The sequence below is a fragment of the Notolepis coatsorum genome (assembly GCF_963971535.1).
Source record: "Notolepis coatsorum genome assembly, chromosome: 3".
Classification (NCBI taxonomy): Eukaryota; Metazoa; Chordata; class Actinopteri; order Aulopiformes; family Paralepididae; genus Notolepis; species Notolepis coatsorum.
In genome coordinates this window covers 54,282,291-54,354,379 of record NC_140167.1, presented here as the reverse complement: position 1 = coordinate 54,354,379, position 72,089 = coordinate 54,282,291, and positions in this window count along the sequence as shown.

Sequence of the window (72,089 nt, the reverse complement as noted above, 5' to 3'; positions counted from 1 at the left end):
CTGCTCAGCCCCTGCCTCCTCCTCACCCCCACCCTCCTTCTCCTCTGCCACCCCAGGAATCTTCAACTCCTCAGCCCCTGTGTAGGTCCGCCCCACAGCCATGGTGTACCGGAGGAGGTTGTGATAATACCCTTGGGGGTGCCTGGTTCTGTACAAGACAAAAGAGTTGAACATACATATTTGGATCAGATACAGCACAACATTTTTGGTCCACTTTCCAGTCTTACGTGTACACGGATAGTACGCCAGGTTTTGATCCAGCTGGTCGACTCCTTTCATATGTTGGTTATAACACATGATGGTTGACGGCTTGAGCATCTCCACCCTCAGTGCTTTGCCCTTCTTCTGCTTCTGCCACACTTTTGCCATTTCCATGGTGTCCTCATGGAAGCTGGTGATCGTCTTCACGATCCTCTTTTTTTTTTTTGATCCACTTTTTCTCCCATTTTTCTATATTTTCTCCCATCCCAATTTCGTATCATCCAATTCAACCCTCCCCTGTCACGAACGCCGTTTCTTGCCTCCCACAAGCCGGCTGCAGTGAGGACTAAGTCATACATAGCACAAGTCCCCTCCGGTACTTGAGGTAACAGCAGTCGCATCTTTTCACCTGCGCAGCTCGATCTATCAGTGTCGAGGAGTAACGCGTGGGAGGCTCACGCTGCCCCCGACACTTCCTGATTCTACTGCGCAGGCGCACCAACCGACTTGTAGGAGTCGCTTGTTCACAACGTTCGATCCCCACCCTTCAGTTTTTCCCTCCCCGTAATACGGCCAATGTGTATTACTGCGGACGACCAGCCAAACTGAAAAACAATGTGGAGAGCTGGATTCGAACACGCGAATCCTAGCGTCTCCACACTGGTGGCGAGTGCCTTAGACCACTACACCACCTAGCCGCCCTGTCTTCACGATCCTCTTATCCCACCATGCCACGATCATGACCTGCTTGTTGTTGACAGCAATGCGCTCCCCCACACCGATGTCAGCATTGGTCAGGTTCTTGATGATGGCTGGCTCCCCCCGGTGCTTCCTGAGGGTATCACAGACGTCGGTCCTCAACTGTCGGAGCCTGGCGCACATACTAATGCTATTATAGAAATTGTCCATGTATAGTGAATGACCGGCCCCGGCCAAACGTCCAAGCAGACCGACGACCGTGTCCCCCAGGTTCGCGCCATCCCGGCAATATGGCTTGAAGGCGAAGCAATATCCTGTGCGTGATTCGCACAGGAAGTATGACTTGATGCCATACCGGGTTGGCTTGTTGGGGATGTAGACGCGGAAAGCCAGGCGGCCTCGCCATGCCATCATCCCCTCGTCAATGGCGATCTCACGGCCAGGCTGGTACAGTTCCTTGCACCGCACATTCACGTGATCGACCACAGGGCGCACCTTACAGAGTTTGTCTCTCACATCTAGGGATGTGTTGTCTGCAAAGTGGAGGAAGCGCCAGATCAACTCATAACGGTTGCGTGGCATGGTGGCTGAGTGTGAAGATCGTCTCATCCGTGGTCCAAAACATGTCCAAGCGAGGCTTCCAAAGGACACTGCTTAGGAAGATCAGGCCAAGGAACTGCTTGAGCTCCTTCAATGTGAGGACCTTCCAAACCAGTGCCCTGCTACTGGTTAGCGTGGGATCCAGCCGGGCAATGGACTGATCCGCGTACAGGTTGGTCTGGGCAACAATGGCGTTGAGAAAGTCGTCTGTCAGGAACAGATCTAGCCATTTTGCAGGCCGGTGAGAATTCAGTGCCGCGGCGTCCTGGAGCAGCCCCGGTTGGGATGTGAAGGGGAGCCTACGAGGCACCCAGCCCTCACGAGACCAGGCATTCTCCTGGTCCTGACGGCTCGCCGCCGACCTGCTCTTCGCTCCTCGTGCGCTTCCGCCCTGCAACGGGTTCCGGAATGTCCTGACTATCATCCAGTTCTAGAATCACATGATGTAATACATTACAATATTGCAATGTATTGTCCTTTTATTTACATGACATATATATATAGCATTATGTGTTATATTTTATGTACAATCACCTGCAGGAGTAGGTGACGCTCTGTCGTGTGGGCCATCGTCACTCTCTGCTCCAGAATCTGAATTGAATTCATTCAGTCAGTCTCATAAAACACAATAGTAATACATTTACATACATGAATGCAGTTAGTACATACCCAAGTAGGGGGGTGTACCGGCACCACCTGACGCTGAATCAGTATCGGAGCCTGTAATGCAGACAATAAATCAGCTGTCTTCGAAATACAGGTAATTGTGAGTATGCCTCTCCCTTTTTTTTTTTTTTTTTTTGCAAGGGCTTGTGCTTGTGTGTGTGTGTGTGTGATGGACTGTGTGGTTTTGATAATGACCACACATACACACACACACACAAGCCCTTGTAAAAAAAAAATAAAAAAGGAGGGCATGCCCTCCATCTCACACGTCAAACAGGCCTACAAACAACATCTGATGCTAGAAAACCTCTGCACTCACTGTGTATAGCATTTAGCACAGACCCAATAGCATTGATTACTACAGCACACACACACAAGCATACAAGCACAAGCCCTTGTAAAAATATCTTTGATGTACTTCAAAGTGATGCATTCTATTGATGCACAGCAAGGCCTAGGTATCAAAGTGCATTTGTGTCATGACCTCCCCCCATAGACAGATGGCTGAGGAGCACATGTAGTGAGGCCTTGTAGTGAGGCCTTGATTTAGAACTAATTCCATTAGAATAAAAAATACAAAAGAACTTGGAATTAGACTGAATCTAATCTCCAAGAATTTAGCTGTTTGAGTTGAATAACTAATTTCCACGATAGTCTAATTCATCGATTTGAACCTGTATGTATATTTATTATACTTTATACACACTATGCACATTACATTAGTCAAAATGAGCTCTGCACTTACCATGCTCTCGTTGACCAAGGCCTAACTCGTCGTCAGATGAATCCGAGTCTATAATAAATAAATTATAACGTTGGTCGGCGAATTATATACACTATGAAATAAATATGAACATGCGTCAAAATGAGCTGTGCTCTTACCATGGTGATATCTTCTACCAAGGTCTGGGTCGTCGGAGGAAGGACTCCTGATCTATAATCAATACATACTGACGTTGGTTGGCGAACTAGCGTTACATATTCACATGGACAGTACAGTATACAATGAATCCATTAGCGTTAGGTAAAGCATTATATCAATATACACGTTTCACACACACAATTACATCAACACGACCTTACCTGGTGGTTTCCAATCGGCGCTGCAGTCCGATTCATGAACAGTGGAATCACTGTCCGATGATTCTGAAGACACTGTCTGCACAGCCACCTTCCTCTTCCTCGAACTACGACGGGGAGATCCGCTCCCGGGGCGAGACACACCGCTGGGCCCAGCGACGGTCTCACGGCGCTGCCCGGTCGGAGCTACCAACGGCCCGGTCGTTGTCGCTGCAACGGGTCCAAACGCCAACTTGGTTTGAACAAACCGATCCTCCGTCGGCCTATCCCCACGTTTCTTCCCTACACTACGTTTCCTCATCCTGAAATAATAATCGAAATGTAACAACTAACTGACCAAACTACTATTACTACTACTACAATATACTACCTAGACTACGCACTAATCCCTCACAATAGTACTACTATTTAGCACGACTAGGTACTTCTAAAGCACAGCTGATACCTTACAATTATTCTGATACTACTACTAATACTGTATGTTACCTCCCACCTCTTGCAGAGACAAGTCGCATTTCTTTCCTCTCTCCCAAGGCCTTCAAGGCCGTTCCTACCGCCGCCTCTACTGCTCCATGGAGCCCGACGCTGCTATGCCCTGCTTCGTGCCGGTGGCCGGACTATACTCAAATCAACTCTAAATGGATCTAATCAGTGGATTGCATTTTTCTTCAAGAAGCAGAATAAGGCTAACCCTCTCTGCCTATTGGGACATCATAATCGGGTTACCAACTTGAAGACGTGGTCATTTTTGGATTATCGAAGCTTTTGGACTACAATAAGAAGATTTTGGATCTGTTTACCGCGCACAGGATCTACCAAAATGAACTGATAAGACACTTGGACACTTGGACTAATAATGCATTCAGTCATTTGGACGGAGTTGTTAAAACTCACTCCACTCAAATCAATAGAGTTATATTCCACTCAATTCAAATAAAAATTAAAGGGACGTGGCTGGGATAAATTGTGCCAGTCAGTCAGCCAAAACAAATTCCTGGACCAAGGTCGAACCGAGAGCTCTGGAGTCGAAGGCCCTCTGGGAGATAAGAGTGGCGAGCGGCTTCCCACACCCCCAATCCCTAGTCGTCGTGTCCCCCCCCCCCTTCCTCTGCATTGGCGCTGCACTGTCGGCTGCCTCGTGTGAGGGAGACCTCCCCCACCCAGGACTTGGCTCCTGCACTCCCCCCCACCTTCCCCCCCCCTCCCCCCTACAGCCCTGTAACAACCCCAACCCACTCCCCCCTCCTTCCGTAAATGGTGCTGCCTATGACGGCTGCCAGTCTGTTTGCGGTGGTGAATATGCATATGTTTGTCTCAAGGCTCTGTACCATTATTACTATCTAAAATGTAATAATTGTGGAATATTACTGTAATGAGCTGTATGTGTATGATCCAAGCGTCCTATGATCCTCATAGGAGCATAACAGAAAAAAGCATTCCATGTGAAGGTATTCTGTATCTTTGCATGTCAACTAATAAAGAAACTTGAACTATCACTATAAGACTATATGCTGATCTCATGAATGTAAATATCTCTCTCAATCTCTCTCTCTATCTCTCTATCTATCTCTCACTCCAACAAAACCGCATCGATTCTGGGAAGGCATAAGCTCTTATACCTGCGGTCAGGTACACTGACCAATCACAGATCAGCTTCATTGTAGGGCTACAATATCCATTATCTTGTGATACAGTGTTAGAAAATAGGGGGACACTGCCACCTAGTGTAATTTGAGAGGAAATGCAGTTTCCGGTTCAAACACAAGTCCAAAAGCTCTGCGGTGAAGTTCAGACTGGGAAAATGGAAAAAAGATGTAAACAGATCAAAGACGCCGTACGGCGTCATTGGCAGAATGAGCATGGCGAGCAATGACGAGTTTAGGCGTCTCTGGCGGAGAAAGTGTTAATGACCTGTAGATACCTTTAACAATAAACTATAGGCAGGGGTGGAGAAAGGGTTAAATAATAATGAGCATTACCCGGGCAGAAAAGGGTTAAGACACAGACTCAGTAACAGACACACACAGTGCTCCTATTCAGTATTTGTTTAGTGAGAAGTCTGATTCAAGTTACAATTAAATACAGTCTGATTCAAGTTAATTACGCCCTGGGCACCAAGTGCTCTCGCTCTGTAACACAGACTAAAGTGCTTCCCACACTGGGCTAGACACAGTAACAAGACCTTCCCTTTAAGGGTTTATATATACTGTTCCACTACTCCATAGGTGGGGAGAGAGGGGAGGAAAAGGGAAGGGATAAAAGGGGTTACTGAATGGGAATTTTATAAAGGAACACACATATTATTACACTCAAAAGAAATTAACAGTGGGCCCACATTTAGCGAATAAACTCCTATCTAACGCCGGCTTGAAATGGTTGGGGCGCCCCTTTACACTGCTCTCCAGTGTGCATTCAAAGCACCGTTTATCTTCAAACTTATAGAGCTTGCTCCCCACAGTGGACTGTCTACCAAATACGTTTCCACACTCAGAGCACCGCTACTTATCCAAGATGGTGGGCCCAAACTCAGCACTGCTAGTCCGGATGCTAAGATGGCCGACAGAGATCCCGCGATAACAGCCAGCGGTGCGGAGTGGACGCTGGGGCAGGTGCTGCTGGCAACGGCTTGAAGAGGCTGGAGAAGCGTGCAGTGTAGTGGCGTCCTCTGCTGGGCTGAAGAGGGGAGCCGGCGCGCGTGTTAAACTGTGGTGCTCGCCTAAACACAGCTAAACTGTGGGTCGTATTGAACCCTCCTGCTATGCCGCCTATATACAACGCTAACGCAAGGTGGCCAATGCCTACCACCTGGTCTTCGGCTCTGCTCGCCTGTTGATTCCTCCACAATGTCTCTGGCACATGAACCAAATGCTAAGCTACCGCAGATATTTCTGGAATAACCCGTTTTGTAGCTGAGTCTATTCCTTTATCCGGCGCATTAATCAAACGCTCAACTACCGCATGTATTTCTGGAATAACCCGTTTTGTAGCTGAGTCTATACCTCAGCTATAGGTATGGTGCTCCTGGGATAGACGTCCTCTCTCCTCTGAGTAGAACGTCCAAGAGGAAGTCCTTCTCTGGTGCACTTGCCGTTGAACTCCTTCTTCCTTGTCTGATGTCCTTCCTGCCCAGCGACCACCACCGCCGCCTGCCGGCACCTGTAGTACTGTCTCGCTATGAAACGCCAATGTTTTGAAGGAGGAGAATCAAAGAGCAGCCAGTTAATAGTCAATGTCAGGGAGGGGTGATCAAAGAGAACCGCACGTTAATTGTCCATGTCCAGGAGGGATGATCAAGAGCGGTCAACTGGTTACAACGTCCTTGTGAACACAGGGAATGCAAAAGATTACGTTAGCCACCCTGAATAATAGCCAGACATCAGGTTGCTACAGCAGCGACAACCAGAACCTGCAGATTCCTCCTGAGCAACGTCAGAAGGATCCGCCCCTTCCTGACAAAAGAAGCCACCCAACTCCTCATCCAATCAACAGTCATCTCCCGCCTCGACTACTGCAACGCACTGCTTGCTGGCCTCCCGGCCACTGCCACCAAGCCTCTTCAACTCATTCAGAACGCAGCGGCCCGCCTGATCTCAAACCTACCGAAGTCGACCCATGTCACCGCACTTCTTAGGGACCTGCACTGGCTCCCCATTGCTGCACGAATCCGCTTCAAGGCCCTCTACCTGGCAAGGGAACCGCTCCCGCCTTCCTCCGGTCAATGGTCTCTAACTACACACCCTCAAGACCCCTACGCTCTGCATCTTCTGGCCGTCTCAGACCCACTCCTCTCCGAGCTCCGGGAGGGTCATCAAGGAGAACCTGCCTTTTCTCAGTCCTTGCCCCACAATGGTGGAATGAACTACCCATCCCAGTTAGGACAGCCAAATTCCGTCCAATCTTTCGCCGTCGACTAAAGACGCACTTCTTCAACAATTATCTAAACATTAAAAAAAAAAAAGAAAAAAAAAATCTAACCCTAACTAACCTTACTGTCATGCACTTGTCCTAATAAACTAACCTACACTGTAGCACTCAACACTTTGATGAACATTGTTACTCAGCTGATAGAGTTTTGCCCTTCCTGATGACTTTGGATAAAAGCGTCAGCTAAATGACTAAATGTAAATGTTAAAGCTGCAACAAACATAGTAACAGACTCTCCTTCCTCCTGGCTGCGTCTGTGGAACCTAAACCTAAATCCTTTCTTTTGAGTGTCAACTGGATTTCCTCCCCTTGTAGCGAGCGAAATACATGGTAACTTGGCTAAGCTAATACTGATAGCTAACTAAGCCGCCAACGGAGGTAAACAAGTGCGCCAACGAACTTCTTCTTCCCGACGAATTGCACAGACACAGACGTCCTCGTCGCCAATTTATGTTATATCATGAGGACTTCTTTACCTCACCTGTACAACAATGATTACCGGACCACTACTTTAGTTTACCATTTATTCTCAGATGACAGCTCATAGTAAGGGCATTTTATCAAATATTTGACTGATCTGCAAACTAAATCCTTACCAATCAATGTCTTCACTAATGTGTTTGTAAAGGTGTGTAGTAAGATGTATTAAAAAGTTGAAGTTCAAATCCTGTATGTTTTTTCATAACAACTGCTCAAAGTTGAGGTACCGAATACCGATTTTCGAAAAATCTAAAATGTTCTGTTTGGCCTTGGGTAACTTGTGAGGGGTCAAACTAGGGTTTTTTCATGATTCTGAGTTGATTGCAATAATTTATTTTTCACTAAAATCATTCCTTTGTGGAAAAACGGCCACGCCCACCTTTCCTGCTCTGCGGTTGACTCTGCACTTGAGGATCTATCATTTACAACAGCCAGTGGAAGTGAAACTAGCCATGACAATCAGGTGGTCATGGAGGCCATGGAGGTTGGGGAAACAACCAATGTATTCACTCAGTTTGTTGGAGACAATATAGATTTAAACATTGTCTCTATTCAGGGAAACACTCCTTTCCATTCAATGGGTTGGATCAAAGTCACCTCTCCGGCACCATCTTTGCCAGATCCCCAGATGACAACAGCTGTCCACAGAGTGAGGTTGAAGGCACTTGACAAAGCTAAGATCCTGAGAGGAGCTGAAGTGAAGATTCTTCCATTCACCAACAGAACAAGGACAGGGATAAACACCATCACATTCTTCCCATTACTGAGCTCGCCTCTTCTGTGACAGCTATTGACCAGCTATTCCTCACTCCGGGCGATACACTCTGGGCAGCAGGGTGGGTGATCAAAGCCCAGGATCCTGAGTTCCCACACTCCAACTGGAATGACTGGATGAAGAGTATCCATGCAGATGATGTCAAGCAGCGCACACAGACCGACTTCCTCCCAATCATTGATGGTGACCCTAATGACCTCAACACCATCTTCACCACTCTCAAAGATTGCACGTGGCTCTCTGCAGACAGAGTCACTACAGTGACATTCGATCTTCCGATCTGGCTGAAGGCTGTGGACATCATAAAACAGACAAATCTACCTATCATTCCGAGGTTGGGTGGATTTCACCTGCTGAAGTCCTACCTTGGATCCATTGGAAACATCATGGAGGATTCTGGACTACTGGAGCTGATCCAGCTGATCTATCCAGGGAGTACGACAGCCAACCACATCCTGGATGGAGGATGTTTTGACAAGGCAATCCATGCTCACCTCCCCATCGATGCAGCCATCTATCAGCACATCATGAAACATGCCTTCACAGAGGAGGAACTCTGTGAAATGATGAGGACTTTCATGGAGAAGGTAGCTGATGGGAAGATGGGAGCCAGACACAGATCCAGTAGTGGCACTGTTTGAACAGCGGTTTGAAGAAACCTTCAAAAGACTTGCTGAAGGAGGAAGAACACCTGCTCTCTGGGTGCAGTACCACTACATGGTAGATGTGATCAAGGTCTTCATCAGAACTGAGCGGCTTGCAGATCACAACGGCCACCTGTGCTGCATTGTTAGCAGGATGCTGGACATCTTTGTGGCTGCAGGGCATCATCAATATACCAAGGGTGCACGGCTGTACTGTCAACTCATGAAGCAACTCGAAACTTTGCCTGCTTACAAGGAGACATTCGAAAGTTTCACTGCCCATGGAAACCACGTGGTCTGTTACTCCAGCCATGATTGGAGTATGAGCTGACTCCCTTCCCATTGTCCCTCTTCAGCAATAAAGATCAGAAAATGAACAAGGCAGGCTTTTCCAAGACTAGCCTGAAGGAGTTAACTGATCCGCTTGACCTCTCTAACCAATCCTGCTCCACTCTTGTAGTTGATGGCGGATGGCTTCTCTACATGGTAAAGTGGGAACAAGGTCAGACTTGGCAGGAGATTGCAAACAGTTACTTGAGCTACGTACAGCAGGCCGCCGCTCTCAGAAGATCATTGTTGTCTTTGATGGCTACAGCTGATCACCAAAAGATCATGACCACATCCGGCGCGCTAAGAAGCCATGCTGTGATCTCCAGATTCGACCAGATATGATACACTGGACACCAAGAGCAAAGTTCCTGGACAACACCAATAACAAGAGTGAGCTAATCCACCTCCTCTCTTCAACATTCAGAAAACATAACATCACAGTGGAGCAGTGTGACAATGATGTGGACACTTCGATTGTGAGAGAGGCATTGGCCACTACTACAGATGACTCTGTTGAGGTTAGTAGCATTTGTGTAGGTAGCCTATTTTATTTTTATAAACTGCAATTACTTTGGAAACAAAAGTATTCACTCTCGAGTATTCAAACTTGAATAGTTTTATCTGGTATTGTATAGTGCAATGCGCTTTGCATATCTTGTTCTATTTTCAGGTGCGGGCAGAAGATGCAGATGTGCTGGTGATGCTAGTACACCAATTCCAAGCACCAACCATCCACTCTTCTTCACAACATCAAAGGGCTCCTATGTCAGAAGGATCCGTGAAGCTCTCTCTGAAAATAAAAGATGCTACCTGCTCTTTTGTCACACCTTCACTGGTTGTGATACAGTTTCTGAAATAGCTGGCCATGGGAAAACAACCTTATTTGACAGGTAATAATAATAATAAAAAATAAATTCTATTTCACTTTATATTTTAAACAAATCTCAAAGTGAATTTTTTTTGCTGGTTCTGTGCAGGGGACATTGATGAACACATGGACATCTTCCTTGACACACAAGCTACTAAGGATGCAGTGATACAGGCTGGTACTACCATCTTCCAGTACATTTACCATCATGCACCAGGTACTGCTTTGGGTGAAATTCGACACAACATGTTCTCACGGTAGGCAGCGGCAGGGCTGATCAAACCAGAAACTCTACCTCCAACGGAGGGTGCAGCTGAACAGCATTATCTCCGTGCCTACCTACAAACCCAGGACTGGATCCTTCTGCAGAGTATGTCTCTGAACCCCAGTGACTATGGATGGACATTAGGTGTACATGGCTATGAGCCAGTCCCAACACTAGACCCCATGGCTCATGAGGAGCTACTGCAGTTCACAAGCTGCAACTGTAACGGAGATTGCAGCTGCAAGAGGAATGGCCTTAAGTGCATCTCAGCATGTGGAGTCTGTAAAGGAATTTCATGCAAGAATTGTAGTCATGATGTTGGTGAGTCTGGAGAAGACTCAGAGATTGACTCCTGAAGTGATTGTAACTACTTATAACTACAAATAAAGCTACTTTCGAATTTAAATATAAGAGTGGGCGTGGCCTTTTTTCAACGAGGAATGATTTGAGTGAAAAATACATCATTTCAATCAACTCAGAATCATGAAAAAAAACCTAGTTTGACCCCTCATAAGTTACCCAATGCCAAACAGAACATTTGAGATTTTTCGGAAATCGGTATTCGGTACCTCAACTTTGAGCAGTTGTTATGAAAAAACATACAGGATTTGAACTTCAACTTTTTAATACATCTTACTACACACCTTTACAAACACATTAGTGAAGAAATTGATTAGTAAGGATTTAGTTTGCAGATTTTCATATATTTCCCTTACTATCAGGTACATAATTTATGTGCATTTACTTCCGGTTACCCACAACACCTGTGGCTGGGAACTACGGCAAGTACATAAGGACAATACACCACAGTGCTGAAAATATACATTTTGACTGCTGTTTTGACAGGGTTAGGGTCTTTACTCTTGGCTACATTTGAAAAAGAAATATAACATTAACATACGCTCTCTGTATTGATCGATTTATGGCATGATATGAATCTCTGCCCTGTACCGGGCCCGTCGGAATTAAACACACAGTACCATAACAACACATTATCCAAATTCACAAATGAAAGACAATTCAATCAGTAACAAATCAAGGAAAAGTGTTCTACATTTGCAAGTTAGGTCTCTACTGTATTACTGTGTTGCAAAACGGTATGCAATCAATTCCAGAAATTATGCTGTGTGGCATTAGCGAGTATAATTGTGTGATATTCTATGATTTACTAGGGAATGTGTAACTATTTAGCTGTTATGTAGAGTTACGTTGTAACTTATCTCCATGGTACAGCCGCTTTTATTTTAGTAATGCATAAATCACAATTTAGAAATAATTTACGTTATGACTGGTCTTCACGGAGGTGTCTGTATCCAATGTGTTGTCTTGATGGCTGTGTCACATGTCTGGTAGCCGGCTATCTTGTTTCACTCTTCTTTGAAACCAGAGGGAATACAACATGCAATACATGTTCATACCAAATTAACTCTTTCAGATAACAATGGCCTTCAAATATGCAAGAAAGAAAAATAAGCCACTATTGCTCAAAAGCGTTTTAATGTGGATTTAATTTACACACACAGCCTAACGTGGCCACTTGTTTTCTCAAAATGGCTACTTGCTTTGCTTATGTGTGGCAATGGCTGCTAGCTAGAGGTACTTAGCTATACACAAAATAAAATAACCAAAAATAAATCTAGTAATGAAATAAAATCTTTCTTCTACTTAGAACATTTTAAGAATAGACTCAACACTTTAAAACACTTCAATTACTGAAAGTCTTTTAGAGCTAGAAGTTAAAGTTAGAGTTAGAAAGTGTAACTCTGATGGTTGAAAAGTTCCCAAATGGATCTTGTGCAACCTTGTCAACAAACATAATGTAGGTTTTGATATCATTCACATATGACTTTGACTGTTCTTCTGTTTAACCTTTTCTTTGGTTACCTTTGCAGGCTTCTGCATCTGTCCAGTTTCTCTTCTATGAACAGCAAAAAAAACAAGAGGTGGGCGGAGTTTTCTTTAAGTGGTATGGGCACCCAGTTTAGATTATAGAGACTATTGTAAAATGTTGTTTTTATCTTAACACTTTGAGCGCCACTCACGGCTAATCTCGGGTTTACGATTGTGACGTTGAAAGCCACGTCGCGGCTTTTATCAGGATTTTTTTATTAGCGATCTGAAATCATATTGCATCACGCAAGCCTACCGTTGGAGATCCAGGGGCCGCCGGCGATCAGATGTGAAAAAAGTGCCCCCTATCGTCTCCCAGATGGTAAATCACCCTTTTGGAATGGACTCAATGAAAATGGATGGGGAAAAAAAATATTCCAGTCAACATTTTCCAGTCCACTGATGCAGCCGGAGTTACCAGAGTTCATTCTGGAGCCTCTGAGCCGCGGCGAGTATGGGTTATACTGTACACACGTTGGATCAATATACTTATCGATTTTTTCGAATGGTGATCAGTAATTGGAATATACCATTTGGATACCATCTGATGTCAGGTAAGGAATCTATGTTATCAGTGTTAGGATAATCAGACTCGTTTTCATGGAAATATAAGCGTTTCCACTATATGTGATATGGCTGTTTCACTGTAAAAGCCATGAGGAAATAATAGCAGCGATTATCAGCGCACGGCACGAGCGTGCGTGCGCACACATATACTATCGACCATCTAGCGTTTATTTGAAAACGATTCATAAATAGACCGACAAATGATAACGTTCTGGAATATTCCAGTAAAAGGCGATTATCAGGGAATGTGTTGTTTTTTCTTCGAAACCGAGTGGTTTTCAAAATGCTATAAAAAGGAAATGAAGCGATAACAACACAATCTGCTTTGCCAATGTTGACTGGAAAATGATTCTTTGATAAGCGATGGGCAGATTAGACACATAGCATAATTTAAAACATAGATTAGGCGATATTAACGTGCCGTGGACCGTGGCATCAACGGGGTAAAAAGGAAAACACGGCCTGGCACTGAAAGTGTTAATGCAAGTTATATGAACTTAATGTTTTAGTTAATTTAAATTGTTTTCAAAATCAAAATGACAATAATGGCTATGTCAGTGAAAAGGAGGGTTGAAACAGGTTTTACTGTCCTTGCCAGTAGTGATGTGTTGTTTGCAAAAGATCTGGTTCTTTTGAATGGCAGAGGGAACCGAGAGAAGAGCCATTATTTTCTTTCCTTTTTATTTATTTAGCCTTTATTTAACCAGGTTTGTCTCTTTGAGATCCAGGATCTATTTTACAAGGGAGACTTTGCCAAGAATAGCAGCAACACAGTTTCAAAATAAACACATATACATTACAGATACAAGTAACATTACAAAATGATCAGATAAAACATTTGCACACAGAAAACCTGGTTACAATAGGTTTCATCGTAGCCTTAAATAAATTCAGGGTTACCAAGCTTTGAATTTTTAAATCAGACTGAAGATTGTTCCAAGCAGTAGGCCTACAGTAGGTGCAGAGAACCTAAAAGCTTTCTTTCCCATTTCCGTTCAGACTTTGGGAACAACAAAGTGCAGAAAGTCCTTCGAATGGAGATTGTAATTTAATTTCAATCGTTCAAATTCAAAAGAGACGATAAGTAAATCTGAACCATACCAAGAATGGCCCAGATCAGAACATACCAATGACTGAGCCGTCGTGCACATAAGGAAATCCAGTTCACTTTTAAATATAACACACAATGGTGAGTAAGAGGTCCACGGGTCTGTGTGGTGAGACAGGACAACAAGACAGAACGGCAGACTTCATTCCACTGAACACCAGTGTAACTGCAGCTATGGTTAACAGTTGGTTAATATAGTTATTTATGTTTACGATTTATATGCTTATTTTGTATAATAGTAATAATACACTCAATTGCTTTTCAATGTATTTCTTATTTGTTTTATATAAGATATATATTAGTGGCGCACTGTTTTTCTATTTTATTTGTGCAATTACCACATCTCAAAAGAGTTGACACACCTGGTATCCGGTGACGTGTTTCCGCCTTCTCTCTCTTGCGTTGGACCATGAACTTGAATAGTAATGGAATTACCTGGCGTTCTAATAAGTAAAGAACAATCCATCACGCCAACGAAACAAGACAATCTTCCAAGAAACTGACAGAAGACATACTACAGTAACGCATCGATGTTCTCATGTACTGGCACGCAGCCAATAAGGTATTGATTGATGGAGATAATAATTGTGGTATATGTTTAGTGACGTTCCGACCATTGGTAATGGACTTGTGATAGTAATAGTATATTTTGTATGCATTTGTACTTCATACAGATTTTACGGTTTGGATGAGGTTGGATCAAGCTTCTTCATTAAAATCAGTCCAAGAAATCAACTTGTGTTTTGCGTCGTGCCGAGGATGTCACAACCAGTGTGACAGAAAGTTTGGCGTTGGGAAGTGCTATCTAGTCATTTCATCACAGTTTCAATCAGGATGTTTGGCACAATAAATAAAGAACAACTTTGTTTAGTCCAAAATGATGTATTATTGATAACGAGTATATGATGTGGCATTGTGCCATATTGTAATGCAAAACATTATCTTCCTCATCATGAGAATGCTATGGGCCAGGAATCAAATAAAAATATTGTAGCCTATTGATATGAAACACCATTTTCTTTCCTTGCCTGCAATTTAAATCAGTGGCCTTTCTCCGTCCCGGGCACATGCATGCTAGCCTCTTGGGGATGAGCGGGCCATAGCCTACAAAGCTTGGAAAATTATTGACAGAACGTTGGAATGTCACTTGTAGTCTGGAGGCTTTTTTCAACATAGCACAATGACAACTGCATGCAGAGCAGCGATATGGAGAGGATATTGGACAACTTTCAGGAGAGTTAAAACAGGGCAGTAGAAGAACCATGGCCAGAGTGTAATTGACAGGAGAGAAACACTCGCATTTTTCTATTTTTCTCCCATCCCAATTCCACTGTGCCAATTCTCCCCTCCCCTGTCTTGAACGTTGCTCGCATATGCCCCCCACTGGCCGGTTGTAGGGAGGATAGAAGCCTTGCATCACGTGTCCCCTCCGATACACGAGGAGGCAGCCTGTCACATCTTTTCACCTGCCAGCGCGGACTCTCATTGGCAAGGTGTAACGTGTGGGAGGCTCACACTACCCCCGCTACTTCCTGTCTCTGCTGTGCAGGCGTCCCCAACCGACCTGTAGGAGTCGCTGTCCACAACGTCCAGATTACCACCCATCGACTTCCACCCGCTAACTCTGCCAATTGAGTTAGTATGACGGCTGGCCCAAGCCGGAGGCAACGCCGACAGCCGGAGTCGAACCCGGTGTCTCTTGCATTGGTGACGAGCGCAATGTCCGCTGCGCCACCCAGCCGCCAGAGAATTATTTTCTATGTATAACCTAAAGCAGCGTAATCCGATCATTGTTATAACGAAGAATACAAGTTGCATTATTTCTTTGCATGTGAATAGCTAGTGTACTGTAACATTGTCTGAATAATTATCTTACATTTGCTAAACAGGAATTTGGCCTTTGCAGTCACTTATGGATAGAATGGCATGGTTACTCGTCAGCTGGTAGTTTAAAAAGGCAAGTCAAATAAAGTTGGGCTCTCAACTAAAATGACATGGAGCAGAAAAATGTACAACTTGAACAAATAGTCTAAAAGAATTTTGATGTAGGCCTAAAATATACCTGTTTATTTAGCCCATTCATTTCTGCTTTATTCAAGCACAGATATTACACCAAATTACATTTGGGGGCGGGGGGGGGGGGGGGTAAGGAAAATACTGGCCCTACCACCCATTCTGTGGTGCCTCAAAGTGCTATATAAATCCCTACACATCATGTAACAATGTATTTATATAGTCTGTAGTGCTATGTGACAATGAATTAATGAGACCTGTAGCCTATGAGGCAATATACATATGTGTTGCTGTTTCAAATTAATCTTATAGTCTATCAATAGGCCACCTTCAATCGGGAAAGTGAAATCTTGAAAAATTAAGAGATCACATAGTTGAACATAATTATACATAGAACATGTATTTACATAGCAGTCAATGTATTCACACTTCACAGACTTGAAGCATATAAACAGAGCAGCAGAAAAGGTCACCACACAAAGAGGCTGGATACTGGAAGAGGGAAGACTGGCCGGAAAATGAATGGGAGTCATTCACGTCATTAGAGAAACTGACTTGTGCTGAATAGCAATCAACTGCTTAGGAATATCAATTTCAATATTGTAAATAATTTTTTTTCTCAATTTGCCAAATCATTAGCCTAGCTTACCCTGGTTTTTTGGTAAATCATCAAAAAAGGTGAAATATGTCATCAGTATGCACCCAAAATATAACACAAATCTGGACCTTTCTCCCCTGCCTGTACTCTTCAACAACCCCGACATTTACCCCCATCTTTGCACAGACATTTCCCATCTGTACCTCCCCCTGCTGGACATTCATCTGAACTTCCCCTTGTCTCCCTCATGCATACCCTCCTGGTGCACTGGTGTATATTCAATGTCTACATGTCTCTCTGTGCCCTTCCCCTGCTACATTGTCTCTTGTTCCCTTGTTAATTGTTATTTATTATTTCCTTGTATGTTGTTTTGTTTACTCTGTCTAGTGTTCAGTCTTCTTGTGTAGTTAGTTATGTGTGCTTCCCTGTTTATATTCCCCATTGTGTTTGGTCTGGTGTTTTCCTGTAGCCCTGTTAGTTCTGCCTTTCCCTCATGTGTGTCTCGTTTTGCTAATTGCCCTGCTGTCTCTTTAGTGTTGATTGTTCCCCCTATATCTGGTGTGTGTTTCCCTACTCTTGTTGTCGGTTCATTATTGGAGTTCCTTGTTTTGAGATCCCTGTCTTGATGTTCCTGAGTATCCTGTCCTTGCTGTTACCCTCGTCCTTGCGCTGTCATTCGTTCCTTGTCTCCCTATTTTTCAGTAAGTCTAGTTTTTCAGTTTGTATTGTCATCTTTGTTTTCGTTTTTACAGTCTCGTTTTCTTAGTGTTTATTTTGTAGATTAGTTGTGCCTTCCCCTACCAGCTCTGCTGTGGTTCCTCTGTTGTTTTTGTACCTGCTCTCATTTATGAGATTCCTTGTTTTGGTTGCTACCCTTTTTGAAGTAAGGACAATTTTTGTAATATCTTTGTTGCTGCCCTTGTTTGCAATTTGATTATTTTTGGTTACACTTCACCCCTGGCTCGAAGTGTTCAAATTAAAGGAGCAGTGCTCACTTTTGACAATCCATATCTACCTCTCCCTCGTATCTGTTTGCGCCTGGGCCCTCTGCTAACACATCCATAACAGAAGTGGATTATAGGGAATATTGCACTCCGGTTACATACAGGGTGTCCGCGGGACCTTAAGGCCTTAATTGGTCTTAAATCCGACTTTCGGAGGTCTTAAAAACATGCCATGTCATCTTGTGTTTCATTGTGAAATCTGGGGGGAAACTATTAACGGGAGAAAGTCTGGCTTTTTTTTCCTTTCACGCAAACGGTACGCAGTGGGGCGGAACCAATTAACATGGTCCTTAATGTGTGTCGCCGTCGGGAGCTATTTCAGAACACCGGAGCATAGGTAACACGTTATTCAAGCCGTAGCGATAACGCTGATGTTTAGATTAGTTTAATTGATTTGTATTTATTTGCACTCGTTAATTTAACATGGGAAAGTGCAAATTTAATGAGAACTGGCTCGAAAACCCTCTGTTTGCACCGTGGTTGGTCCCAGTGAAAGACATGTACGAGGCCCGCTGCAAACTCTGCAAAAAGGATTTTAAACTGGGAACGATGGGAATAAAAGCAGTCGAGTCACACATGCACAGCGCTAAGCATGTTACCTCTGCAAAAACCCGCCTGCAGACAACTTCAATATCATTTCTTTTCGACGCCGTCCACATCAACTGCTCAGGGACAGGTAGGTCTACCACCAATTACATCTGCACCTGTCCGGGTAACGTTCGGCTCCACGCCAACCCTTGAAGCTGAGGTACTGTGGGTTCTAAATACGGTCGCAAAGCATCTGGTAGGTCTACCACCAGCGACACCAATTGTTGTAACATCTGCACCTGTCCGGGTAACGTTCGGCTCCATGCCAACGTTTGAAGCTGAGGTACTGTGGGTTCTAAATACGGTCGCAAAGCATCAGTCCTACAATGGAAATGAGGGACTAGGAGAGGTATTCCATGCGATGTTCCCTGACTCGGAAATCGCTAAAACATTCACATGTGGCAAAGACAAAACGTCCTACAGGTTTGGATTGGCCCCTTACATCCAAAATAATCTATTCACGGATGTAAACAAGGACACTTTGTGTTGATGTTCGATGAGAGCTTCACCCCACCGTATGTATTTTTTTGTCTCCCACCCACCCACCCCCTCCTAATGTACAGTCTCCTCCCCATCATATGTATATATATTAGAGGTGGGCATAGATAAAAAAAAATGTAATCTAGATTAATCTATCTGCAATCCTGGATTTAATCTAGATTAAAATGGCTCGAAAAAAAACCTGCCGAAGGCATTCAAAATATGTGTGTTCTACCCAAATAATGACCAGAAGTAAGTCCTTACTTTTTCTTTCCTCCTTATGTTTCTCAGGCCAGGTGGCCCATTACACCATGAGCCCATCTCCCGTTTCCAAAATGCATTACAGACTGTTTGAAAAAGCTGTTTTGCTATAATTGGTAATGAAATATCAAAATAATGTTCAATAAGATGTACTTGTGTTTAATAAGTTGTTTTATTCAGAAGTTAACACAAATAAATAATATTACCAGTACAGTACAATATCTAGCACTCTCAGGAGCAAAACAGAAAGAATCATTTCAAACTTGAACTATGTGACATGGCTTGAATCAACTGCTCCAGTGGAGTTGCTCAGTGACCAATGGTGTCAACTGTGGTTGTACTGGGCAGCTCCCAGGTGTGAATGGAACTGTGTGAATGTGAAGCAGGGCGTTCCTGAAAAAGAGCATCTGTGCTCAGCGAACCTACCCTGGGTAAATAAAGATAAAAAAAAAAAAAAAAAAAAAAAGATTAATGCGTTAATTATATTATCGCGCGATACTAGTATAGCGTTAACGCTGTTAACGGCCCAGCTCTAATATATATATATGTTAGCATCTCTGGGTAACAGTACTGTATATTTGCATATCGTATATGTCACAAATGTAACAGTACTATACCTGTATGTCCCTATGCCATAAATGTCATGATGTCATGTATGTTGTGTATGTCATAAATGTCACTATGAATTGAAAATGGGGGACCCTGATGTAAACAAGACAAACGTCTTTCTCTGGTCTGCATCCCCTTACACTTTGATTGCCGGAAAACGCTTTTTCACGTCATTCAGAGCCATGCTAAAGGTGCCGAGGACGCCGTAACTCGTCTTTGATATCAATATTTCAAAAATCTGTGATCGAAATCATATTTTCTTTCCGGAGCCCTGAGATGTGCTGGTGGGCTCCCACCAACTGTCTAACGGTTCGAGAGCGCCATCTGGTGGCCGATCGGCCAAGAGGGAGGGGCGCCCCAAACAGGAAGTGCTCATCCATATGAGCTCCGGGCACTCGCGTCCGGTAGCCGGACTCCATCTCAACACACTGGATGATCAATCGCTCGCCCTAACTCAATAAACAACGTTATTTGGACGTATATAGTATTATACAAGCTGGAAATGGTTCATCAGGATAAACATCCCATAATCGAAAACGGTCTACACCACGCTGATCGTCCAACGGCGCGAGGAAGATCCGGTAAGATTCAGCGTTATTTTTGAACGTGTTCCATATAAACTGTTATGATGAACATATGACCCACACTAGATGAATGATATAACGCTGCCCACGGAATTATAAACGATCCCCCGCCCATCCGGTCATCATCAGATCATACGTAGATCATTCTAGAAGTACGTCCAATTGAAATTTTTTATATCGCCCCGATTGCCATCAAACTGTATTTCATCATCAATATAATGCATTTGGGGCTATAGATCACGTTCTGGAGAAAGCTGCAGAAAGAGATGAAAACATACTTATACATTAGACCATACTTTACTATTAATATGTGAATGAAAAAGTTTAACGTTGCTACACAATGAACAATACATATAGGACTTTGAATGGGCCCTAATAATGGCAATGTAGCAATAGAATTTAAAAAGTTATAGCCATGCAAAGAAGGGGTACTTCTCCATAGACAAATAGAGCTGGCAATCTATGGTATATCATGAATTTAACCCATGGCAATCAAAGTGTTAATTAACAATTGTGTGTATTGAGCCGTACTATATTGTACCCATTCTGCAATTTGTTAAATAAAGTATTCATTCATTCATTCAACCAAACTACAAAAACAAAACAACTGAATGAATGAATTAAAACTTTATTTAACAGATTGCAGAATGGGTACAATACAGTACGGCTCAATACACACAATTGTTAAGGGGATGCAGACCAGAAAAAGACGTTTGTCTTGTTTACATCAGGGTCCCCCATTTTCAATTCAGTGACATTTATGACATACACAACATACATGACATTTATGGCATAGGGACATACATGACATACAGGTATATAGTACTGTTACATTTGTGACATATACGATATGCAAATAATATACAGTACTGTTACCCAGAGATCCTAACAGAAAATATTATATACATATGATGGGGATGAGACTGTACATTAGGAGGAGGAGGGGGGGGGGGGGGGTTGGACATTTACAGTGGCCAGTTTCGAATTGCAGCCTCCCGTAGGTGCTCTTTAATAAGAGCGGTTTTGAATGTGGGCAGGGGTAAAGTGGGTTTTAGGAGTGAGGTTAAGCAGTAGTCTGACCAGTTTGTTTTGTGATGTTTGTAATCTTGTTTTTAGTGCCTTTGAGGTGCTTTGGTACCATGAGGTGCAAGCATAGTCGTAGTACCCTTGAATGAGTGTACTGAGAGTACCCATGATTTTTGCCATTTTGTTATTGTGAAATTGGTATTAAATTGTATTCTGAGTGGCATTAAAAAGCCTTAAAGCCTTAAATCTGACTGGGCTAAACCTGCAGATACCCTGTACATATGACTTGTTTGATTATTGTCATTTCGCCTATTAACACTATGATCGCCGATGACGAGTTAAGACGTCATTCCTAGCCATGCTCATTCTGCCGAAGACGCCGTAACTCGTCTTTGATGTCAATATTTCAAAAATCTGTGACCGAAATCATATTTCCCCTCCGGAGCCCTGAGACACACTGCAAAGCTCCACTCAACTCTCTAGCGGTTCAAGAGCGCCATCTGGTGGCCGATCGGCAGATCGCCAACCGGAAATGATCTGGGCACTCGCTATTGTTAGAGAGACTCCGTCTTGACACAGTGAACATCGATCGGTGCAAATAACTCGAAAAAACAACATGATTTGGACGTATATACTATTATACAACCTGGAAATGGATCGGGCATTTCTCCATCCCATAATAGAAAAAATTCTGTTCCACGCTCATCTGCCAGCGGCGCGAGGAAGCCACGGTAAGATTCAGCGTTATATTCTAACATGTTCCATATAAACTGCTATGATGAACATATGACCCACTCTGGATGAATCATCTAACGCTGCCCACGGAATTAAAAACGATCCCCCGCCCATCCGGTCATCATCAGATGACACGTAGTAACTTCTAGAACCACGTCCAGTTGAAATTTTTTATCTCGCGCCGATTGCTATCAAACTGTATTTCATCATCAATATAATGCATTTGGAGCTATAAATCAAGTTCTGGAGAAAGCTGCAGAAAACGATAAAAACATACTTATACTTTAGACCATATTTTAGTATGAATATGTGAATGAAAACGTTTAACGTTGCTACACCCTGAACAATACATATAGGACATTGAATGGGCCATAATAATGGCAATTTAGCAATAGAATTAAAAAAGTTATAGCCCTGCAAAGAAGGGGAACTTCTCCATAGACAAATAGAGCTGGCGAGGGATGGTAAATTATGAATTTAACCCATGGCGATCAAAGTGTTAAAGCAAGTGAACAAATAGAATGTTGTTCTTATTTAGATTATACTGAATTATATCAACCAAGTTACCCTTTCTACAAGGACAATAAAGAGAACTTTCTGCTGTTGAAGCATCAGGTGAGTGACACTTTCCCCCCAAACATTTTTATAAATAAATGTATTGTAGTGGGCACTTACATGGGCACTTACCTGGACGGGACATAATCCACCTACACTGTCACTTTAAGGACACGGGGCATCCGGGGTAGCTAGAGCGGCCATATTAACGCTTTGCTTGGTTTGTTGTGGTATCCATGGCTATGCTAATAAATGATGCACACGGATGTGTGGTCAAAGAAACTTCACTCTCTTTGGTCGTGATTTTCCGTCTCCTACAGTATAAAACATTTATGAAATGTTTGAAATAATGAAAAAAACTAAACCATTAAATACATTTACAAGTTCATACAGTATAAGTGTATCTGGGTAACGGCAATGCATGAACTGGAAAATAAACCTATTAAAGGGGAATTCTGGTGTTTTCTAAACCTGGACCCTATTTCTCCATTATGTGGGGTCTAAATGATGAATAGGGACAAACATTTCTGTAATTGGTCCAGTATTGAGGGAGATCACTTCAGCCGGCAACCGCAAAATGGGCTGTAATGTAATCACATGGGGCAAACATGCACATCAAAGTACTTCCACCAAAAGAGCTTTTCTTTGCCACTGACAGGCTCAGATTGTCATTATATGACTAATCCTTTGTGAATCTTTGGTTTCGAAAGCATGTGATATTCTAACTAACTGACTGCCTGTCTAACTAATTGCCTGTCTATCTGTCTACCTAACTGCCTGTCTACCTAAATGACTATAAATCTGTCCAACTAACTAACTGCCTGTCTGTCTGCCTGCCTGTCCGTCTGTCTGTCTACCTAACTGCCTGCCTGTCTAACTCACTGTCTGTCTCTCTCCTCTCCCTGTTCATCCTTATATTTTTCCTTCACTTTGTCCACCTGTCTCTCTGGTGAATATCATACTGTAGCTATCTATCAGCCTGTCTGTCTGATTCACATTTATTTCTCTCTGGGTTGCCAGGTTCCACAAAACATTTTCAGCTTGTGTCAACTCAATTATCACACAGAAAGCCAGATTCAACCCATGTGTTGCACCAAACTTCTAGGACATGTGCTGTTAACAAACAACTCTGTTGCGGAACTCATTACATATTGCGTAATGAGTAACATGCACAGATATCAAACACGCTCATTCACCTAGGTCACTTTTGCCCCCTGCTATCCATCTGAGGTTTTAAAGTTTTTTCCACCCAATAGTGTAATAGTGTGTACTACTGTAAAATAGTGTAATGTTATAGTGTGTATTACGGCAATAGTAAACTACTGTGTTTACTACTAATACTACTGTGTATTAGTGTAATAAACGATTTTGCATATCCAACTGGTTTAGGTAAGCGGCATTGAAATCTGATCTTTTGCACATTGTAGAGAAAGGTTACTCATGATAATGGCCGTTGCTATTCTGGTTATCCAATCTTGACACAGCTTGAACTACCTTGGTTTAATTGTTTTTGTAGAGCAATAAAGCAGCTACTGTATGGTGAAGGAGCATCAATATCAATGAATCAAAGCAGTGGTGACTGACACACATCCTGGAGTCACATTAGTGGATGATGAAAAAGTACATGCATCCTCTGTACACCACCTACACCAACATGCATGCCCACATGAGCCTCTCTTGGAAAGGAACAGAGCCTATGATCTGACTCCCTTAGAAGAGCCTTTAATTCCCATCATTACTAGCCAGTGAGTCCAACAACTCTGAAGCATTACATAAGACTACCTTTGTCTAAGGTCTTTACTAGCTTTTTACATTTTTTTTATGTTTAGATTTGTTTAATGTAAAAGGCCTCATGGCATTGTTTGCTCTAACCTTTCTCTTGATTCATAATACACCTCAGGTAATAGCTGTCCTTCTCTCTTTCACCGATTTAGACCCTATGCCATGACTTTGCGTGATTCTTCACTTGAAACTAACCCCTATCCCTCAACCTTGTGGTAAGAATGTCCCATGTAACCAACTCGGAAAAACACATCTCTCTCACTCTTTCTGTGTATCTGTTCCCTCTCTCTCTCTCTCTCTCTCCCTCACACCCACCTCCTCTGGTCTGACTTCTCCCACAGTGCCTCAGAGAGTTGACTCCTGGCTCACCCCCGGGGCTGGCGGTGAGCTGGGTGTCCCAGTCAGACCTGTCCTGCTGAATGCCTTATGACAGGTTGTTTGTGGAGCCCTTGTGTTCTGTTTGTTCCCCCTCCCCTCCTCTGTCCTTGCTGACAGTGTCTCCTTTGTGAATCTGAAGGGCCCGGCTTTGTTTCGCCCGCCTCATTGGAGCCAGTGTTGGCCCAAAAGAGAGCTCATACACACCTCTGCCCTCCCTGTGTAAGCATCTGCTGACCTACCTGCCGGTTATTTAACTCTCTCTCCCTGGGATTCACCTGCAGGACAAGTAATTATAATTATAAATAATTTAATTTGTATAGTTGATATTAATACAATTGTATAATAATACTCCTGCACAAAACCCTCTGAACCTATCATCCAAATGTAGTACCCACTGTGACCTGTGGGGGGCACATGAGTGCACAGACTATTGCACCTCACTGTTTTTTTTTTTTTACCAGTTTTAAGTGCAGCATGTTCCATATGGTTTACATCATAGTCGAAATCAATAATTCTGAAAAAATAAATCCACTCCAGTCAAATCCCACCCTCGTCTTTACATCCCCCCCATCCTCCCCCTTAATTCTCTCCATCTCCTTCATTCCCCCCTCCCCCCCCCCCCCCCCCGCTCCTAGCATCAGTGGGGAGCGTGGCTAATTTACGAGCACGGGCAATGCCAACACACTCTCTGAGGAGGGCCCATTTTAACACCTCCAAATGCTGTAATGCATCCCAGCTGACCTTAATTATAAAAGCATGCTGCCTGCGCCTCCCCCGTGTCGCCCCCCACCCCCCGATACAATCCACAAGGCCGGGGGTGTGAGCCAGTGTCTTTACCTGCAGAGAAGCTCCACAGCAGCAGCCACCACCACAGCAGCTCAATGTTAATAGTTGCATCCTGAGAGGAAATCAATAAAGCTATAAAGGGTGATATCACAGTGTGTCCGGGCCTCCGTCCCCCCCACCCCTCTCTCTCTCTCTCTCCATCCCCCTCTCCACTCCTCCCTCAGAGGGACCTGTTTATGAGGCAGTCTGGTGCTCGGTGGAGGGTAGGAGTGGTCGGAAAGGTCAGTAGTATGAGGTTTGATCCAGGGATGAGATCCCTTTCCCTGGGAGAGTGAGGGGGGTGAGCAGGGGTGTCACCCCCCCACCAGGAACAGTGGATCTTTTAGAGGGCTTATGGCCGCTGTGCGTCGTCAAGGCAGCGAGGCATTACAGTCTGTAAAAGGCCTGTCGAAGCGGCCCAGTTACGATCCGAGAGGGAATCCCAGGAGGTAAAAAAGGGGTCTTGCTAAACTGCTGATGGACCTGGAGAGATATTAAAAGACTGACTCTCCTTCTCCTTCTTCTGTCTGTATTGCAGATTTTCGCCCATAATATTGATATATGCACAGCACGGGGCTCCAGCATCATTGGGCTGATAAACGGCTGGTACAATAGATAATCTTTTATGTACCTCCCCGTGCACAGCACAAATATTATGACTATTAGTACATTAATTAACTTCCTGGCCCGAGGGCTCTTCGCCCAGCCAAGGTTAAGAGCTTCTTTAATTAAAGATCGATACGGTTTTGCAGTATATTTCCACGGCACAGACGGAGACATGAGGCTCTTTACTATCTACGGCACGTCAGAGTGATATAGAAGTTCACAAGATATGTATAGACATAGATCCAGAGTGCAAAATGGGACCGTTCGGTAGTACAGGACTGTGTGGTCATACAATAAGTCAAAACTGTTAATACAGTGTGAAAATGTATATGGAATGACTTTTTCCTAGTGTTTATCTGTCGCAATGGATTCAATTCAGCTTGTTTGTGGCTGTGCTTTGCACCCACAATATGTCGATGTGCATACAGTATGTTGCCTGGTGTTATGTATTATAGTTCAGTAATGGTCATTACTGTGAACCAGAATTCATGGTAAATGGTGCATTTATGTAGCGCTTTTATCCAACGCTCTTTACAATTTTGTTCCTCACATTCACCCATTCACTCACACATTCACACACCGACGGCAGAGGCGACCATGCAAGGTGCCAACCTGCTCATTGGGAGCAATTGGGGGTTAAGTGTCTTGCTCAAGGACACTTCGACACGCTGCCAGAGTGGAGTGGGAATCGAACCGGGAACCTTACCAGACGACCGCTCTACCTCCTGAGCCACTGTCGCCCATCTGCAGATCCGAGCTTGACCACCAAACACACAAAACCCATTAAGATCAGAGCTGAAGGTAAGTCGGAGTAGCAGATCAGAGCAACAATGTCCATCCAGTCCTCCTGGCTTTTGTGTACCTGACTTTTGCCTGTCTAACACCACTTAGTGATGCACTTGAGCAGGGAGGAAAGGAGGCGAGGAGGGGCGGCATGGGTTGAGATCAAAGCCCGGGCCACTCTCTCTCTCTCCCCCGCCAGCCAGCCGAGCACACCTCAGGATGTAGAGGTTGTCTGTAGCTGGAGGAGCAGGGCCCAAAGAAACACACCTTCCGACTCCGGGCTCCTAAATTCCCCTCAGATCTCTTTAATCCGCCTGGATTGTGTTTGACAGGACAAGGATCCTCCCGCTGCTCCGCGCCCCCTTCTTGTTCCACAACGCAGCCAACAAAGGGTGGCTGTAGCCTCAGCCCCGAACCCCAGGCCCAACCGGGGAGGTTCAGAACCCCAGGCCCAACCGGAGAGGTTCAGAACCCCAGGCCCAACCGGAGCAGGTTCAGAACCCCAGGCCCAACCGGAGAGGTTCAGAACCCCAGGCCCAACCGGAGCAGGTTCAGAACCCCAGGCCCAACCAGAACAGGTTCAGAACCCCAGGCCCAACCGGAGAGGTTCAGAACCCCAGGCCCAACCGGGGCGGTTCAGAACCCCAGGCCCAACCGGAGCAGGTTCAGAACCCCAGGCCCAACCGGAGCAGGTTCAGAACCCCAGGCCCAACCGGGGCGGTTCAAAACCCCAGGCCCAACCAGAACAGGTTCAGAACCTGCTTTTTTCTTTTTTAAATCCCCCTTTAAATAAACTTAAGATAAATAAAACATGCTTGATTTCACCATGTTCACCCTGGTCTTTAGAGACACTTTCCTCCGTCACCTGGATTTAGAGTACCTGTTTTAAATTGTATGTTTATGGTAAGTGCAGAAATAAGACGGCGTAAACCTATATTTTACCATACAGCACGCCCACTCCAATTCATTCACGTTAAACAAAGAACGTTGGATGTTTATATTTAGTCAGACCTTAACTCATTGGTGGCCAATAACAAGTAAACTCGTGTTTCGCCGCCAACGCTTGAGCGCCAATAACGAGTAAACTCGTTTTTGGATCCTTTCATCTATTTCCTTTGATCCCCGTTCTAATTCCCCGTGGCTCATTTGCCTATGTTGGAATTGCAATGCCGATCTAATCTCACCAGGTGGCAGTATCGCCTACCTTTTGAACTCTGATAGAAAGGGATCAGTAGAGACAATGTCTAAACTGGACTGTCAAGACTCGCTCTGAGGGGGAGGAGCTCTTGCAGAGCAATCGCTAGGAGATCTGCTCGCCTCAAAACCTAGTTTCCCGTAAACACAAGTAATTACATATAAACGAGTAATCGTGATCGCCGATGGGATCATTGGAATTATTCTTTTTGGAGTACCTTCTGGCTAAGGTAAGGTATATTCTATGTCTATTTTACCAAACCTGAAACATGTTTCTGTAATGATCAGTGTCTTATTTTACCGGACCTAAACCAAGCTTTTTCTAACAATCGCATTTTCGGGGTAAGACTACAGCCCCCCTAAATGGTTTCAGGGGATGAACCAGAACGATTTGGGCTTATTGCATATACCGCGTCTTATCTCGCGATCTATGGAAAAAGACTGGATTATTTTGGAAATGGGCGATGTTTCAAACTACAGTGTGTAGAAACAAACTCTTTTTTACATGTTGGACTAGAAAGAGTGTCTGTCAAATGAGCCATACTATTGTCTCCATAGCTATAATATAGAATATACAATAGCTCCGCAAAGATCGTGAAATATCGTGAAAATGGTCAAGAAAAGCTGGCGCTAGCCAGTGCAGATGGGGAAAACTTGTGGCCGTCAAAGAGTTAAGAGTGCCAAGGAGAGAGGCCTCCTTACGAGAATCTCTGTTAAATACATCTGGGGCCCTCTAAATTGATAACCTAAATGCTAAATAATACTGTAGCTACATATTTTCACATATTCCATATTGTAAGCAAAAGGGAGTGCGGTTTGAGAAGGAAAACCAATATGATTCAGATTTATTACATTGGTTATCAGGAAAGGATACAAGCACAGGCTCACACAAATGCATCCTCCCTCTCACACACACACACAGCCTAGTACTCTAACAACTGTTCTGGAGATGTGATGGATAAGGCAGCCTCTCTTATCGACGCTCACCCGGCTTTGGCTTAGCCCTCCTAGGGTCTCTGTGGGCCTGTTGACCGGTTTCTCTCCCCGCCACGCCTCCATCGCCCCCCCCCTCCTCCACCGCCACCCACACGCCCATTCGCCACACACGACTAAGACAGGTTAAACAGTTAAACGCCAGCAAATCCTGCACTGCCCTGTGGGAAATTTGCTTCTAATCCTTAACTTATAGGCACACAATCAAAGCCAAAAAGCCCGAGCAACAAACCTGATCCTCCCCCCCCTAACAATCTTAAGGCCTCTTGGGATGGCAGCGAGAAGCTCCGGCGACAAGCCTGAGACGGATAAATACCTAAATGATGAGACAGTCAGGGGACATGGGAGCAGTGTCTGGCTATGGCCGCTCACCTCCAATTTGGCATCCGCGCAATGAAAGGCAATTGGGCGGCGGCCCCCACACAGCAGCCAGTCCTTATTATTATATGTTGAAGTGTGGCTCGGGCAATGATTAATGACAGTGTCACGGCGCAAAACAAAGCACAGCGCAAGTTATCTCCCATCCACCTGCTCCTGTGGCCCAATTGGAAGGGAATGTAAAAGGGTGCAAGCGAGCAGCCCGTGGCTTGATAATGGGAGGGAGAGAAAGAGAATGGAGAGGGAAGGAGAAAGGATAGAGTGAGAGAGAGAGAGAGAGAGAAAGAAAGAGAGAGAGAGAGAGAAAGGGCGGGGGACAGAGAGAGAAAGAGAGAGAGAGAGTCAATGACCAGAGCAAGGTGAGAAAAAACAAGCTTACTGACACAAGAGGCCCACATACTGCAGGTGCACACACAGACACCATACAAATCCTGGACATTATAAAAACCCATGTCAAATCCTGTGTATACATGTCACAAATTCTGTCTTACCTGCGTGATTAAAATCATTCCTTACCCCCCAATCCCACACGCATTCATTTCTTTCTCAATAAACCTCTTGGTGTGTTTAGACTAAACCCAACCCCGACTCGTAGGTAATTTCCATGTGAGGTGCGAACATGCAGCTTGTGGCTGGCCGGGTGATTGATTTGACAGACAGAGTGGACTTTCATGGCGTCTGTGTTTGTTACGTCCAGGCCCACTGTCCCCTGCTGTATTGGTGTTGACATTTATGAGACGTGTCGGAGGGGGCCTGGTATACCTCACTAATGAGAGAGCGTGAGGCTGACAAGGGGATTGTGTAGCCTGACACTGCCATCCAGTGGCCACTTTGAGTAATGCATGTTTTGGGCCTATCGTTCTCATTCTTGCCCTGTTTACATTTGTTTCTCCTCTCTCCTTTCATTCTTTCTCATTGGCCGTACCGTACAGCAGGCGATGACGGATAAATGATCGATCGTGGTCCCTGTGTAGCTCAATGGATAGAGCGTGGCACGGACACGACCAGGGTTTGGGGTTCGATTCCCACTTGGAACCACCCATACTTAACGTTGTACTAGGAAAGCGCTGCAGAAATGAGGTTGGCATCCAAATTAACACTCAAAAAAGGATGCGTTGCTATAACACAAATTAAGATGTTAAAAATGTGTCGAGAAACGACACATATTGTGTCGCGATTGACACATGGTGCTTTTCAACATACCGTTATGTGAGGACAACACAATTTGTGTTATTTTCAACACATCCTTCATGAGAGTGAATGATCTTAATTAATATGTATTTACTAATAACATCAGCATATATATGTGTGTCCTAAAAGCATATTGAACCTCTGTGATATTGGAATCCTATGTATTGTGTGTTATTTGAGCTGTGGATTTAATGAAAGTATTTCAAATGTGTGCGTGTGTGTGTTTCTGTGTTGGGCATACATCCGAGCCACAGCCTCACTGTCACACACGGTCCTCCAAATCAGGTCAGTGTGTGACGGGGAGTCACGGGCGCCAGCGTGACAAGGAGGGGACACTGGGTGGAGAGAGTTGACCTACATAACGTCACGGTACGTGTTTCATCTCCGTCAGACAACTCGCGTATCTAAATGAGAATTTTATTGAGTATGAATAAAAAAAATGATTTTATTTTGCCATCGGAAGATGTACTCCGTTTCAAAATCACTCCCCGTAAGCATAATTTAAAGCCAGTCAAACATAAGAGCAGGAGGTGATCAATTACCCCCCCCCCCCCATATAACCATATAAAGCCATGTCCAGAGAGAAACAGAGCCCACAGGTGGATGCTGGGTTGGTGGTGGGAGCATGAGCAAGTAGCAGCAGCATGAAGCAGCAGGGTGGAGGCAGCAGGTAGCAAGCAGCAGAGAATGAGACATGGAGCTTGGTAGCTGAAATAAGACCCGCCTATTAGATGACGTGGAGACTGATGTAATATAGCTGACACTTGAGTGGACTGCCTGAACTAGCATCACAGGCTTTGCGTCATTTACGCACACGACTCAGTCCTGAGTCATAGGAGGTGACCCACGCTCACCTGCTTATCTGGGTGAGAGTGAAACTGTGAGATTAGTAGCCTGCTCGCATACAAAAAAGAAAACCCAAAAGGGATTAGAAGAGATGGGGTGACTGGGGTAGAGTTTAGTGAACTCCTGATACAATCTACATGTCATTCAATGGACCACTTGGTTACACTAAAATATTTTGTCCACATGGAAAATGTTCATCATCAAATCTGAAACTTATGAATTAGAGCCAAAATCTTATACCTGTGCTTTTACCTGTCCACTTGTCTTCTTTGTACTGTAAAATATTGTTTTATATACTGTATATACTGTAAAAGATAGGGTGATATCTTTGTCAACCAGGAATACATGTAAGAAACACAGTGTGTCTGTCAGGGTTTCCGCTAGCAACTTTTTTGGCCAGCCAACGTGGTCGACAAGGTTAAAATGTACCGGCCAAATGTAAAATTTAACGGCCATATCATGTAATACATGTGAGAGAACTGCATGTAGAGAACTGCAAGAAAACATGGTTAGGCTGTGGCTACATTGATCCGTCACTCAACGGATATAAATCTGACGGAATCCGTTTGTTCATTTTTACATTAGAACCTAACGTAATCATGCCTTGGCAGAAACAACAGCTTTGCAGACATAAATCTGGCGGAGATGGACACTGCGTCAACCCTGACCAACAAACGGATACTTCTCATTGATAATTCATTAAAAACCAATGTAGACAGACAGACACAATGGATCAATGTAATGTTAGTTGCAGCCTAATAGGGGAAGTAACGTTAATCATCAGGCAGGAGTCTTTAAAGGGGATATGTACTGCTATTCCTAGCACTATTTGGGCAACTTTACACAATTCCTGTTAGTCTATTGAAGACATCTGTAAGGTTTTTTTCAAAAAAATGCATTGTTTTATATTTCTAATCAAGTACTCAAAACCATAATTTTTCAGCTTCAAGATTTCAGGCTGTGTTGGCCTGGCTCCGCCCATAAGCACTTTGAGTGAGTCAGTCCACACAGTCTGCGACTGGTAGACAGAGAGAGATAGAGAGAGAGAGAGGGGGGGGGTGGGAGAGAGAGAGGGGGGGGGGTGGGAGAGAAAGAGAGAGAGAGAGGGGGTGGGAGAGAGAGAGCTTCTTCCAGAGCGAAACCCGACACCTCTGCACACACTCCGGAGGGAGAGAGAGAGAGAGACAGAGAGAGAGGGACAGGGGAGGGGACCCGCTGCGCGGCAACTTGTGGGGGGGGGGCCTCCCTTCCTCCCCTCTCCCGTGTGCCGCGCAGCAGGTCCCCCCCCCCCCCCCCCCCAAGTGCTCCCTCTCTCTCCATCTCTCTCTCCCTCCAGAGCGCACGCAGAGGCGTCGGGCCCCACTCCGCCTCGCAGCATGAGGAAGTGGCTTCCACTCGCTGTCTAGTCTAGGTAGAATGGGGGCGGGCATTAGCTCCAACCACAGAGCCAATCGCATCACTGTGCGCTACCCAGAGCCCGAATGACGTGACTCAGGCCTTCAAATCAAGATGGCCTAATTTACTGGAGGAGGAAAGGGGCTGAGCTGAATCAGAGCAATCCGCCAATATGGTATTTAGACACTAAAACACATTGATACAAACTCCTATTACTATAATACAATGCTAGAGACTGAACAATTACATTTATAGTACATGTCCCCTTTAATAATGTTGAATGGTGATCCATTTTGTGAATAAATTAATTATCTGATGTAACAATACCTTGGTTGGCTGGTGATAAGTAAATAAAGTACCTATGCCATTTTCAAGTCCTCAAATTCAGCTGAGTTGTGTGAAGAACTGGCAGTTCACTTTTGCATGACAGATGTCTCTGTCTCCATCCTCTGTCCTCAGGAGCTCCAGAGGAAGTCTCATTTTGACACACGTGTGTGTGTGTGTGTGTGTGTGGACTGAGAAACTCTCTCCATTAAAACCAGGAAATGAAAGAGCAGCACCCCTGGCTTCACTAATAAAGGCTTCTCAACTTCCCAAAGAGCCCCTTCCACCGCCTCTACATTATCAGCCCTGGCCTTCCTTGCACTGCTGTTCACCCACTAATGAATTCTATTTGAGGATACACCAAAAAAACTGTTTCACGTAGAGTTTTCCAGATGAAATGGGACTTTGGAGAGGGTATACATTTCCACTCTACACCCTGATTATCAATCTAAGATCTTTACCACTGTGTGCATCGATCCTGTTTGCTCTAGCTAGAAAGTAGGTGAACTAAACTTCTAAAGCTAAAACTTTAGAGAGATTCTCTAGGCATAGGGGCCCAGCAAAGCATATGAGCAGAAGCAGAAGAGAAGCATGGGCCTTGAGAGACCTTTGAGAGGGAAGGAGGGTAGTCAATATGAGCATGGAGCCCACTGATAGTCGGGGTCAGAGGTCATCCATACTGTTGCTATGGCCTTCAGCGACGCTTCCAGTTCCGACAGACTCAAGTGTGAGTAGCCAGATACACACGCGTAGGAAATGTCCATCTCACGTTCAGGCGTACACATCGGAGGCCCTTGAGACAATCATAGTGTTCCAGAAACACGTCTCTCTCATTCCGACGGTGGGCACAGCCGTCGCCCCGGCGTTTTCTCGTCACCCTGCTCTGGGACGCCAGCTATGCGTGTCCGATATGTATGTGGTGTCTATACAAGGCTGTGGACTTCGCTGGCCTTTTAACCCATTAGGATCTGTCAAGAGGGCTTGGTGTGAGGAAAGCAAAGACTTGGCCACCGGGGGGGGGGCTCGACCGGGTCCACCGAGGAACAACAGGCACCAAAGCAAAAGCAGCCCTCGCTGGAAAAAATATGTAAATTTTGAAACATCACAGAAACAAAACCTTCTCTGTAAACAACGTGTCAATCATTTTAATTTAGAATGTTTTGTCATTTTCTGTGAACAATTGTTTTTTTCCCCTCCGATTGTATGCTTTATTTGACAGTTCCAATCTTGTAAGTCTACAATCTCTTCAGCTGCAGGGGTGTCTTCCCCCGTGCAGTCTTTCTGTAGCGGTGTAATCTGCGGAGGAAACGGTGGTGTTTTTTAATGAGACGCCGTGGTCTCTCCTCTCCTCAACAGCCCTCGTCTGTCTGCGCGGCACGGTGCGGCGCGGTGTGCTCCACAGGAGCGCGGTCTGTCTGTCTGTGTGGGATTGTTCCGGGGCCCCTTTGAAGTGCGACGCCGTGCCCGCTTCCTTTGTGTGTAACGACGTGCAAAAATCAAAACCAAAACACCCCATAAGAATACCTGAAAGGGGTACAATACGAAGTGCCGTATGTATATGATGCTTAACACGTATCCACCTTGTTACATCCCCTCCCCTCCGCCGTGATTATGCGTGTCTTCTCTGAAGAGCTGCAAGTGCGTCTGGAGAGGCCTTTTGAGTGGAAATTGGGGGGGTACAGAGACGTGCGAGCTAAAATCCTCTAAAGCTCTCAAACGAACAACCTAGGGACAAAACGGCGTCTCCCCTTGTAGTGGTGCGGCTCAGACAAGCTCACGTTTAGCCGCGGCTGCTCTCTCAGACAGAGGGTCCGGTGGGATGTGTAGCTATGTGTTTACGGTATCAGAAGATGAACTTCCTCTTTTTATGTGGTGCGCTTCCCTTTCTCTCCTCCCCTCCCTCCCTCCCTCCTCCCCTCCTTCACATCCCAGACTGCAGTTGAAGGTGAGACACAGAGTTCAGAGAGCAGGCAGCGTCTCGAGTCACACGGAGCCCTGCTCTCTGGGATCACATGCAGGGTTTTGTCCTTGTGTAGCAGCCGTGGCACACTTACTGCGAGGAGACTCGTATGGAGGATGGTTGGTTGGTAGGCTAATGTTATCTCTTGTTAATTCCTGCCCTATATATCTCTTCTTGGCAACTATCGACTTATTTTTTTCGACGTTTGGAATTCAGGCAACATAATACGGCACATAATTTGCCTTGAACATGTAACCAAATAGCCATTTTTGTTTTTTTCAACATATGGTGCATTCTTTACTTTATTTTGATAGGTCAATTAAGAACAAATTCTTATTTTCAAGGACAAAAAGTCCCCTTGAAGGGAAAGGGGACTGTAAGTTCATTCCTCTCCAATTGTATTAATTGATTGCATAAGTTCTGTATCTATGTCAGTTGTATGTATGTTGTTTCTGCCATGTGAACGTCATATACGGGACAACAGATGAACTCTGAATAATGATGCAATGCTGATTTACTGAAACTTATATTCAGCAGACAAAACCAGTTCAATTCAATCCAAATCCAATGGCACTCTCTAGTGGATATTCTGCTCCACTGCTACAAACACCGTTCCCATTATTCCTCTCAAGCGCTACAAAGAATAATGTGAATCGAGATACAACTTCTTTATTTTTTCTGAACAAAGGTTCATCAGGAATGTGAGTTTCTGAGTGCTCACAGACACAACCAAACACACTGTGCCTCGAGACCCTGCCTCCCTGTGAGGGCTCCCACCAATGGGAACTGGGCAGGTGTCTTGGTGAGTGACTGGCGTTAGCTTATAGACATACTGTATGTCTATGGGCATTAGCTAATGCTGTTTCCACATCACAACATTGTAAAGTTTGCTATCATCTATCAGGTTATAACAAAACTAGTATTTACACACACATAATCAATTCTGACTTAGGGGCCGCAATAGGCAAGGGGCATCTCTGAGCGCTCAACACATGCATGGACCATGTATGCCATCAGACAACCATTCCAAATAAAATGGGATTAGCTTCTACCTGATTCAGAATGTAATGACGAGAAAACTAAATATTAAGACTCTTCAACCAAATTTGATGGAAAATGTGACCTCATAACTAATGTAAAAATATGCATTTGCACAATAAAAGGTCAAATAGGTTGAAAGAGAGTCGTGTTTCTTAAAAAAAACGTAGAGGCCGCATTCCAGAGAGTACCGTCTGGAACCCACAGCTCAAACAAAGACTCTTTGGAATACTTTGGGCACTGAGACAGAGGGGCAGATGTTGATGTGCGATGACTCAGACATCAAAGTGAAATAGCATAAACCAGGCGGCACTTAAGAGTTTCAGCTGCACCTCCTCTAAAAATAGTCCTGTTTTATATCCACTTTACTGAATGCCAACGATTGTCTATCCTGCACCAAGCATGTTGTTACTAGCCCCCAACATTATGTTATCTGGTTCAAAAGCATTTCGCCAAACCTCTGTCATCAAGGTGTAAATGTTTTCAGAGCACTCACTGTAATTGAACCTGACAGACACAGCGCTACTCAGGATACCAGGGTGTTATTCATGTGTGTACATGCTGCGTCTTTCTCATGCCAGGCGTTGGCATGGTGGACAAAATGTTACCCTGAGACGGTGTTAACATGTTGGAGGTGGAACACGTTTTTGTGAGTGTGTGTGAGAGTTTTTGTGTGTTTTTTTGTGTGTGAGTTTTTTTGTGTGTGAGAAAGTTTGTGTGTGTGTGTGCACGCATATCTATGGGACAGTGTGCTGTCGTATAACATAAGAGGTGGAGTGTTAAATGACAATGACACTCATCCCTCCTTGTTAACAGGATGAACACATCACAGTGATCAAAGGGCCGACCTCCCAGACATGTAATGTGTGCGGTGGTGGCGGGCGATACGCTACTCCTATGAAGTTTGTCTCTATCTCTTTGTCTGTCTGATAATCTGCTCATACAGTATATTGTCTGTCTATTTCAGGTCTAGTTTCTCTCTCTCTCTCTCTCATGCATTTAGTGTGGCTTCAACTTGTTAAAACTTTGGTGAATTATATTACAGCATATTATGTCTGGGGATGCACGCGCCACAACTACGTGCAGACTTCTGGGTCAAAATAACAAAGATATGTCAGGATACAGCATTTATTAGAAGGGATAAATTAATGTGACAAATAAAACATCAATCTATAACTTTTTATTATTATTTATTTATTTAATTTAAAAAATGTCAATGTACACATACATCTTGTAAATTTAATCTGAATTTGAGATTCAGACCAAGCATCCAGGGTAGGATCCAGATGAAAAACAGCAACTGATCAACAAACCGATTTCACCACTGAAATCAGCATGTATTCCTCACATTTGGCAGGGGATGGATCCTGGATAGCGGTGGAAGAGGGGTAGACAACAGAGTTTATGGTCTGGAATAATGCTCTGGGGTTTTGTGCATTTTTGGCAATTACGCTGGAGAAGTATTTAGCTCTCTCACTTTTCACCACTTTTCACACTGGTAGGTCTGCTGGCTGTCCCTGAGCATCTCCAGTGAGATCTGCAGATGGGCTTTTTTCCACCTGCGCTCAGCCTGCCTCCAGATCCTCCTCTGTGCTCTGGTGGTGTCATTGAGCCAGGGGTTTGGGCTTCTTGAGGGTGAGAGGGGCGATGGTGTCTAAAATAGACTGGCAGGTGGAGTTAAAGATGCTGGTGAGTTTCTCCGGGTCTGAAGACGGCTCTTCGCCTGTGTTGTTTTGGGCGGCTGTAAAGGCGGAGGGAAACTTGGTGGCTGTCATGGCATTAATGAACCGAGAGAGGCGTTCAGGATGAATTAAAAATCACGGCATCAGGGTCGCAGTCAACATGGGCCTTCGTGGTCCTCACATCTCTGATGGGGAGATCAAGGGAGAGGATGATCCAAATGGGTCTCATTCACCAACGGACTTAAGACAAAAGTTTAAAACACATTTTGTCGTAGCTCCACTTTTCCAGGCCAATTTTGGGATTCACGAATGGTCCCTTCTCGGGGATTCACTCTTAGCTAAGAGCAGGATTTAGGAGCGCTGGTGTGCACCGTGTTCTTAACACATTCAGGGCCATTTGGGGCCGTCTAATATCACTCTAGACGGCCAGCATTTCAAAATAGACTTGCATAGTTTGTGAGGCTGTTTGCAGAGCTAAATCTATACTTTATAGTATTGCTATCTGTCCATTCTCATTGTCAATTGAGACCATAAACCGTCCCTTCAAAATGGCTTAAAGAAATAATTTTTTCATCAATACGTTGTAGCGCTGAGAAGAAGGAGTAGTTAAACCTAATTCCTTTATTCATCAGCGTAACAACAAGTCGACGTAGTCATGTCGACAGTAAAATAAGAATGCCGGTGGCAGGAAGTGCCACCCTATAAATCGTCCGGGGGGAACTACCATTCCCAACGAGTTCCTTGTGAATTATGTACAGTCACTACACAAGCCCCCCCAGAATTCACCCATAGTCAAAATCCCCCCGGCGTGGGGGAACAATTGCCCGGCCTCTGCGTGTGCGGAAAGCCGGGGGCGGGGAGGGCGGAGTGGCATAAGCGCCCGCGCCGTCCACGACACCCGGGGGCACGAAACGGCCTCGGCGAGCGCGGAAAACCGGGGGCGGAGAGGGGAAAGCGTCGCAAGCGCCCGTACCCTCACCGACACCCGGGGGCGCTGGCATCGGTGAGGCCGCCGGTGGCTCTGTGGGCGGTGGCACCCGGGGCAACGGCGGACGACCCCTGCGGGGGGGAAGGGCCAACTCCAAAGGCTGTGAAACGTCTATGTGAGCGGGCTTGATCCTGTCTATTGACACGGTCTCCGTCCTACCGCCCATGTCGACCATGAGGTCCTTGTTACCGTGTCGCAGGACCCTAAACGGGGCATCGTAAGGGGGGCGTAGGGGCCCACGGTGCGCATCGTGGCGAACAAAAACATACTCCGCCGTGTGCAGGCTGCGCGGCACCCGGGAAACGGGGGTACCATGCTGCGACGTGGGAATCGGGGCGAAGGTCTGAGCCGCTTCTCGCAGGGTGGAACGCTGGCTGGCCGCGGACCAAGGGGTTGTCGCGTCCGGAATGAAATCCCCCGGGACGCGCAATGTCTGGCCGTATAACAGTTCCGCGGACGAGGCCTGCAGGTCTTCCTTGGGGGCGCTCCTAAGTCCGAGCATGACCCACGGCAGCTTATCCACCCAGTTGCCGTCCGTCAGGCCTGCGCGCAGCGCCGCCTTCATGGACCGGTGGAAACGTTTGCATAGCCCGTTGGCCTGCGGGTGGTACGCGGTTGTACGGTGCAGCTTAACCCCCAGGCCGCTGGCGACCGCGTTCCAGAGCTCTGAGGTGAACTGCGAGCCCCGGTCGGAGGAGAGGTCAGACGGGGTCCCGAAACGTGCGATCCACGTGCTGATAAAGGCGCGGGCCACGTCGGAAGAAGACGTCGAGGCGAGGGGAACGGCTTCCGGCCATCGGGTGGTCCTGTCCACCATAGTGAACAGGTAGGTAAACCCGTGAGAGGAAGGAAGCGGGCCCACGAGGTCAACATTGACGTGGTCGAATCTCCTCTCGGGAACCACGAATGTCACAAGCGGGGCCTTGGTATGTCGGTGCACTTTAGCCCGTTGGCAGGACACACACGCGTCGACCCAGGCCATCACGTCTTTCTTGAGCCCTCGCCACACAAACTTCTGTGACACCAACCTGCTCGAAGGCTTCCTACCGGGGTGAGACAGGTCGTGCACAGCCTCGAAAGCCCGCCTGCGCCAGCCTATAGGGACCAGCGGCCGGGGTTGCCCGGTGGAGAGGTCACAGAGCAGGGACGCGCCCGAGCCGCCAATCGCGACGTCTCTGAGGCGCAGACTGGTATCCGCTGTCCTGAGGGCCTGGATGTCGTGGTCGGAGGCCTGTTCCGAGCCCATGGCGACGTAGTCGAGGCCCAGTTGCACAGCTCCGATGACGACCCTGGATAGGCAGTCTGCGACCACGTTGGCTTTCCCGGCGATATGCCGTATGTCTGTCGTGTACTCGGAAATGTACGAGAGTTGGCGCTGTTGTCGCGCGGACCACGGTTCAGCCACCTTGGACATGGAGAACGTGAGGGGTTTGTGGTCGACGAAGGCCGTAAACTCCCGGCCCTCCAGCATGAAACGAAAATGGCGCACCGCCAACCAGAGACCTAGGAGCTCTCTGTCAAATGCGCTGTACTTGCGCTCCCTGGGGGTCAGTTGACGGCTGAAAAACGCCAGCGGTTGCCAGGCGCCGTCAACGTATTGTTCATGCACTGCGCCCACCGCGTAGTCTGACGCGTCGTGGTAATGGCGACCGGGGCCCCCGGTGACGGGTGAGCCAACATGGCTGCACCCGCCAGGGCCGCCTTGGTGGCCGCGAAGGCTCTCGGCCGTCCAAGGGGTGTACCGGCACTTGGTGGTAACCGCGTACCAGGTCTACTTTCGAAAAGAACAGCTTACCCGCCAGGTGCCCTGAGAAGTCCTGGATGTGGGGGACCGGGTAGCGGTCTGGCGTGGTAGCATCGTTGAGGCGTCTGTAGTCCCCGCACGGTCTCCATCCCCCGTTCGGTTTGGGCACGATGTGCAGCGGCGAGGCCCAGGGGCTGTCCGAGCGTCGGACAATCCCCAACTTCTCCATGTTGGCGAACTCTGACCTAGCGACTGCTAGTCTGTCAGGGTTGAGCCGGCGGGCCCTAGCGTACACGGGAGCTCCTTGAGTCTCTATGTGATGCTCGACCCCGTGTTTGGTGGTCGCGGCCGAGAACGTAGGCTGTGTCAAGCCGGGAAACTCCCGCAGTAGGCGTTGGTACACGTCACCTTCTGCGAGCGAGCTGGCCAGCCCGCTGTATACCACTTCATTGCGCACACAAGTCAAGGAAGCGTACGTCTGGGCGTCTACCAGGCGGCCGTGCCTCACGTCCACGAGGAGCCCATGTGCGCAGAGGAAATCTGCCCCGAGTAGTGGGAACGAGACGTCGGCCGTGACAAACTCCCACGTGAACCGCTGTCCCCCGAAACACAACTCCACGGTCCTCGTGCCGTAGGTGCGGATCGGGTTACCGTTGGCGGTCGTCAGTCGCGGACCCCCCCCCCCGCCGGCGGTGTCCTCCACCGTCGCCGGTAGGACGCTCCTCTGTGCTCCGGTGTCGCAGAGGAATTCTCGACCAGAGAGTGTGTCCTTAATGAAGAGTAGCCTGTTCGACGTACCTGCGCTCACGGCCGCTACTGGGCGCAGGTGTTGGCGTTTCCCGCCCTGACAAAAGTACAAGGCGGGCGGCACTTCGTTGCTTTCGCGCCGAAGCGTGCATGGAAATAACACAGGCCTGTGTCATTATTGCCGTCGGCCGCGGCGCCCCTCTCCATCTTCGCCCCTCCCCCTCTGGGCATGTGCGCCCGTGCCGGGGCCAGCACCTCTGGGGCTAAGTGCTGCGTGGCCAGGTAGAACCGATCTGCCTCCTCTGCCAGAGCACGGGGATCCACAATGTTTGTATTGGCCAGCGCCGTCTGTACCCGTGGCGGCATGTGTCTGAGGAACAGCTCTTTAAATAAAAAGTTCGGCTGCTCGGCGCCCAGTAGATTCAGCATCATCTCCATATGCGCCGACGGCTTGCTGTCTCCCAAGCCACGTATATCCAACAAGCGTCGGGCCCGCTCAGACGGCGACAACTCAAAAATACTGAGCAGGTGCGTCTTAAACGCCTCATATCTATCCCGGGCCGGCGGAGCGGTAATGAAGCCTACCGTTCTCGCCGCCGTAGTGTTGTTCAGACTCGAGACGACGTGGAAGTATCGAGCGGCGTCATCCACGATTCCCCGTAGGGCGAATTGCGCCTCCGCCTGGGCGAACCACGCGGCCGCCGACTGCTCCCAAAACTCAGGCAGTCTGAGAAAACCAGCGTTGTTTGCCATGTTCGTCGTATTCTCCGTCTCGGAAACTTCTTCGAGACTAATGTCGGGGTCACCAGTGTAGCGCTGAGAAGAAGGAGTCGGAGGCGGTGTCTCGAAGTTAAACCTAATTCCTTTATTCATCAGCGTAACAACAAGTCGACGTAGTCGTGTCGACAGTAAAATAAGAATGCCGGTGGCAGGAAGTGCCACCCTATAAATCGTCCGGGGGGGAACTACCATTCCCAACGAGTTCCTTGTGAATTATGTACAGTCACTACAACGTTCTCATTTTATAGCCTTGTGAATATAAGCGTTATATGGGATTTGGGCTAGTATATTTCCTGGAAGGCGAGATACAGGGCGCTAAGCTAATGAATGAATGAATGACTTTATTTGACAATATAAAAAATAAACATGTGACAGAAGAGCACAGTCGGGATATACTGCCAAGGATGTAACACAAAAAAGCTCAGAGCTTATTTCCATTGTGGTCCTTGTAGGGGGGTGGGGGAATGTGATGCTTAACACATGCATCATACAAAACGTGACATCACAACACATCACATATACCATTTAACATTTATATACATACAGACTCATACAACATGCAAGGGTGCCTTAAGCTAAGTGTCTAGGTATAGTCCCTTTTGAGCCATGTCTTCAGGCTGGACTTGAATCTAACGGCACTGTCTATGGTTTTCAGTTCACTGGGCAGACTATTCCAATAGACAGCTGCTGAATATAAAAATGACTCCTTCCCCATACAGCTCCTGAATCTGACTGGCACAAAGTCAGTTGAGCTGTGCCTTGTTTGGTAAGCATGGGTGTCTCTGATTCTGTTGAAGTAATTGTTAAAGTACACTGGCACTACCCCATGCACTATTCTGTGAACTAGGCACATCCCTATCTGGTTTACTCTGTCTTCCACCTTAAGCCATCTCATGACCTCAAAGTGAGATGGGTCAAGGTGGGTTCGAGCAGGTAGCCTTAGTATTACCCTGATTAGCTTGTTTTGTGATGTCTGTAGTTTTATTTTCTGACTAATAACATTAAATCGAACAGCGTTTCGGCACTACAGAAGCTAGAGCTAAAACACAAAATGCATATTGTCGGTATTGATGGTCCACCGTGAATGCATGAAGGGGGGGGGACACACATCGTTTCTGATTATTGATTACCAATAACCGTGTTAGCCTCAGTAGCCACATTCGCTGATCGGGTGGATGGCTATCATAACAAGGCCTGATCAGCGTGTAATTTACGTGAAAAAGATCTTACCGTGGGCTGGTTGGATCCCCAAAAGGATTTCCCAGTTATCGATCGCCATCTGGTAGATCGATATGTCCATTGGCTGATGATATATTCCTTTACTGCATAGTGAATTCGGCGTCGCAAAAGGTATTCCAAGCTACAGGCTACACATATAGGATCCAGCTAACTGGAAACTCCATTGAAAGTAAAAAAAAAAAAAAAAAAAAGGCACTGTTCTGCCACAGGGCACACTGCATTATTGAGACAGCGCCCCTAAGAGGATCTGGTCGGTAATGCACTTTTCAGAATTCAAAGAGTAGGGTACTTCTGCAGTGCCGCTCGGTGACCTTGAGTAGGTTATTAAAATGGAATAAATGTTAGGGTTTGAAACCGACCCCAAACGCAAACGGCACAGAGAGAGTTGTTTCAGAGTTAGCCAAAATCAAGGGCGTGTTTATTTACTGAGTAACAAGAATGAATTAGGTGGTGAACAGAACAAACTGGGAAACAGGCATGTGAGGAATGTTTGCTGCTCTGCAGCTTCTCCCAGAATATGATGTTGTGGAATTTGTCCGTGACGTCTGAGCCGCTCTGCAGATCCTCCCAGCATATGCTCCAGATGGAGGCGGAGAGGGAGAGAGAGATCCTGAGTTAGCTCAGCGCACAATTGAAACTGACAGGTGACTGGTGAGGTGAATTGTCCAAACAAATAGTCCAAGTGACAGATCTTCGGTGTGAAACACACAGTGAGCAGTGTCCAGAGTGAAAACAATTAGGTAATCCAAACGTGTAATTCCAACAGACAAAAAGGTGAGAACAGTATGAACAAAACGGGATCTCTTCGGTGCTTTAAAAACACACAAAAACGATAGATCCAAAAGACTGTTACAAAAACTCACCAGAGCGCAACGCGTAAAGCGGGCAGATCAAACGAGGCGGCCGCTTCGTAACGGGGAAGCAGGTTCTCCAAACGGAATATTTCTCGAGAGTCCTGGGAAGCAACAGAACAGGGAAAGCAGCGACGGGAAGGAACAGGCAAATGCAGGGAATGTTTCAAAACGATCCAACATCAATATTAGGGAGATCAGGGTATTTAAAGCCACGGGGCGCTTAATGACAAGCTGTGACAGCTGCGGGATGAAATTGATCATTGCTCCAGAAGCATGTGGTTGGGAGAGCACCAATCAAACGGCATCTTACAGGATAGAAGCGTGAGGCGCGGAATGCAATTAATTTAACAAAATACCTTAAAGGAACAGAGCGAGTGGGTGAGCAGCGGACAAAACCTCACAGTACCCCCCCCCCCTCCACGGGAGCCACCCGGCGACCAGGCCGACCCGGCTCGCCCGGATGGGCACGATGGAAGTCGGTGATCAGGCCGGGATCCACGATGAGCTGGCGGGAGACCCAGCTCCGTTCCTCCGGGCCGTAACCCTCCCAGTCCACCAGGTACTGGAACCCCCGACCCCGCCGTCGAACGCCCATCAACCGGCGGACCTGCCACTGGGGGTGACCGTCCACCATCTTGGGAGGAGGTGGATCCGGAGCAGGAGGCATCAGGGGACTGAGAGAGACAGGCTTAACCCGGGACACATGGAAAACGGGGTGAATGTGCATGGACGCAGGAAGCTTCAGACGCACCGCCGCCGGACTGAGTACCTTCAGAACCTCGAAAGGTCCGCCGAACCGGGGGTTAAGTTTCTTGGCCGAGGACTGAAGTGGGAGGTCCCTCGCGGAAAGCCACACCCTCTGCCCAGGGTGGTACGTCGGCGCAGGAACCCGGCGCCGGTCAGCCCCACGACAGGCGCGCTCTGATGACCGGAGCAGCGCGGTCCTGACGATCTCCCAGACCCGACGGCACCGGTCGAGGTGGTCCTGCACGGAGGGAACTGCCACCTCCGTCTCCTGTGCAGGGAAAAGAGGGGGTTGGTAGCCCAGGGATATCTCAAAGGGTGAGAGGCCGGTGGCGGAACTGACCATGGAGTTGATGGAGTACTCGACCCAGGGAAGGAAACGGCTCCAAGAAGCTGGTCTCTCGGCAGCCACACACCAAAGAGCAGACTCCACGCTCTGGTTCATCCTCTCCGTTTGTCCGTTAGTCTGGGGATGATAACCAGAGGAAAGACTGACCGTTGCCCCCAATCCCTTGCAAAAAGCCCGCCATACCTGGGAAGTGAACTGGGGCCCCCGGTCCGAGACGACGTCCTGGGGAAAACCATGGAGGCGAAACACGTGGTGTGTCAGGAGGTCCGCCGTCTCGGCCACCGAGGGAAGTTTGGGAAGGGCCACGAGGTGAACCCCATTGCTGAACCGATCCACCACGGTCAGAAGGCACGTGTTCCCCTGGGAGGAGGGAAGACCTGTGACGAAGTCCAGCGCCACATGTGACCAAGGACGGCTCGGAATGGGAAGTGGCTGTAATAGCCCGGAGGGTGCCTGGTGGGAGGCCTTGCTGCGGGCGCAGACCGCGCAGGCCAGTACGAACTCCTTGACGTCGTTCCTCATGGTGGGCCACCAGAATCGACGAGCCAGGAAGGAGAACATGCGATGAACGCCCGGGTGGCAGGCGAACCGGCTGGTATGGCCCCACTGGAGGACCCGGGACCGGACTGAGTCGGGGACGAAGAGACGATGAACCGGTACATTGCCTGGAGCGCGATGGAAGCGTAGGGCACGCCTTACCACCCCCTCGATGCCCAAGGTGACGACTCCTACCACCCTGGCCTCCGGGAGGATGGGAGTCGGGTCCTCAGTGGTTGGAGCCCCCTTGGAGTGTAACCGGGACAGGGAGTCGGCCTTCATGTTGCGGGAACCAGGGCGAAGCGTCAGCGAGAAGTCGAACCGACTGAGGAAGCTGGCCCATCTTGCCTGCCGGCCGTTGAGGCGCATGGAAGCACGGATGTACGTCAGGTTCTTGTGGTCCGTCCAAATGGTAAACGGCTCCTCGGCCCCCTCTAGCCAATGACGCCACTCCTCCAAGGCAGCCACAACCGCCAGCAGCTCCCGATTGCCGATGTCATAGTTCCTCTCGGCAGGGAGGAACCGGCGCGAGTAGAAGGCGCACGGATGTACCTTCTGGTCCGTTGCCGACCGCTGGGATAAGATAGCTCCCAGTCCAGTATCCGAGGCGTCCACCTCAACGATGAACTGTCTCTTGGGGTCTGGATGGAGCAAGATCGGGGGCGGAAGTGAACCTCTTCTTGAGGGAGCGGAACGCAGCACACGCCGCTGGGGACCAGTCGAACGGCAGGGCAGGAGAGGTCAGTCTGGTAAGCGGTTCCGCCACTTGACTGTAGTTCCGGATGAACCTTCGGTAGAAGTTGGCGAACCCGAGGAAGCTCTGTAACTCCTTCCGAGAGGTGGGTTCAGGCCATTCCTCCACTGCCTGGATCTTGCGAGGATCAGCTCGGGTCAAGCCCTTCTCCACGATGAAGCCCAGGTAATCGACGGAGTCGGAGTGGAATCGGCACTTCTCCGCCTTGACGAAGAGCCGATTGTGGAGGAGGCGCTCCAGCACACGGCGGACATGCTGGATGTGTTCCTCGACGGTCTTGGAGAAGATGAGGATGTCGTCTAGGTACACTACCACAAACTCCTCCAGCATGTCACGAAGGACGTCGTTCATGAGCGCCTGGAATACCGCCGGAGCGTTGGTGAGGCCGAACGGCATCACCAGGTACTCGTAGTGGCCCCTGGGAGTCTTGAAGACGGTCTTCCATTCATCGCCCTCACGGATACGGACTAGATGGTAGGCACTCCGGAGTCCAGCTTGGTAAAGACGGTAGCCTGGGTGAGAGGCTCGAAAGTGGAGTTCATGAGAGGTAGAGGATACTTGTTCTTAATGGTGATCTCGTTGAGCTGGCGATAGTCGATGCAGGGTCGAAGGTCCCCGTCCTTCTTCCCAACAAAGAAACCGGCCGCCACAGGAGAGGAGGAAGGCCGAATGAGTCCTGCTTCCAAGGACTCAGAGATGTATTTATCCATCGCCGCCTTCTCCGGGACGGTCAGACTGTAGAGGCGGCTGCCGGGAAGGGGAGCCCCTGAGCGGAGGTCGATGGCACAGTCGTAAGGCCGGTGGGGCGGAAGGGCCTGAGCCCTGGACTTACTGAAAACCTCCATGAGGTCGTGGTACTCGGGGGGTATGGTCGAAAGGTCCGGAGGCGGCTCACCAACGGATCTCCGGGGCGGGGGACAGGACGCCGCCTGAAGACACTGGGCATGACAGGAGGAGCTCCAGCCCTTGATGGTACCGGAGGACCAGGCGATGTGGGGCTCGTGCAGCGCGAGCCAGGGCCGGGAGGGGATCTGGTGATAAGGAACTGGAGTCTCTCAACGTGGTTACCAGCAATGGTCAGCAGGACAGGGCAGGTGCGTTGAGTGATGTCAGCCAGGCGGTGTTGGTCCAATGCGAATACCTCCAATGGCCTCACTAGGTCCTCAAGTGGAATGTTGGCCCGGGTAGCAAACTCGAAGTCTAGGAAACTCTCGTCTGCCCCCGAGTCAATGAGTGCCTCCACCGTGGCCCGTTGGTCCGCCCAGGCCAGGGTGACGCTCATCAGATGGCCAGGTGGTGCACGGCTCTGGGAACGAGAAAAACGGCTCACCAGGATCTCCCGGGGTCCTGGCGAGCCTGGTCTTTTGGCCGGGTGGGGCAGTTGGCGATACGGTGTCCCTCCCGACCGCAGTAGAGGCAAAGGCCGGACCTGAACCTCGCCTACCAGTCGTGTTGGGAGCAGGGCGACCAGCAGTACCGTCACGAGTACGGGGGGTCCGGAGTACCTCAGGAGGTCCCTGTCGGGTTCTCTCACGTCTTCTCTCCTGGAGGCGTCCGTCGATGCGAATGGCGAGGCTGAACAGGTCCTCGAGGGACTCAGGTTCCTCACGGGTCGCGAGCTGGTCCCTGACTGCATCGTTGAGCCCCCTCATGAAGGTAAGACGAAGTGCTTGGTCGTTCCAACCGCTCTCCGTAGCCGCCAGTCTGAACTCCAGCACGTAGTCGGTAACCCCGCCGCTGCCCTGCCGGAAGGTACCTGTGGGATATTTGTGGATATCCTGAAGAAGAATGTTTCTCAGTCAACCGAGGCTTGGATAATAACAAGGGTTTATTAACCAAACAGATAGAATACATAGAGAGAATGGCTGAGGGGCTCTCCCCAGGTGATCAGCTGAAATGACCCAGGTAAAGCGACCTGGATAGATCTCAAGAGGAGATCTATATAGTTAACAGGAGGGGGTGTGGTCCCATTTGATAGGTCAGATGGGGGGGGGGGGGGGGTACAGGTAATGGGGACACAGGGGAGGGGAGTGTCTTATTCCACAGAGGGGGGGGGGCACAGGTAAGGGGATATAGGGGAGGGGACTATATTTACATGAGAACATTAGATATTATACCACAATACTCACTTTTCTTTCTTATAATGTGGGTGAGATTAATGTATAATATACCAGGATTGTTTGGAACAGGTAAAAGTGAAAATAGAAAACAATTAAAATAATGAAAATTTTGGCCAATGTGATGGTTAAACTGGCATAACAGTTTAAAATAGAATTATTTACATACATGATTCATGACATGATCGACTGGACTGCGGTCTGTGTTATTTTGATATCAGAGATGTGGGAATAGATATCACCCTTTTCTTTTATTAATCGCTCAAAATACCTATATCAATGAGTGGTCCTCATCTCTGATATCAAACAACAATTAACATAATCATTAGAAGCTATCGCTGTGCAAATATCTTGGCATACCTTCAGTCGTTCATGTCGTGACTCAGGGGAGCTAATGTGATCGTTGTGCATACAGGCATCGTAATAAACCAATTAAATACATGCACTGTGTCTGTGTGGTCAGAGTGCACAGGGTGAAAAAACAAAATTGTGTGCATAATTATTAGGAATAGGATTTACACATAAGGATTAACTTAGTGGCTAATGTGTACAAAAACATTTAAACAACCGTTAACCTGGTGGTTAATAAAACTAACATGATTGATTATGGGAAACTGTTCAAAAATATATATATATATATATTTGCACGTTTTATGATGATTCTTGATGAAATTACTTAGGATCCAGTTGTATTTACCCTGAGTTTGAGTGTCACTTTCATCTGTGATTGCCTCAGTTTTGTTGGTCTTTACTTAGAATCAGGCAATTTTCTCCATTTCTTCTCTATAAATGAGGAGATAAAACGTCTTATGCATCGCTTCTGTATGTAATTCTAGTGCATATACTATCAATGGTTCACCATACAGGTGCAAAACAACGTTACATGTCCTCTTCCATGAGAGAATAAAACAACTGATTCTTTCTTGTCTGACAATACAATTTTGTAACCTAAGTAATTCAAATGTGATGTAATGTGATCATGTGGTCACTTCTTCCTTCAGCAATACATTTTAGCTCATTATTACTAACCATTGTTAATGCTTTCTCATTGATTTCTTTTCATCACATCCCTAGTTCATCGTTTTGCAGATACATACAATTGTGTGAAAAGTTTCCTGCTTGTGAAGGTATTAATCTGAATGATGTTGCGTCGTTGTTGACAAGGTGTTCTCTGTCGGCCGTGTGGCAGGGCCAAACAGTAACACATAAAAATTAAATAAATACATAACAATGTGGACACTGTGTTCAGAAGTCTCTTGGTTCACAGGTCTCTGATGATGTCTCTTCTTGACGATGCAGTCGGGAACATTCACTGGTCGCCGTTCATTCCCTGTCAAGGGTCACCTGTAGCAGTCAACTATAGTGGTCTTGCAGACTCTTTTCCTAGAACCTGTGTTGTTCTCCACCACCATCACATGTCTGCCACTGTGCTCACGCTTGGCCCCTATCAGGCCTAGAGACATGGTGGTCAGGGCGTTCTTGAACGTGCTGTGTGGTGGTTGGTCCCCCCCATTCCTCGTCATCGCGGTACTAGAGGGGCGAGGGGGCGGGCGTTTTTGAATGTGTTGTGCTGGTTTCGCTGTCCTCTCCTCGTCATTGCGGTACCACTTGATGGAGGGCGAGGGCCCGCCGGTGTAGTGGCTAGTCAGTAGGACGCTCTCTCTCACACGGATGACAATCTTGTCATGGGAATCCACCTTGATGGTCGGGGACTTCAGTTCCCGTTTGCAGATGGTCTGCCGCGGGTCGCTGGGGTGAGGCTGCATGTCGTCCTTTTTGTCTCTGCTCCCCTTCCTTTGGGGACGTCTGTGTTGTGTGGGCTGGTGGTTCTCCCACGGTTGTTGTCGTCGCCTCTGGTTGTGTCCGCAGCTCCTTGGCGGCGTCCCTGGTGGTAGTATGCTGTCGTGGGTCGCTCAGGTTGCTGGGTTGTGTTCCTCGTCCTGTCCTCTCACCAATTCGTGATCCGAGGATGATAAAAACTGCCTTAGAAAACTCCTCACATAAATGATTCAACGCCTTTCTGCTACAGAGGAAAATCATTTAGGGTTAATTCAATTTATTGTAAATAAAAATCACTTAATTGAAAATAGGAAATGCAAGCCAATTGCATTAGCAGTGATTCCTTGTGTCAAGAAGGTCACATTCACTACAATCTTATCAGATCTTGTATCTAACTAGATCTTACAGCATTAGGCTTTAAATAAAATTAGTAAATGAATGGCCAAAGTCTTGAATCAGATAAAATAGTCTGTGGTGTTAAATTGAAGTTGATCTTACCTCAGGATGCGTTGGGTGTGCCTCAGGATACTTACCTCGCCACGACTTCTCTGGCGTTATTCACGTCTCAGTGTGGCTCGTCATAATTTAGCATGGGGAAAAAACATAAAATCTAGGTAGTCAGTTAATTTTGCATGAAAAACAATCATTCGTTTTGTCATCTAACCCTAACTAACCTTACTGTCATGCATTTGTCCTAATAAACTAACCTACACTGTAGCACTCAACACTAATAAAACTAACCTACACTGTGGCACTCAACACTTTGATGAACATTGTTACTCAGCTGATAGAGTTGTGCCTTTTTTTATGTCCTGTCATACAGTGTCAGCTAAATGATCAATGTACGTGTATACCTTGTACATTTAGATAATTGTGTTTCAATTTTGTGGTTGATATTTTGCAGTCATGGAAATGTATTAGTTGTTAAAAGAATAGTCTAAGGAATAGTCATGCATGTTATTGGTTATAAACAGAGAATAGAAGGAGGGGATTGTAAGTAAAGTTGTTTTCATCATTAATCTTTCATCTCGGGCACTTCTCTAATTCATGTGCCTCTTGAAAAGAGATGATGAAAACGACTGGTTAGTTATTGTTAGTATGGGAGTTAGGTAGATTTTCATAACTGCAAATTCATCACCTGTGTCTAATTCATGTTAATTAAGTGGTTCTCTGTTGCCATCCACCGCCAGGTGAGTTCATCAAGTCTGTGGTCACGAGTGTAGGCATTTGCATTGCTTTGTCTCCCAAGTGCCCACTCTGAAGAAATGTACATGTGGGTGTTTGGATGTAGATCCGTTCCAAATGGCCAATCGATTGTCTCTCAGTTCCACACGTCTCTCGGTTGACTTGCAAATTGTTGGATTTTCTGTCTTTTGTGATACAATTTGGGTGTAGTCATGCACTGTTTTGCATCTCGCCTCAGAGCCAGATCTGTAAATACAAACACATGTTAATTTTCCACTCTTTTCTAAGACCATCTGAGTGGGTTCTCCTTGATTGTCTGTGAGCTTAACAAAACATCAGCTATTTCTCATCCATCCCGTTCTAGGATGTAATGATAGTGTTATCATTTATCAATCATATCGCATATGTACACAAGCATCATATGAATGTGGAACCACACATTTTGAATCATGTTTAAAATGTCTTACAATGGAAAGGGCTAGTTATCTTTCATTGGTTCTTTAGATAAACACATTAACTCAAGTGAATATAACCTAAACATCTTACTTTTAAACATGATCTATGTTGTTTGTGCCCAAGTTTGTACTTTGCTGTAACTGAGATGATAGTTGTGTATATGTACAGTTTCTACGTCAAATGACTCCCTTTTCTTGACTCCTTTTGTATCACAAACAGTACTGAATTTGCAAATCTGGTATGTCATAAATGTACAGATGTAGCAGTACTGACTATCTGTATGTCATGTATGTCATAATATGTCCTGATAAATTGAAAATGGGGGACCCTGATGTAAACAAATCTGGTATTGAAAATGGGGGACCCTGATGTAAACAAGACTAAAGTCTCTCTCTGGTCTGCATCCCCTTAACAATTGTGTGTTGAGCTGTGCTGTATTGTACCTATTCTGCAATCTGTTAATAAAGTTTTCAATCAATCAATCAAAGCATCTATATTTATGATTTTCATACTCACCGGGGAAAGCTGTTTGTGTTGACGTTGGTTCCTGAGGCTGTAGCACGTTACGTGTCGTTAATGCAATGTTCGGTTCGTTTCTCCGGTGGTCTGGGATAATGCAATCCTGGAAACACTCTTCTGCATCTCGCCACCGCAACTCAACACTTTCCAATAGCAGCGCGCACATACATATACAAATAAAACATATACTGCACGTGGATTTCATATACCTTCGGCCTTGGGCATATTAAACTTTACGTTTGCCTATGGATAGTTTAATATAAAATCATAACTTAACGGCGCGCATAGCGTCACGTCATTGCTCCATGCGACGTTCGTGTGTTCTCATTCGCCTCGGAAATAACGCTTTGCAATTCATACAGTATTTTTCCCACGAGCTCTCAATAGCCTGGAATTCCTATACCAGCGTTTTGTTACCGAATGAACGCGCCTGTGCATATGTGAAACGTAAACAAACTGAAACGATAAAACTATACTTCCCCAAATGGTTGTTCCCGTGGGCCGGTTTAGTTGATTTCGGAAATTACTATGCTAGTTTGTCGCGTGAACTGCACTTCAATGTTATTCTCTATAACGGTACTAGTCTCTCAATGCTCGGCGCACGCAAATACAAACGAGACTTTAAACAGACAAAACAACAATAATACATATAAGTTAACGTGTGTGTATATCTGACTGTATTGGATCGCTGTACGTTTAGTCGACCAACATCTGCTGCGACAAGGCATTTATCCCTTGATTTAACTACACATCGTTATTAAAGTCATAACGACCGAACCTGACTTCGAAATTTACCAGCGATATATTCGATTATATATACCTTTTAATCACACTCACGGTCCCTTCGACCTGCGACTCGTTAAATGTACATTCACGTACTCCCGAGACATCGCCGGTCATCTTCCCGCTATCTGTATAATCAATTGGAATTCAATCCAAATACATCGTTTTCAGGAATGGAAGAGATTTTGGGCTTAGTTTGAGGTTGAAACAATGAATATTATGACGCTACTCTGGTAATTAATAGGTTCCAATAGAGTAGCGTTTTCCCAAGGATATCACATCATAATAAGCCCACGTTTCTTGCCTTGTTGCCTATATTTTAGCCTGCATCAGCTAGACTTGGGTTAGCAAACCAACAACCTTATTTTGTGCCCTAACTTTCGGTTTGGCAACAGCTCAAATCCGGGAATAGCACAACAACCCATCCTCTCAGAACATCTGTCCAGATAAGGACCCAGGTACACGCGTTTCCCCGGTACGATTCTCAATACAGATCAGATATATTAATGCACATTATTCTTACTCAGCCATGATCTCAATATTTGACAACATTCTGTAATATTCACCTGGCACAGAGAAAAGCGGGAAGGTTTTAATTCCTTTCCATACATTTTTGGTCGACCATCCTATTATACTCACTTTTCTCTGTATAGTTGAAATGATACAGCACGCCGGGAGGACGCAAAAAGTCCGTCACAAGTTCGTAGACGCCAATTGTGGGATATTTGTAGATATATCCTGATGAAGAATGTGCTCAGTCAACCGAGGCTTGGATAATAACAAAGGTTTATTAACCAAACAGATAGAATTACATAGAGAGAATGGCTGAGGGTTTCCCACCAGGTGATCAGCTTAATTACCCAGGTAAGAAGCCCTGGATAGATCTCAAGAGGAGATCTATATAGTTAACAGGAGGGGGTGTGGTCCCATTTGATAGGTCAGATGGGGGGGGGGGGGGGTACAGGTAATGGGGACACAGGGGAGGGGAGTGTCTTATTCCACAGAGAGGGGGGGGGGCACAGGTATGGGGATATAGGGGAGGGGACTATATTTACATGAGAACATTAGATATTATACCACATACCCAACCGGGCTCCAGGGTCCAGACCACGGGCTGGATGGTGGAACACCCTGCGGAGCTCAGCCACGAAGTCTGGGTAGGAGAAACAGAAGTCTGCCTCCATTGCCCAGGAGGAAGTGACCCACTGGGCTGCCCGGCCTGAGAGCAAGTTAGTCATGTAGGCCACTTGGGCTCCCCTGGAAGTGAAACGACTGGGTTGATGACAAAAAACCAACTCACATTGCATGATGAATGTGGCACAATCCTCGAAGTTGCCGTCGAACAGCCGTGGTTCGGAGAGACGGGGCTCCCGAGGTGCGGGATCGGGAGGCGCGGGGCCTGCCAGGGCTGCGGGTGATGCTCCGGCCAAGGCTCCTGAAGGAAGTGGGGGTACAAGCAAGGTGTTAACGGTGTCACTCAGCGTGTGTAAGTGGAGGAGAATACTTGACTGCTGGCTAGCCAGAGCGCCCAGGGACCCCTGAATAGGCAGGACCTGCTCTCGGAGTTCCTGTACTGCAGCCGCAGCCCTGTCTAGCTGTTGGCTGTGTTCCTTGGTTAACTCAATCTGGCCTGCTAATGCTGTTCTGACTCTCTCTGTGTCGGCTGGGGTCGTCATGGTTGGATCGTAATGTTAGGGTTTGAAACCGACCCCACACGCAAACGGCACAGAGAGAGTTGTTTCAGAGTTAGCCAAAATCAAGGGCGTGTTTATTTACTGAGTAACAAGAATGAATTATGTGGTGAACAGAACAAACTGGGAAACAGGCATGTGAGGAATGTTTGCTGCTCTGCAGCTTCTCCCAGAAGGTGATGTTGTGGAATTTGTCCGTGACGTCTGAGCCGCTCTGCAGATCCTCCCAGCATATGCTCCAGATGGAGGCGGAGAGGGAGAGAGAGATCCTGAGTTAGCTCAGCGCACAATTGAAACTGACAGGTGACTGGTGAGGTGAATTGTCCAAACAAATAGTCCAAGTGACAGATCTTCGGTGTGAAACACACAGTGAGCAGTGTCCAGAGTGAAAACAATTAGGTAATCCAAACGTGTAATTCCAACAGACAAAAAGGTGAGAACAGTATGAACAAAACGGGATCTCTTCGGTGCTTTAAAAACACACAAAAACGATAGATCCAAAAGACTGTTACAAAAACTCACCAGAGCGCAACGCGTAAAGCGGGCAGATCAAACGAGGCGGCCGCTTCGTAACGGGGAAGCAGGTTCTCCAAACGGAATATTTCTCGAGAGTCCTGGGAAGCAACAGAACAGGGAAAGCAGCGACGGGAAGGAACAGGCAAATGCAGGGAATGTTTCAAAACGATCCAACATCAATATTAGGGAGATCAGGGTATTTAAAGCCACGGGGCGCTTAATGACAAGCTGTGACAGCTGCGGGATGAAATTGATCATTGCTCCAGAAGCGTGTGGTTGGGAGAGCACCAATCAAACGGCATCTTACAGGATAGAAGCGTGAGGCGCGGAATGCAATTAATTTAACAAAATACCTTAAAGGAACAGAGCGAGTGGGTGAGCAGCGGACAAAACCTCACAATAAAAGCCCAAACAACCTTGCCACGGAGGCCCTTTAAGCATGGCGCCAAAACACGGACATCTCCATGGTCGGGCGTGAATGTGTTAAGGGATTTATTTGAGAGGAATCATGATGATTGCGTTCACGTCGACTATATCCTTGGAATAAAAAAATCATGATAATAATAAATATGACAATATTTGTATGATAAAAAATTACGTTTGACATTTACAGTCATGCCTCAAGTGCCATATAGCCATAGTGATGTCCGAAAATAAATACAAGCACTACACCAACACTGCAAATGACAGTGGATAAATAAAATAAGAACTAAACCCAATCACGTGGATTCCATATTTATAGTCTTGTTGCGCGTGAAGTAACAATTTATGTTCATATGGCCAATAGATTTGATATTATAGTGTATTTTTGATTGATTAGTAATAGTTATTTCAACAGTATTATAGCATTATTCAGAATGACTAGTTGACCAGTTTGGCTTGACCTTTGTAAGCCTGATTAAGTTGACACACACACACACTATCTCACCCCCACACAGGAACCAGTTTTGTTGTAAACCTGATACACAAGAGAGACACACACTAGATGCATGTGACACACACACAAAACTAAAACATTGAGGACCCACATACCGGTGGAACAAGATTACCCTTCACACAGGAGCCAGAATGAGTGAATTACCATGTTAACACTTTGACTGCCATGAAACGTGTTTTGACGTCATTGCTGGCCATGCTCAAGTTGCCGGGGGACGCTGTACAGCGTCCTTATATCAATATTTCAAAAATCTGCGATCGGATTCATATGTCCCCTCCGCTGGCCTGAGATCCACCAGCAGGACCCACTGAGCTCTCTGGCGGTTCAGGAGCGCCATCTGGTGGCCGATCGGCGCAATCGCTTTAACAGGAAGTGGCATAGAGGTTGTGCTACGTCCGTAGTACTTCCGGGTGCTCGCTATAGGTCCCGCGACTCTGGCTCGTCACGCTACACAGTGATCGATTGCCAATAACTCGATAAACAACATGATTTGGACGTATATACCATTATACAAGCTGGAGATGGACCGGGTAAATTTACATCCCATAATGATAAGATTTCAACTCTACGATGATCGCCCAACGGCGCGCGGAGACTGGGGTGAGTTTCAGCGTGTAACGTTACCGTCTTCGATACTAACTGCTATTATCAACATTTGACCCACATTAGATGATTGGTATAACGCTGCCCACGGAATTATATACGGCCCCTAGCCCATCCGGTCAACATCAGATGACGTGTAGTAACTTCTAGAAGTACGTCTAGTTGGAATTTTTTATATCGCGCTGATTGCCATAAAACTGTATTGCATCATCAATATAATGTATTTGGGGCTATAGATCACGTTCTGGAGAAAGCTGCAGAAAGAGATGAAAACATACTTATACATTAGACCATACTTTACTATGAATATGTGAATGAAAAAGTTTAACGTTGCTACACAATGAACAATACATATAGGACTTTGAATGGGCCCTAATAATGGCAATGTAGCATTAGAATTTAAAAAGTTATAGCCCTGCAAAGAAGGGGACTTTCTCCATAGACAAATAGCGCTGGCAATCTATGGTATATCATGAATTTAACCTTAGGCAACCAAAGTGTTAATGTCTAGAACGAAAGTCAGCCTTTGTGATCAAATAAATGTATTGTCATTATGCTATGTGGACCAGTCGACTCCAGTACCAGGTACGGGGGTCGAGAAAGTGTTTAAAGGATAACTCCACTTTTTTTTTAAATTAGCTTATTTAACATCTTCCCTGGAGTTAGACAAGAAGATGCATACCTTTTTTGTCTCTGTGCGTGCATTTTAGCTTTGGGAATAGACGCTCCGTTAGCATAGCTTAGCTTCATCACTGGAAGTGGGGGAGGACAGTAGCCTTACAGTGCCTTACAGTGTATTGCAAGGTCTGACATTGACCAAACTTGATATGCATGACCTTGGTGGGCTCTAGGTCAACTCCTGAAAAGGGGGTCAATGTCAGACTTTGCAATCAAAAGTTAGGGGGCTAATAACCCTTGCCATAATTTCAGTGCGCCCCTAACTTTTGATTGCAAGGTCTGACATTGACCCCCTTTTCAGGATTTGACCTAGAGCCCACCAAGGTCATGCATATCAAGTTTGGTCAATGTCAGACCTTGCAATACACTGTAAGGCACTGTAAGGCTACTGTCCTCCCCCACTTCCAGTGATGAAGCTAAGCTATGCTAACAGAGCGTCTATTCCCAAAGCTAAAATGCACGCACAGAGACAAAAAAGGTATGCATCTTCTTGTCTAACTCCAGGGAAGATGTTAAATAAGCTAATTTAAAAAAAAAGTGGAGTTATCCTTTAAATACTGAGCAGTCTCGAGTCGACATTAGAACACACTACAGACCCAAGCTGTCCGTGTCACAGAGATTCTTTTGTATCCTGTGAATTTGCTGTATTCTACCGCTGATGCCCTGCTGAATAAATCGACTGAGAACCTGAAGGCATTGACTTTCAACTTGTATCCAGCATCTGCTTTCTTGCCCTGAAATTGGTCATTTCATAATTGTTGTTTACAAAGTCACAGCTGATTTGTAACCTCACGCGCTCCTTGGCCGCCTGCCTCAGGCACACGCACACTGTATAGCCTACATGTGTAACGAATGAACAGTAGGCTTATATTATTCTAATGACTTGTTTTATTAGGAGATCACAGATACTGTATGCACTGTGTACAGTACACATCTTATGGCCGCCACAGAGTCGGGCATACTGTGAGTTGAAAGAAACCGGTGGTGGTTTTCAATGTATGTGATGTATAGATTGGGGGGGGAGATGACCGCATCTAAAGGGGCCCGGGTCAGAGAGGTCGAAATGTGCATGGTGACGGTGGTGGCGGTTTGAACGGTGGAGGAAGCGGTCTAGTGGCTGGCAGTCAGTGGGAGCAGCACACTGCCAGCGAGCGGGGTGTTGACATTCCGATCTGGAACACATTGATAACAGCAGGCACACGGCACAAGAGACAGAGAGCAGAGCGATGGGGGGGGGGGGGGGGGGGGGGGGTTGACACACAGTAATGAAACGTTTTGAAATGTGTTTAAAGGTTAAAGCTGTTGTCATGGCAGCGGCACATGACAACCAGAAGAGGGGCGGGCTGTCGTTGCTATGGCGAGAATATAGAAAAATTAGTTTCTTCCGGGTGTAAGGCAGACTGAGCCTAAGAACGACTGAGAAACGAACCTCAGAGGAGAGAGGAACCATCAGAGACTTGGAAGCGATTCCCCCTCCCCTCGCGGGGAGAGGAGGGGAGGACTGACGTGGCACGACCACGACGACAGGCTTCTGGAATACCCACCAGGCCGCGAGGATCCCCGAGCGGGGTTAAAGGAGAGATCATCAGAATAGACTTTCCAAGGACAATACAATCTGTTAACATCTGAGCTGAGGCTTCTGTTTATATAAACAACGCTTTCCCTTGTAAGGTAGTACGTTGTCGAAGTGTCGAATTCTTACGAAGGTGGTGAATACTACGGTTGCGGATTGCACTAACGGGGAGAGATAAAGGATTGTACAGCCAGTATATGAGACGTCAGGATCATTAAAATTACACAACGCAGAGGGAGTGGATGGAGAGATGATAACACAAGAAGACGTGATACTGGCCGATTGATTAGAATCTAACAGAGTGGACCGGACTCCGCGTGGCATGTCCACAATCGTTTGAGGTTTCATAGTCAAGAGTACCACCATGTACCAATTTCCTAAAATTTCTCATGCCAGTTTACTACATTAAATGCAGGTCGATGTCAACCAACACGCCGAGCAGCCTTTTGTGTTACACCGGTGAGCGACGCAGAGTCCGCATGGACGGGCGGATTTAGGATTGTAGGAGATCCAGGGCTTAGCCCAGATAGGTGCCCGCAATAGCGGGCACGGATTTTTTTTACTTCGACACCACAATTTTTTACTTATACCACCTTATACCTTGAAAGTGTTAATATGCGTTTTTGTTTACGGTTTGATTATCACTGATACAAAGTAAAATAGTGCAGTGCAATAAAATAGTTAGTAAAATAGTTAGTAAAATAGAATAAAGTTTTTGTCAACTTGTTGATTGTGATTTAAAGCTTAGGTCTGAGTCTACCATAACACCAAGACTTAACTCACTCAAATACAGATAGCAGCTGGATAGACCACAGACGGAAATTAGCTTCTGCAAACATATTTTCATGTAACAATGATGAATTGTCAAAAAAAAAAAAAAAAAAAAAAATGTAAATAGATTCGGGGCTTTTCAGAAAACATTCGGGGCTTGAGCCCAAGTAGCCACCCCCTAGCCCCGCCCCTGCTGTGGAGTCCGGTCCGCTCACAGTACGCCCGACTCTGTGGCGGCCTTTAAGATGTCACGCTAAGATGTGTACTGTACATTATTACTACTATAGGATAGGGCTGGGCGATATGGCCTCTAAATGATATTGTGATATTGACATTTCCTCTAAAGCACTTAAAAATGCTTGATTTAACCCTTTGATGGATACAGTCACGCCAATATGATATATGATTATAATAGTCCCTGCAACATATGTTTGCATTATTAAACCATGAAGATGCTTTAAAAAATTATTAAATTAAAATGTACTAAGAGTAGTCTACTGACACACTAATTACATTTTCTATTTATTTTATTTACAAGATTTAAGCTACAAGATTTACTCAACGCTGAATTACAAAAAGTGGATACCTGGTTTAAGTGCAATAAGAAAGTTTAAGTGCAATATAAAAGCAAGACAAACTTTATTGTTTTTCACTCAAATTGGATGCGCACTGATCATATTTGCATTAAAATGAATGAAAAGGAGCTGTCAAGAGTGGTGTTCACAAAATTCCTGGGGGTCGTCATCGATGAGACTAAATTTCAAATGCCAAATTAAATATCTACTAACAAAACTGTCCAAATATGTTGGTGTATTCTGTAAAATACGTTATTTTCTTCCCTTACCTGCCCTTCTCACTCTATATAAAACTTTGTATGAACCCCTCATTAATTATTGTAATATTTTATATGGTGCAACACTTACCCCAGCCAAACTCAAGAAAAAAATAATACTACGAGTAGTGTCATGGTCCGGGTTTAAAACACCCTCACGCCCTTTGTTCCATCGCTTTGGTCTCCTGAGGCTTGCTGAGTTTAACACTTTAATTGCCGATGACGTGTTTAGATGTCATTCCTAGCCATGCTCATTCTGCCGAAGACGCCGTAACTCGTCTTTGATATCAATAATTCAAAAATCTGTGATCGAAATCATATTTCTCCTCCGGAGACATGAGATGTACTGGTAAGCTCCACTCAACGGTTCAAGAGCGCCATCCGGTGGCCGATCGGCAGATCGGCCAAGAGGGAGGGGCGCGCCAAACAGGAAGTGCTCATCCATAATCCGTCCGGGCACTCGCGATCGGTAGCCGGACTCCATCTCAACACACTGGATAATCAATCGCTCGCCCTAACTCAATAAACAACGTTATTTGGACATATATAGTATTATACAACCTGGAAATGGTTCATCAGGATCAACATCCCATAATCGAAAACTGTCTACTCCACGCTCATCCCCCAACGGCGCGAGGAACATACGGTAAGATCCAGCGTTATTTTCTAACGTATTCCATATAAACTGCTCTGATGACCATATGACCCACACTAGATGAATGGTATAACGTTGCCCACGGAATTATAAACGCCCCCTCGCCCATCCGGTCAATATCAGATGATACGTAGTAACTTCTAGAACCACGTCCAGTTGAAATTTTTCATCTGGCAACGATCGCTACCAAACTGTATTTGATCATCAATATAATGCATTTGGAGCTATAAATCAAGTTCTGGAGAAAGCTGCAGAAAACGATAAAAACATACTTATACTTTAGACCATATTTTAGTATGAATATGTGAATGAAAAAGTATATCGTTGCTACACCCTGAACAATGGATATAGGACATTGAATGGGCCATAATAATGGCAATTTAGCAATAGAATTTAAAAAGTTATAGCCCTGCAAAGAAGGGGAACTTCTCCATAGACAAATAGAGCTGGCTAGGGATGGTAAATTATGAATTTGAACCATGGCGATCAAAGTGTTAATGTACACCAAAATGCATCAATTATGTATCAAGTTGTATACAACATGAATCACAGACTGTCTGAGCTTGTCCCAGTCTGCCATCCACTGCACATCCACAACACAAGAAATAGGCATCTTATCTTTGGCAAGAGGAGAAAACTCAAATGTGCCAGCCTGAGCATAGCATGCAGGGGCCTGCAGATCTGGAACGAGCTCGACGAGAGTCTGAAACTGTCTGAATCTGTCAAAATCCATCACAACCTTCAAAAAATCACTGCAAGAGGAACTGCTTAAATCATATCTCTAAATACTTAGGTATATTAATTGTCTGTATTTATGTATCTATGTTGTATGTTTGTTAGTAGGTAGGTGTGTAAGCCTATACCCACGTTTTTGTTTGTTTATATTTGTCATCAGGCTCCCTCCAAAAGCTTTAAATAGCCTCTTGGGAGACCTGGCACACGCACACAATCTTGACGATGTTTTCACATGAAGATATGTATATGTAATATATTGTGTGTGTGTGTGTGTGTGTGAATAAATTCATTATTGGGTGCCTAAGACTTTTGGACAGTACTGTGATTTTCTATCCACTTTAGCCAAACACACACACACACACATATATACACACTACTGTGAGATAATAATCACACACAAAGGGATAATGGCTTATAGCAGACTTAATGATTTTAGAATATTTCAGATAATGAAATTAAATGTTTATATAATCAACTATCCAGTTAGTATTTATACTGTAACATTTGGCTACTTTAAATCATTGAACGTAGAGAGAGAGCGCGGCTGGTGTGAGCTGGGTAGTGTAGTTTTATGAAATTTAGACATCAATCGAAAGCCCTGGTTCTCCTCTTTCTTAGGACTACAACAATTTCATGACGGCTTCCTGTCCTCGTGTCTAAATCATCCGTTTTACGGTGCAATGCACAGATTTTTATAAGCTCATATTTAGCTAATAACACTTAAAATCATTGGTAAACAAATGTAGTGCTGAAAATATAAATTTTGACTGCTGTTTTGTTAGGGTTAGGGTCTTTACTCTTGGCTACATTTGAAAAAGAAACGCAACATCACTTAACCTCTTCCGCCCGTGCGGTCCGCCGGCAGATGACATCACGTCATAAATCAAGCTCGCCAGACTGTCTGACAAAATTATATATTTTTTTTGTCAAACGTATTCAAGTATAAACATCATAACCATGTCACAACAGCAGTTATAATGTATATTATCATCAAGAGAGAGAGCGAGGCTGAGGATGTAAGACACGCTTCCCCACCGCTCCTGAGTGTGTGACAAAACGTATTATCTAGTATAGATTTAGCTCTACAAACAGCCCCACGGACTATGCAAGTCTATTATGAAATGCTGGCCGTCTAGAGTGATTTTAGACGGATCCAAGTGGCCACGAAATTCGAAACACGGACATCTCCGCCAAGAACAAGTTACGCCGTTTTTGCCCGCCATGCTGAAGGGAATTCAATCCACCCAAGTTCTTTAATTGATATTAGTATGAACCAACTGACCAGATATTCAAAGCGACAAAGTTGTATTCACAGAGTCTTTATTGTTGATCACACAGAGAAGAAGAACAGTCGCCCTCCACGGGGCTCCGCATCTCACAGAATGAAGACAGAACTTATACTCTCGTAGACAAAGGAAGGGAGGGGAGGGTGTGTGTGTATGTGTGTGTATGTATGTGTGTGTGTGCTTGTCTGTGTGTGCATGTGTGTGTGCTATGTGTGTGTGTGTCTTGTGTGTGTATGTGTGTGTGTGAGGGCAGACACAGCGGCGCCATGCATCTAGGGTGCAGCCCGCACATCATGGGGAGACACAAAAAACCTATCAATGCGTTGAACGCCAAGAACGACTTACGCCGTTTTTGAGATCAATATTTCATTTTTTCGCCATGGCATTCATAATTCATCCAGCCAACCTCTGGACTGCAGCGGGACCCTGTATGAGATTGCAACGCCTCAATACCGCTGCCTGGTGGATGGTCGGGCGAGTTACACTCTCGCCAAAACCGGAAGTGGTGATCGGTGCGTCGAGGAAATCCCTCCGGCAGTCACATCTTGTTACGTGGATCCAGACAAACACTATAGTGCATTTGGATCGCTTTCTAAACGTAATAATCGATATTATTTCGGCGTTTATTGCGCCATACAAACCGGAAATGGATCTAGGAGATCGGCGTCAAATAATTGGGATATTTTTCCTCCAGTCTCATCGGCGAACGGTAAGAGCACAGTAACGTTATTTTCAGCCCGATTGTTTATTCATTTCACTGCAAACCATCTGATCAATATATCAACCCATACTAAATAAATCCGTTACTGACTATCAAGGAATTATAAACGACCCCCCCCCCTTTCCTTCACGCATGATGAAGCATAATGTATACCGATCATATACATTTGAATTTTTTAATATAGCGTGTATAGGAAAGAAACGCCAATCCTCTTCGGACGGTATTAACACTTTGATCGCCATGGTTAAATTCATAATTTACCATCCCTAGCCAGCTCTATTTGTCTATGGAGAAGTTCCCCTTCTTTGCAGGGCTATAACTTTTTAAATTCTATTGCTAAATTGACATTATTATGGCCCATTCAATGTCCTATATCCATTGTTCAGGGTGTAGCAACGTTATACTTTTTCATTCACATATTCATACTAAAATATGGTCTAAAGTATAAGTATGTTTTTATCGTTTTCTTCAGCTTTCTCCAGAACTTGATTTATATCCCCAAATGCATTATATTGATGATCAAATACAGTTTGGTAGCGATCAGTGCCAGATGAAAAATTTCAACTGGAGGTACTTCTAGAAGTTACTACGTATCATCTGATATTGACCGGATGGGCGGGGGGTCGTTTATAATTCCGTGGGCAACGTTATATCATTCGTCTAGTGTGGGTCATATGGTCATCAGAGCAGTTTATATGGAACACGTTAGAAAATAACGCTGGGTGTCACAAGTGTACCAATCTGCTTTTTCTTCCAAAGCAAGAGGGGTTGCTATTTTATTTAGTAAATCTGTCCCATTTCAAATGACCACGGTAGTCTCCGACCCCGGAGGCAGATATGTCATGGTGTCTGGTAGCATTAATTCACTACCAATAACATGCCTGAATATTTATGGTCCTAACATTGACGACCCAAGCTTTTTTCGTAAAATATTTGACATAATCCCTGATCTGAATACCACCAACTTGATTTTAGGTGGAGATTTTAATTGCTATCTAGATCCCTATCTTGATCGTACGTCCACTCGTCCGCCTCCGACCATTAATTAATTCCGTTGGAGTACTAAACAATTTAATGCGTTCTATGAACATAGTTGACATATGGAGATTGCAGCACCCTACAGACAGGGATTATTCTTTCTTTTCCCACGTCCACAAATCGTATACAAGAATAGATTATTTTCTTGTCGATGCTAAATTTATATCTAGTGTGCTGCAAACTAAATATCATAGCATCCTTATTTCAGATCATGCGCCAATCACTATGTTGGTAAAGCTGGCACTGCCACAGACGCGATACAGTTGGCGCTCTAACCCCTCTTTGCTCTCGGAGAAAGCATTTCGCGATCAAATGAGATCTCGACTCATTGAGTTTATGGAGACTAATGATACCGGTGATGTCTCCGATGCTACACTATGGGAGTCTCTTAAGGTGGTATTGAGAGGGCACATTATATCTTATGAAGCCTTTGGAAAGAGAGAAAGACGTAAGCGCCTGGCTGAGATTGAGGCACGGCTCCCCTCGCTGGAGCAGGTTTACAGACTATCACAATCCCAAATGGACTTAAATAACATTTTAAAATTGAAGTATGAATACAATTCTATTCTGGGCAAGCAGGTTAGTACCCTCCTCCTTAAACTCAGACAGAAGCACTTTGAACTAAGTGATAAACCAGACAGACTGTTGGCTAGGCAGCTGAGGGGTGTACAGGCCAGCCAGGCAATTCATAGTATCAAATCTATATCGGGCAGCTTGCTGACTAACCCTAAAGACATAAATGACCGTTTTAAAGAATTTTATACTGGCCTTTATACCTCTAGATGCCATGCCCCAGACTCTGAGATTGAGAGCTTCCTGGACAATATTGATATGCCAGTGCTTAGTGATAAGGCAAGGGATGAGCTAGATGCTGATTTCAGCCTGCAGGAAATAACAAGTGAAATAAAGTCTTTCCCTAGCGGGAAGGCCGCTGGCCCGGATGGGTATGGGGCGGAGTTTTATAAAACTTAGTGACATTTTGGCCCCTCTACTTCTTAGAATGATTCAACATTCTATCACTAATAATGTCTTCCCTGACTCCCTTTACGAAGCAAATGTGTGCCTTTTACTCAAGAAAGGTAGGGATGGGACTGATCCAGCAGGGTTCCGGCCTATACGTTTGTTAAATTTTGACCAAAAGACAGTTGCCAAGGTGTTGGCCACTAGGTTGGCTCAGCATGTCGGATCTCTCGTCCACTCCGACCAAACGGGATTCATTCCTGGCAGGCTTGCTTTTTCTAATATTCGGAAATTACTAAACATATTGTACTCTAACCAAAGAAAGGACACTAAGCCGGCGATCATATCACTTGACGCTGAAAAGGCATTCGACCAGATCGAATGGAAATATATGTTCAGTGTCCTCCAGCGCTTTGGTTTCGGTGACAGGTTTCGTTCTCTTATTGGAATGTTGTATGCTCATCCCAGAGCTTCCATTCTTACCAATTCTGATAGATCTGACTCCTTCCCACTCCATCGCGGCACCCGACAAGGATGTTGTATTAGTCCCTTACTGTTCAATTTAGCCCTCGAACCCCTGGCTATCAGTATCAGGAGTCATCCCAACATCACAGGAATAAAGTTGGGAAAGCATGAGAGCCGTATTTCGCTATATGCGGATGATGTGGTCCTGTATCTTGCTGATCCTGCCTCCTCCGTCCCATGTCTCCTAGATTTAATCAGGCAGTTTGGTACTTTCTCTGGTTACTCCATTAACTGGGAGAAAAGTGTGTTCATGCCCATCTCAGGGAGCCTAGACTCTTCCTTTACTGACAGCTTACCCTTTAAAATAGAATATGACCACTTCACCTATCTGGGAGTAGTTATACCAAAGGATCACCAAACTGAACTTTGGTGAAATGGTCTCAAAATTGAAGAAAAATATGGAGAGGTGGAGAATTTTGCCAGTGTCTTTGGTGGGGCGTGTGAATGTCATAAAAATGGTGGTTCTCCCCAGGTTCCTTTATCTTTTTCAGAGCGTGCCTATTTTTTTGACTGCCTCTTTCTTTAAACAGATAGACACTATACTTCTGCCATTTGTATGGGGCTATAAAGCACATCGTATTTCAAAAGCACACTTGCAGAAGCCAAAGCATATGGGGGGGCTGGCCCTGCCGGTATTCCAGCACTACTACTGGGCTGCTAATGCAAGGGCCATGACCTTCTGGCAAGATTACTTCATAGGTGATGCTACAGTAGCCATGGACGCCCCCAGGTGGCTAGACATGGAGGCGCATGTGAACCTAAAAAGCTCTCTTCCTGCAATGTTATTTTCTAAGTGTGATACGATTAATAAAATGGCTCTCAACAATTTTATCCTTCGGAACTCACTGAGAATATTGAGTCAAATCAAAAAGGTTTTCAAAGTACCTTCAACCTCGGCATATGCTCCAATATGTGATAACCATAATTTTCCCCCTGGTCAATCTGATATTATTTTTTCATTATGGAAGGGAAAGGGACTGGCCACTATTAAAGATCTATATGTTGATCGTCACTTTGCCTCATTTAACGAACTTAAGTCTAAGTTTAATCTTACAAGCTCACACTTCTTTCGTTACCTGCAGGTTAGAAATTATGTCCGCAGTAATATCCCAGACTTTGAGACATGTCCTGCTGACTACCAGTTTTATAATCTCATGAGCCGATCACCAGTTTCAAAACACCTGATATCTGATTTTGTTTCATATTTCTCTGTCCAATCTATGGCTTCCTCCGACCACATTAAAGATGTATGGTCCACAGAGCTTAGTATGGAAATCTCTGATGAGATGTGGGAGGAGGGACTTAGCAGGATACATAAATGTTCTATTAATGCCAGAGTCCAACTTATACAGTTTAAGGTCATTAACAGACTACATTACTCTAAAACCAAACTGCATAGAATCTATCCCTCTGTATCGCCTATCTGTGATCGTTGCATGTCCGCAGAGGGTAATCTTTCACATATGTTTTGGTTTTGTCCCAAGCTATTTAAGTACTGGGTAGATATTTTTGACTGGTATACCAAGGCGTACAAAAGAGAGATTGCCCCAGACTGCCTTCTAGCTTTACTCGGCTGTTCAGCTAACACTGCAGAATTACCTTACAATGAGCAGGAGGCCCTGATGTTTGGTATGGCTGTGGCCAAAAGAATTATCCTGAAGGAATGGAAAGACACGTCGTCTCCAAATTTTAAAAGGTGGCTCACTGAGATGGTCTCCTCTCTGCAGCTGGAAAGCATTCGTCACAGTAGGTCTGAGACCTTGAACAAATTTGAAATGATATGGGGTCCCTTTTTGGAATGCTTAGCTAGAACATAAGTGCTTCTCAATGTCCTCCTGTGTATTTTCTGTACTATGTATTGACAACACTACTATGTATGTGTGTATATATATATGTATATATATATGTATGTGTATATATGTCAGAGAATCAGCCCCTTGCGTCCTTAGTGTATAGCATTTGACATGGTGTATGTTTGTTCATTGATGTGACAGTGTCTGGCAACATACTGTTTGTGTTCTTTTTATTTATTTTTTATTTTCTTTGTGTTTGTGATTTGTCTTGATGTATGTTTGTGAAACTATAAAAGCTGAAAATAAAATATTATAAAGAAAATAACGCTGGATCTTACCGTATCTTCCTCGCGCCGTTGGACGATCAGCTTGGAGTAGACAGTTTTCGATTATGGGATGTTGATATAGATGAACCATTTCCAGGTTGTATAATACTATATATGTCCAAATAACGTTGTTTATTGAGTTAGGGCGAGCGATTGATTATCCAGTGTGTTGAGATGGAGTCCGGCTAACGATCGCGAGTGCCCGGACGAAATATGGATGAGCACTTCCTGTTTGGCGCGTCACTTCCTGTTGGCCGATCTGCCACCAGATGGCGCTCTTGAACCGTTAGACAGTTGAGTGGAGCTCACCAGTACATCTCATGTCTCCGGAGGAGAAATATGATTTCGATCACAGATTTTTGAAATATTGATATCAAAGACGAGTTACGGCGTTCCCGGCGATTAAAGTGTTAACACAACAATGCATTAATGAAAAAATATAACGTTCCCACATCCTGAACGATAGATAATCGATGTTGAATGGGCCATAGTAATGTCAATATAGCAATACAATTTTAAAAGTTATAGCCCTGTGTTATGTGGGGGTATGTTTGTGCCCTGATCAGGCGCTCCTAATGTGAGTTGTCATGTCTAGATGTAGTCCTCTGTCATGGTGTGTAGTCCCTATTGTTTTCCCCCCAGGTGTACCCAATTACCATTACCCCAGGTGTGTGTTGTCTCGTCATTCCCTTGTGTATAAGTAGTCTGTCATCCCTTCCGTCTGGTGCTGATCCTGTCTGTATAGTTCTGTGTTTGTCTGTTTATTATTTGATGTTCATTTTTGTTACGAAACCATGGTAACTATTAATTAAATATTCTTTATTTAGATACTTTGGCTGCCGTCTCCTTATTGTGTAACATTGACCAGATAACGAGCCTTCCTGTAGTCAATGGTTACGTAATATGGGGGCTCGGCCAAACGACTCGGAGCAAGCATTTGGTGGTGGCCACTGGGCTTGGTCCACACTGTGAGGTATGGTTGACATTGTCCTGTGTGTGACCCATGTTTTAGACCCCCTTGGCAAATACTTCTCCAATAGGGAGCGTTCTCAACCAGCTAGGGCAGTTGGACCATTTTATATATGGTGCCTTCCATCGCCTGGGGACACACCACATGCGGTCGGGGTATTAGAAGGACCCTGTCAGGCTCCTCCTAGGCCGGCGTGTGTATAGTGTTTACTTATATAGGGGTACTATAGTGAGGGGTGAGAACGTTTGGGGATGGGTTTGGTTTTTTTTTTTTTTTTTACACATGACAGTGGTTGATTTGCGAATACCTCTAGGTGTGGAGGCGTTAGGCGGTCATGCCAGTGCTTGCTTATATTTCATACATACAGTACCAGGGTTTTGGTAGTGGAGCGGTGGCCGAAGTAGGTAGGGACCAGGACTATACAGACACATAGGGTGAAGCCATTTTTCTTTTGTTTGTTGTTGTTCTTTAGGGGTTAGGGAGGAGGTAGGCACTCCGAACCTCTAGCCTCTAACAGGCGGCGGTGGGACTGCGAAGTCCCGAGGGCACGTTAAGAAGGAAATATAGTGCTGGGGAGAGACTGAAGGGCCCCCGTGTCTGGTGAGGTATGAATCAACATACCACCGTGGTACCGTCTAGTCGGCGTGTGTGTCGCACACGCAAGTGTGGGGGCAACACGTGGTACGTGGATGACAGTCCACACCTAGCAGGGGGTGTTCTCTCTGTGAACAGGCAAGGCGGGTGAAAACGGTCAAAGTTTCCATACCCATAGCAAAGTGGGTGGGGATCAGACCGTCGGTTCCTACCTGGGTGGCCAATAACCACTACGGGGTCTGGGGTCGCTATCGACTGGGTCACCTGCCGGTCGGATCGCATATGGCAGTAAGACCACGGTGGGGGCCGCCGCGTTCGGCTCAATGTACAGTCAGGCCACTATAAGCTGAAACCGAATGAGTTAGTAAGCGAGTAGTGTTTCTGTGATCGGTGGGTTTGAAAAGAAAACACCGGGAAGCAGAAGGCTATGGTCTGTCTGTCCAGAGGGGTCTGGATGGTCAGGCCTAGGGGTGGGAAGAGACCTAGCCTAGGAACTGCGCCCTGGTGTGGGAGGTTCAAAGGGTCAAAGCGGATGCTGGGATAACAGTTAGGTCTTTTGGGATGCATGTGATGAAGGTCCCGCTTCACATTGTCCACCTGACATCTGAGTTGGTGTCGGGCCCGGTCGTCATTGGGTAGAAAGTTGCTTGCGGGGGTGTCACTAATCCTCTGGAATGATTTGGCAGGGGGTAGGGTCCTCGTGAAGGCAGATGTGACTAGTGTGCCAGCACAGTCTGGTGCTGTAGACACCCTGGCAGAGGCGTATCCGAGGGTGTTCTCTTCATGTGCGGTGACGCGAGCCATGGTTGTTAGAGCTCGGGCCGAGGAAGAGGGCGAGGTGGACTTGTTCGATACCATAGTAGCGGCTGACAGCGAGGAGCCTGAGAGGGAGGGGGCGCTCCAGGGGCAGCCTGGCTCGTTGTTATTGTCTCAGCTTGCCCCTACAGTTGACCAACTTGAGTCTGATGACGCCGTTTCTTCTGTTTCAGCCGGTTTGTTGCTGAACACTACTTCCTCGGTTGAAGTTGCCAGTAGTGCGGCTGAGTTCTCTTTCGCTCGTGAGGAACTTATCGCAGAACAGGGTAGGGATTCAAGCCTGTCGGGGCTTTTTGCGTCCGCTGTGGGGGAAGGAGAGAGTAAGGATCTTAAAAGCTGTTATGTCCTGGGAGACGGGGTGTTGCTGCGTAAATGGTCCCCTGATCCGGATGCATCATTGGGGAATGATTGGAATGTGGTGACGCAGGTTGTGGTTCCGTTTAAGTACCGTCATGATATCCTTTGTTTGGCTCACGATCATAGGCTCGCTTTGGGGGTCAACAAGACATTCGATAGGGTGCTGCGTATTTTTTTTTGGCCAGGGTTAAAACGGGATGTGGCGCAGCACT